This window comes from Carya illinoinensis, chromosome 14 (assembly GCF_018687715.1).
Source record: "Carya illinoinensis cultivar Pawnee chromosome 14, C.illinoinensisPawnee_v1, whole genome shotgun sequence".
NCBI classification, from domain to species: domain Eukaryota; kingdom Viridiplantae; phylum Streptophyta; class Magnoliopsida; order Fagales; family Juglandaceae; genus Carya; species Carya illinoinensis.
The window spans coordinates 32,796,067-32,856,253 of NC_056765.1; the positions used below are offsets into that span (position 1 = coordinate 32,796,067).

Sequence of the window (60,187 nt, forward strand, 5' to 3'; positions counted from 1 at the left end):
CTAATTGACCTTACCATTGAGCCAGCCTGATTATTATATATAAAATAATGGACTTGCTCTATCCAAAAAAAATAATAATAATAATAATGGACTTGCATGGAAGTCTTTGTTAATTTGTTGGAGGTAATTTCTAGCTGGCTTCCAACTGCTTATAAAAACGTTAATAATGGGCTTGCCCACAACTAGGCTCAGTTGCCGTATTCATATTGGGCCTGGCCCAACGGCCCAATCTGAAATTTAGATTGGCCCACCTCTGTTTAAAAACTAAAAATAATAATGTAAAAAGATAATTCAAAAAATCTAAAATACTGTAAAAAATAAGTTACAAAACTAAAATTTTAATACAATGACTAAATCAAACTACAAATCACAAATGATAAAATTAAATTTAAAACTACAAATCACAATAAATTTAAATTTACAGCATCAAAATATTAAAATGAAATAGCCACAATGACACAATTCCCTGCATCAGTCTTGAGTCTTGACAGTCCATACTCCATTTATTTGAATCGATGACTCGATAGTGATTTCTAATTTTTCTCAATGAAGTTTTATCGATCAATGCACTATCTTTTTCTTTTTATTATAATAGGTATCTATAATAATGCACTATAGAATTAGGTACTGTATTATTGTGACGGCAAAGTGAAAAAGAGAAAGAAATAAAATCTTAATATGACAAATAGTAATCATGAACTCACCTTCACGTCTAACTCTGACTAGTTTTGTATGATGGTAATCATGGTATTGAGTTTCTCACCAATAAAGAGGCCATCCCACGATGCTTCTGTCTAAGTAGTCAGTCACCCACAATTAGTCTAGGCAATTTGTTGTCCTCAGATCTTACTACTATTCACAAAATTCTCATCTCATCTTATTCTCCAAGCATCTTCTAAACCGATATATGTGACTGCAGTTTCCTCTATCAAAGTTTTAGAATTTGGGTAGAGGGTAATTAATAATAAAAAAATAATAAGAATAAATAAGCGAATCTAAACGGAAACCATTTAAATCCATATTTCACAAGTAATAGCACTCATTAATTCCATGTCTTCCACAATGTTAATAGTAAATTACTCATTTACTCATTAAGTGGTGTCACTTGAGCACTACAGTTTGTTTTCACCAGAACAGAGATTCTCAATCAACTGCAATTCCTCTTTCTTTGCAACCCCTACTTTTTCCACTAATTTACCTTCATTGAGGATCACATAGGTTGGCAGCTACTATGCATCCCATTCCTCTGCAATAACTTTTAGATTCATCGAATCTCAAGTCGGCCACCTTAACCTACAGGGACATGTTGGAGGGCATTTTCTTAGTGACCTCTCTCAGATGTAAATAATAAAAAGAACAGAGCATTGTACCTTGACTTGAGATTCGATGAAGATTAAAATCAAATAATCATGCAGAGGAAGATTAAAATCAAACGTAATTTCTTTGAATGATACGGGAAGGTTCTATAACTCTTCCGGCATTTCATTAAAATGCGTACTCTGGGCCATGAACGCATACGAAGGTTTTGTGCAACTTCCCGCAATTCATTAAAAGTCCATATTGACTGACTTGGCTACATTTTTTAAAGGAAGAAAAAATTCATTTTATATAATAGCTATTTAATTTTTTTGATTGACTAACCAACTTTCTTACCGACTTGTCGACCTGCCTATGTCTTTTTACGGAAAGAAAATTTCCTGCCGACACTTTCTAAATCTACTTTTTTTTCTTTCTAAAATAAAAACTCGCGTTTTAAATAATGCAGTTCTTTTTAAATTAAGTCTCGTGCCTATTTAAAATATGGATAATGCTAGGAAACTATTAAATGTACTCACAAATTTACATATTAGTACACAAAACTTTTTTTATTTACTTTTAATTATTTTTTAAACGTCCTTAACCATTAAAAAATAAATAAAAAAATATAAATTCACTAATAGTTATTTTTTTAACCATTAAGAAAAATAAAAAGTAAAATAAAATAATAATAGATGAATGTACATATTTGATAGATATATTTAATAGTCATACTATCAATGAGAAGAACAATGAAGATATCCTGAGTTAATCTGTATGTATATATACTAGAAGCTAGCCATGGAGTACTAGTACTACTGGTCGACCTGAGCAGGAAAGTTCCAGGAAGATGCAGCATCTATTTTCGGTTTATTTAAGCCATGTTTATGGGAACCCATCACCGAATTTGCTGCTAATTAAGATAAAACGCGTAGATAAGACTTTGTCAACTCTCCTTAGTCGTCCTTACAATGCATTAATTAATGTTTTACACATTTATCTCTTTGAGTATTTCTTTGATGGATACCAGTGATCAATGTTTTACACATTTATCTCTTTGAGAACATATATATGTCTTTTTTTTTTTTAATGTTAAATACGAGATCCCGTTACAATTGAAGCAATCGATATCTTGGGGACCACAGCTCTAACCAGAAAAAGAAATCTGTAGCGATTGAGAAAGTATGTTTCGGAGATTAGAAGGGTATAGAAGTTGTCCAACAATTATTATAAGTAGGATTTAAAAAAATGGAGTTCGACGGCTTAAAGCATTCGAAGACTTAATGCTCGGCAGAGAGTTCTATTGCCCTTAGGATAAAGACTGAAATGATATTTCTTTTATTGCTTACACCTACCAGAAAAGGGAGATATCTACTGGAGTCGTTTAGATCTTTTTTTTTTTTTTTTTAATCAATTACCGAAATTCTTAGAAACCCAAAAGACGAACACTTGTATAAGAATTTAAAAGAGAGGTGATATATTAAGATTTGAAACCACAATCTTATTATTAAGGAATTTGAAAGAGGGAAGTGGGTTTGACATTAAAAAATAAGGAATTTAATTATATAAAAAATATATAAAAGGAAATTCATTAATCACGTGCTTTTTTTTAATATAAACAATATAATTTTAAAATACAAATAAAAGTTTAAGTTAATATAATTACTGTAAACAACTAATAAATTTTTGGCTAACAATTATATGTTATAATTACTGGGGTAATAATATAAACACGGCTAAAATTTCAGTTTTACCGGCACAACAAATAAGCGCCGACAATAATTTATATTTATTGGCGTATACAAAAATGCTGAAAATGTAAACGCCAACAAAACTTATTATTCACTAGCGCAAAATTAATAAATTATATATTTTTGCCCACTCAACAATGTAAATGCCAGCAAAATTTATTATTTATTGGTGCGAAAATTAAGTGCTGGCAATAATATATATTTATCAGCACATACAAAAACACCGGAAATATAAATGCGAATAATTTTTATTTTTTTATTTTTTTGGTGAATTCGAAGTGGCTTAAATGAGAGCACTATAGACCAATTGATTCATGGTGCTTAAATGAGGTAAGTTGCAACAAACCAATTGGGAAGTCGATGCTGCAGACCCGACTCCTAACTTGTAAACAAAATGGTGAACATCTTCTGCTCCCAAAGAAATAATACCAAAGCCAACTATTTCATGCCACCTTGTGTTCTGCAAGGTGAACCAAGTTGCAAACTATTTGGCCAAGCTGGGAGCTACCAAAGAAAACTCAAAAGGATAACTCCTATCAAGGACTCTGACTGAAATATTGAATCTTCATTTCTCATCAAGCAACACTTTCATGTCTAGTATTCTTCCACGTTTTGGCAACTGAAGGTTCCCTGATGATCAATTCCATGCACAAAACATTTAATCATATTTTTCATATTAAAAACAGATAGAAGCAAAAATGACTAAAATACTTCATGTTTTATAGAGATCCAAGTCAGAGATGAAGCACAGAGGTAGCATAACGTACCAGAAACATGACAGAAGAAAAACTGCTTGGGTGGTTGTCTACATTCCCTTAATCAATTTGAGATTTTATGATCACTTTGACATCGCCAATGGAATCGAAAGGTCTCAAGTACAAAATGGTGATTATTTTCTATTCCCAAAATAAACAATGTCAAGCCATTCTCAAAAGGACTAAGCTTTAAAGGGGTACTCCTGATGAATCTAATCTTCATTTCTCTCCATGCCGCATTTCCATACTGAATAAAATTGAAGATAGGAATCTAAATCTAATCCCAAACCAAGACCAGCATCATCCGGACATACTAAATGCATCCCCCATTCTTTCACTTCTAATTCCACTGGAGTTTGATTGGAGAAATAATCCAATATTTCTACTGTAATTGAAATCTTAATGGAGCTCCGTTTATCCAAATTATTCGATTTCCAGCGTTTGAAAAACTTTGGAGTTCGTGTATGCGCCCAGAATACAATTGGCTTAATGAAACATACGAGGTCCAGGGAATATGGAAACCTAAGTTCGTAAAAACAATCTCCTAGAGAACCGTCATCCGTCTCAAAACAAAATTTAAACTTCACATATGAACGTTCCTTGAATAACGAAGAAATTGAAATACCTTCAGGGGAATGGAATTGATGATAATCACAAACAATAAAGATAGCACAGTCCACCCCCTTCATAGTACCATCCAACTCTATCTTTAGAGAGGAGCCATTACTTCTATTGTGGACCCACTCCGGAATTCCATATCCCAAGGACCACGCATATATCATCACCTATAAAACAATTCCCAAAAAGAGATGTTAATTGCTGCACAAATTAAGCTATTTTTGTTTTGGTGGATGTCGACCTGTTTTGTTTATTTCACACCCTACATATATTCATGTGTGTTCTTTTCTAAAGAAGAGAGACAGAGACTCACCTTATCGGCAAAGATAATGTTTGACGAATATTTGCCTGTGCCGCCAAAATTAATTAGCAGTGCTTCTACCTCAAGCATTCCTTCCATCTCATATTCTACAGGTGATCCGATATCATAGGTGAGATATGAGCTTTGTTTCGGCAAAGGTTTACATGGCATCCTCTTTCGTCCTTCGAGAGAAAAGGAACGGATGCTCTTGGGGATTAGATTGACAGATGGTATTTGTGTTAGAGGAGTTCAGTATGCCTTCAGATGCATCAAGCATTCCAAGCTACTCAAGTCTGGAAATTTCTGAAGTCTTGACCAACCATCCAAATGGAGACTTTCAAGAGATGACAAACTACAAATAACACTTGGAAAAATTGAAATGTTTTTGCAACCACTTAACGTTAAATCGCGAAGGCCAGAGAAACTCATAAACGATGATGGTAATTCTTTTTTGGTAGGCTCGCTAAAATACAAGATCTGCAGAGATGTCATATCTCCCTGAATATCCAGGGTATTCACAAGTCCTGTACATCCAGAAAGATCCAAAATTTCAAGAGATTCCAAGCAGAACTTGTCTGGAAGTCTTCTAAGACATTTGCAACGATTTAAACTCAAATGCTTTAGTCGTTTGAGAACTCCGATGGATGGGTGGACCTCACACAAGCTTCTACAACGTGCAAGGTCTATTTTCTCAAGATTTGAAGCTCCTGTCAAATTTGGTGTTTCAATCAAATCCTCAGAATCACTCAAATCTAAGAGCTTCAAATTGTGTAAAACCTGTTATAAACAAACAAGCACTTATAAATTAGATCAAAATATGAATATATTTACTTATTTGAAAAATATATAAAGGGAGATTATTAAGAAGATCAATACGTATTTATTTATATGAGTGAAAAACTTACCACCAACCCCTTCCATAGTCGTTTGAAGCGACTGCCAGGCATGCTTAGTACAATAAGATTTTTTGGTTGGAAACTGCTCGGCCAGGATTCTGAAGGACAATTAAACCAATGTAAGTATCGCAACTTATCGCTTGGCATGTATTCTAAAGGATTTCCAAGCCATTCTATAATTGGTGATGGATAAATCTGGCTAAATATTGGAGGAACATGTTGGGAGCTGTTTTGGCCCAGAAACGAATCTAAATAAAGGAGGGACGAAATTTAACGTGGTTCGGCAACTGCCTACGTCCACAGAAGCTGTAATTTCACTATAAAAATATTTTTACAGAAATTCTCTCACCCACTCTCTACACTATCTGCACACACACAGCTCTCTGCTCACTATCTTCCACGCTTTGCTGCTCACTCTCTGACGCTTAAGCTCTCCTATTTATAGGAAAGCAAATCAGTACTATGCAGCAATTTGCTGCATGATTTTAGGAAGAGATGGGGAGGTGCCTAACAAAAGCACCGAACGGTGCCTTCGGTGCCTAACATGCCAAAATAGTAAACGGTGCATGGCACCGTTTACTTCTTTGTCTCCATCTGCAACAATCTCCCACTTGGAGACAAATGAGTCTACATATCTTCATAGCAATTATCACAGCAACTTCAAATCATGCCTTTAAGTACGGAGGCCAACTGAAGCTATACACAGCTTCAGTTTGTCAGCAGTAACTACTTTTGTAAACATGTCTGCTGGGTTTTCTGCTCCTCGAATCTTCTCAAGTATCAGCTGTCCACTATCGAGAAGAGATCGGATAAAATGGTATCGCAACTGTATGTGTTTTGTTCTGGAATGAAAGGCTGGATTCTTTGCAAGAAAAATAGCACTCTGACTATCACTGTGCAGAATGCCTTTTTCATTCTTCTTTCCCAATTCCTCCAAGAATGACTGCAACCAAACCATTTCCTTCCCTGCTTCAGTTATAGCAACGTATTCAGCTTCTGTAGTTGAGAGAGAAACAATCTTCTGTAACTTAGAAGCCCACGATACAGCTGTACCACCCAGCGTATACACAAATCCAGTAGTACTTTTTCTGCTGTCAACGTCACCTGCTAAATCAGCATCTACATATCCCTGTAGTTTTAAACCTGCTTTTGTAAAGCATAATGACGTATCTGAAGAGCCTTGTAGATATCTCAAAATCCACTTAACTGCTTCCCAATGCTGCTTTCCTGGATTACTCATGTACCTGCTCACAGCTCCCACTGCTTGTGCAATATCTGGCCTTGTACAGACCATGGCGTACATAAGACTACCAATAGCAGATGCATAGGGTATTCTGTCCATGCATTCTTGCTCTTCCTCCGTCTTTGGCGACTGATCCTTAGTTAGTCGAAAGTGACTAGCTAAAGGTGTGCTCACTGGTTTCGCCTTGTCCATGTTAAACCTTTTGAGCACCTTCTTTACATACTCCTCCTGGGAGAGCTTGAGAGTATCATTAGACCTGTCTCTAATAATTCTCATACCAAGGATTTGTTTTGCAGCACCCAAATCCTTCATCTCAAATTGTTTTGACAACTGCTTCTTCAGTTTATTGATCTCCTCGATGCTTGACCCTGCAACGAGCATATCATCCATATACAACAGTAGGATAATATAAGAGTTGTCAAAGTTCTTCATATAGCAACAATGGTCAGCCTGCAGTCTTGTAAATCCATTACTGCACATGAAGTTGTCAAACTTCCGGTACCATTGTCGTGGAGCTTGTTTTAGGCCATACAAGCTCTTCTTCAGTTTGCAAACTAGATTCTCTTTTCCCTTCACTGAGAATCCTTGTGGCTGGTGCATATAAATGTCTTCCTCCAAATCACCATGAAGGAATGCAGTCTTCACATCTAACTGCTCAAGATGTAGATTCTCTGCAGCCACAATTGCCAACACTAGCCTGATCGTAGTCAATTTTACAACTGGGGAGAAAATGTCTGTGTAGTCGACACCTTCCTTTTGTTGAAACCCCTTTACAACCATTCTGGCTTTGTAGCGCTTGCTACCATTGTGCTCTTCCTTAATTCTGTACACCCATTTGTTGTGCAAAGCCTTCTTGCCTTTTGGAAGCTTAGTTAGCTCCCATGTCTGATTTGACATCAGTGACTTCATCTCATCTTGCATGGCTTTCTCCCACTTGATCGAATCTTCAATTTGTAGAGCTTCATCATAACTTTCCGGTTCACCACTATCTGTTAGCAAGATGTAGTATAGAGATGGTGAGAACCGCTGTGGTGGCCTGATTGTCCTTGAAGATCTTCGAATAACAGTGAGTGGTGTACGTTGTTCGATCTGTGGATCATTATTCTCTTGATCCTCGTTCTGATCAGTGTTGACTCGAGTAACATCAAAGTCAACAACCTCAGGTTTCTTTGGCTGCTCCTCAGGTTCAGCTTGTGACCTAGCTTTGTACAGAATCTGCTCATTGAAAATCACATTTCTACTTCTGATGATTTTGCGATTTTTATCATCCCAAAATCGATAGCCAAATTCTTCATCACCATAACCGATGAAAAAAAATTTTCTAGATTTGGCTTCTAACTTGTTACGATCAGCAGAATCTATGTGAACATATGATACACAGCCAAAAACTTTCAAATGGGAAAGATTTACCTTCTTTCCGCTCCAGACTTCTTCTGGTAGATCAAACTTTAAGGGAACTGAAGGTCCCCGATTAATCAAATAGGCTGCAGTGTTAACTGCATCAGCCCAAAAACATTCAGGCAATCCTGAATTCAGCCTCATGCTTCTGGCACGTTCGTTGAGAGTTCTGTTCATGCGTTCAGCTACGCCATTCTGCTGCGGTGTCCCGGGAATAGTCTTCTGAAATCTAATCCCATTTGCAGCACAGAATTCTTTGAACCCTCCGTCGATGTACTCTCCTCCATTGTCTGACCTCAGACATTTTAACTTCAAGCCTGTTTCATTTTCAACCATGGCTCTCCATTTCTTGAAAGTATCAAATGTGTCAGATTTATTTTTCAAAAAATAAACCCATACTTTCCTGCTTGAGTCATCAATAAAGGAAACATAGTATCGGGATCCTCCAAGAGAAGCGACTGGGGATGGCCCCCATAAATCTGTGTGCACCAACTCCAACTTTGTAGATTTTGGAGTTCTACCATTTTTCAGGAAACTAACCTTTTTCTGTTTCCCAAAAATGCAACCTTCACACATGTCGAAATCAGTTGATTCCAACTTTGGTAACTTCCCCTTAGATAATAGTATTTTCATTCCTTTTTCACTCATGTGACCAAGCCTTTGATGCCATAGGTTGGCATTTGCATCAGCAATTGCAATAGTATCTCTAATGCTTGAAGTCATATATAGAGTACCTGTTTTTGTGCCTCGAGCTACTACCATAGCTCCTTTTGTTATCTTCCACGTGCCACCGGTAAATAGTACCGAATGCCCATCAGCATCAAGTTGTCCTACAGAAATCAGGTTCCTCATGAGCTTAGGAACATGTCGCACCTTCTGTAGCAACCATGCACTTCCATTGGGCAGATTGATTGGTACATCTCCCATGCCTTCGATTTCCAACGCTTCACCATCTGCTAAGTACACCTTCCCGAAATCACCAGTGACATAATTCTGCATGATTTCTCTGTGTGCTGTAGTGTGGAACGAGGCTCCTGAATCTAACACCCAAGATTCAATTTGGTTGTCGACTGAAAGGAGTAAGGCATCTCGGAGCTCTTCTGTTGTGGCATTAACAGAATCATGCTCATTCTTCTTCTTTGCTTCTTTGCAGTTATTTTTGAAGTGGCCAATCTTGCCACAATTCCAGCACTGTACTTGTTTTCCGGACCTTGATTTACTTCTGCCTCTTCGGGATTTCGATCTGCCCCGATTTGAACTTCTACTAGCTCCTCTACCTCTCGTCTCGAGGTTTAAGGCAGAACTGGAAGTTGATGCTTCTCCTGTATCTCTTCTGCGAACTTCCTCGCTAAGAATATGGTCCCGGATTTCTTGATACTTCATCTTTGTTTTGCCATAAGAATTGCTAATAGCTGTTCTCATGGCCTCCCAGCTTTTTGGCAATTGAGCCAGAGCAATTAGTGCACGTACTTCATCATCAAATTCAATCCCCACTGAAGCTAATTGATTGATGATGGTGTTGAACTCATTCAGATGTTGAATAACTGGAGTTCCTTCTGCCATTCTCAAGTAGAATAGCTTGTACATCAGATGCACTTTGTTATTGGCTGATGGCTGCTCGTACATATCCGATAGAGCTTTCATCAAATCCGCCGTGGTCTTCTCCTTTCCCACATTGTGTGCAACTGATCTTGACAGTGTTAGTCTAATGACTCCCAACACTTGTCTATCAAGGAGACTCCAATCTTCATTGCTCATGTCATCTGGCTTTCTTCCTAGGAGTGGAAGATGTAGTTTCTTCCCATAGAGATAATCTTCTATCTGCATTCTCCAGTAGCCAAAGTCTGTACCGTCAAATTTCTCGATACCAGCACCTTTAGCTTCTTCTCCAGCCATGAGTTTAAATTTAAACAAAGATCACCGTTACGTCTGAAATACTCGAATTAGCTGGAAACGAGTCCGGAATGATCCAAATAGTTTGTCAGCACTATTTGATCGTCGCGATGGAACTCCAACTGGCGTGATCTAGCCCAAAATGATCTGCAACACGTGGATGGTTCAGATCCAATATATTGACGCCGAATATCAAAATTTCGACCGTACGGATGAGTCCGGAATGATCCAAATAGTTGGAAAACACTATTTGATCGTCGAAATTGGACTCCGAATGGCTTAGATCTAGCCAAAAACAGATCTGAAAAACAGACGGCCTTGATCTGTCTGGCGCGTGAGATGCACGCGCTGTACAGTGAGCGTGGTCAAGCACGTGGCGCGTGATACGCACGCGCTACAGTGCTGTGCGCGTGGGGAGAGTGAGGCGCGTGTGCAACACGCGCAGAACCTCTGTAGGGCGCGTGGGGGCGCGTGAAGCGCGTGTCCGTCACGCGTCTTCAACCTTTGGCGCGCGTGGGGGCGCGTGAGCGCGTGTGTTGCACGCGTCTTCAACCTCTGGAGCGCGTGGTGAGCGTGGATTTGCAGCAGATGCACGCGCCGATCTTCTAGGGGCGCGTGTAGCCTCGTCCGACCTCCGTTTTTGATTCCGTTTGCGGCAACGGATTCGTCTCGATGCGAGGAACACCGTGGAGTTGTCAAAAATTGATTTTGAACAACTTGAATTTTCGGACAGCTCGAACCGGTGCTCTGATACCAGTTGTTGGGAGCTGTTTTGGCCCAGAAACGAATCTAAATAAAGGAGGGACGAAATTTAACGTGGTTCGGCAACTGCCTACGTCCACAAAAGCTGTAATTTCACTATAAAAATATTTTTACAGAAATTCTCTCACCCACTCTCTACACTATCTGCACACACACAGCTCTCTGCTCACTATCTTCCACGCTTTGCTGCTCACTCTCTGATGCTTAAGCTCTCCTATTTATAGGAGAGCAAATCAGTACTATGCAGCAATTTGCTGCATGATTTTAGGAAGAGATGGGGAGGTGCCTAACAAAAGCACCGAACGGTGCCTTCGGTGCCTAACATGCCAAAATAGTAAATGGTGCATGGCACCGTTTACTTCTTTGTCTCCATCTGCAACAGAACAGATATTTTAAGAAGTCTTAATTCTCTCATCTTTGAGAATGCTTCGGCATTGAGTGATCTGATCTTTTTCATGTGAGGCAAATCTTGGAGTACTATGCCTTCAATTGCATCAGTTCCCTGCAGGTAACCAAGAAAAACAGGTTAGCAAGAATTAGGATAAAAATATACCTTTTTATATTAATCTCTACACTAATCAACTTACAGTATTATTCTTCAGTACGTGAAAGACATCTTCATGATGAAACAGCCTACTACGTCGTCCAGGTTCTTGAGGACATTCGTGGCGAACTATTTGCTGACCCATTTCTTTTAGCAAATCATGCATGGTCAACCTTTCTTTAAAGTATACGTCATCTTTGCTTACGAGTGACTTATCGATGAGAACCTCAATGACGTCGGCCCAATATATTTTCTTAAAATCTATCCATTGATCAGAAAAACATGCCACATCCAAAAACAATTTTTTCTGCGATTCCTCCAGCCCATCAAAACTTATTTTGAAGTATATCAGAAATTTGTTTTGGAGGATTTCCTTTTAGATGATCCCTAGCACATTTCCATACATCTATTGGTCTCCCAAATAAGAAGCGACCCAAAACTTTAAGAGCTAAAGGAAGGCCTCCAGCATAATTCACAATAGCCATAGATAGATCCTTGTAATCCTCTGGAGGATGGGTTTCGTCGAAGGCTGACAAACTAAAGAGCTGCAAAGCATCGGCGGGCTGAAGCAGCTGAACCGCATACATATCATTCACTTTATTTATTTTCAACAGATGACTATCTCTGCCTGTTATAATTACCCTACTCCCTGGACCAAACCAATTATGATCCCCTGCTAATGACTCTAGTTGCTCGTCACTTTCCACATTATCAAGGACGATAAAAACTTTTTTGTTCTGCATCCTGCTTCTTATCATCTCAATTCCTTTGTGAGGATCCCATACTTCTATACGTTCTTGCATGATCCCTTCAAGAAGTTGCGTTTGTAAAGAAGCTAGATCACGAGCTTTAGATTTTTCTCCATTGAAAGAAATAAAGCTGCTTCCTTCAAATTGACAATCAGAAGAAACTCTATAATAAATTATTTTGGCCAGCGTTGTCTTACCAACGCCACCCATCCCATGAATTCCTACGAAGCGAACATCATTCGGTTCCATATGCAATAAGTTCATCATTTCCTCTACACGGGAATCTATTCCAACAAATTTCTTGTTATCATGAAGTGAGGATCTAGAATTGATCAACACACGAGATATATTACCACTGATTTCTTGTATAATTTCTGTTTCGTACCTGTAAATTGATGATCAATTAATATTGACTAGACCTGAATTGACATGATAAAAAAATGCTTTAGCTGATAATTAGCATTGTTTACTACAGAAATCAAAACACTTTAATTCATACTTCACTATTTTCCCTCTTGCAACGCTCGAGCTGTCAGACCAGATCACAATGTAAACATTTTAAAAAATATAAATGTCATGAGTAGATAGATAGTTGTTAATTGCTTGCTAGCTGTCAATGGAAGAAGAAGCGAACATCATTCAATTCCATATCCAATAAGTTCATCATTTCCTCTACACGGGAGTTTATTCCGACAAGTTTCTGGTAATCATGAATTATATATATATATATATATATTGTATAATTGTAGAATATTATTCCACTGAGTTTTTGTAAAATTGTTGAAACCTGTAATTTGATAGAACAATTAATATAGACGAGATCTGAATAGGGACAAACAAGAAAAAAAAACTCTTAACTTCTAATTAGAATATTTAGCATTGTTTAGTAGAATCAATCATTTATTATTTGTAGATGATTGTGTTTTATTTGGAAGGGCTAGTGTGCAGGAATGGAGAAAACTGAAAGGGATTCTTAGCAAATATGAGAGATCGAGCTTCTGGACAATTTTTAAACAAGGAAAAGACAGCTATGTTTTTCAGTTCAAACACTGATTCAGAAAATAGAAGAAAGATTTTAAGGGAAGGAGGGGATCTGGTGAAAGGGAGCTATGAAAGATACTTGGGGCTTCCCACTCTGGTGGGTAAATCTAAGTATAACACCTTTAGGTGTTTAAAAGGAGTTTGGCAAAAAATAAATAACTGGAAGAATTCTTTTCTCCTGAGTGCAGGGAAAGAAATTATGATAAAGACTGTTCTACAGGCTATTCCATCCTACACTATGAGTGTATTCAAGCTGCCAAAGAAGCTAATTTGCAAAGAACTTAATGGAATGGTTGCCAAGTTTTGGTAGGGTAATCAACAAAGAGAATGCTGTATCCAATGGAGGAGCTGGAAAAAAATGGGGCAATCAAAAGAAAATGGAGGGGTGGGGTTCAGAGACCTAGAGAATTTCAACTTAGCTTTGCCTGGGAGAATACTTCAGAATCCTTCTTCTTTAACTACTAAGATCTACAAGGAAAAGAACTTCAGAAATTTCTCACTGTTGGAGGTAAAACTGGGCAATACACCCTCCTTGATATGGAGAAGTGTTTGGAGTTCTATGGGATTGCTTAAAGAAGGACTAAGGTGGAGGGTGGGGAATGGTAACAAGATCCAGATATGGGGTCAAAAATGATTGTCAACCCCATCTTCATTCTGTGTGCAGTCTCCAATTGCAATATTGAATGATGATGCTAAGGTCAGTGAACTTATGGTTGAGGATCGGATAAGAAGGAATGGAATGAGAATTTAATCAGAACTATCTTTATGAAGGAAGAAGCTGATCAAATATGCTGCATTCCTTTGAGCAGAAGGTATATAGAGGATAAATTGGTATGGGGTCCTTCCAAAGAAGGCTTGTTCAATGTCAAGAGTGCTTACTACTTGGAACAAGAAAGATCAAAAGCTGTACAAGGGGAATATTCAAGAGGGGCAGAGTCAGATAGCAGATGGAAGTATATATGGAAACTGAATTTGCCTGGAAATATGAAAGTGTTTATGTGGAAGGCAGGTAATGAGCTGCTAGCTACAAGAAGAAATCTTTTTGTAAGGAAGGTAATTGATGAACCAAAGTGCCCAATTTGTTTTCAAGAGGAAGAATCTGTAATGCATGTTCTATGACATTGTCTTGCTGCAAATGATGTTTGGGCAATGTATTTAAAAACCATGCAGAAATGGAGGACAACATAAGAAGATCTGTTGAGTTTATGGGAGAAGTTGTCACATAAGCTAATCAAGCTTGAGATGGAAGAGATAGTAGCTATCATGAGGAGCCTGTGGACTAGAAGAAATACGTTCATTTTCGAAAATAAATTTTTCTGTTCAAGCAGTGTCATTAGATCAGCAAGAGAAGTTTTGAGTGAATTTCAACTAGCTCAGTCTATATCAGAGAGGCAGGAGAGGAGTAACATTAATGGAGTAGGAGGTGAGCAACAATGGAGACCACCAGAGCAGAGTTATATTAAGGTCAATTGGACGCAGCTTTGGATGGTAAAGTAAGGAAGATGGGGTTAGGAGTGATAATCAGAAATGAAAAGGAAGAGGTTATGGCAGCTTGCTATGATCATAGACCAAATATAGAACAACCAGCTATAGCAGAGTGTTATGCTTCGAGAAAACCATGAATTTATGCAGGGATCTCAACTTTAACAAAGCAATATTAGAGGGAGATGCACGCGTCATTATCAATGCAATGAATGATACAAGGGAAGTTTTATCTTATTTTGGCAGCATCATTGAAGATACGAAGATGGTCCTTTGAGGTTGGAATGGATGGAAGGTTCAATATGCATATAGAAGCACCAATACAGTAGCCCACAAACTAGCAAAGGCTTCTTTACAATCAAAGGAGGAGATGGTGTGGATTGAAGAGGCACCAGTTTTTGTTTTAGCTAGTTTACAGAAAGACAAATATTGTATTGAACAACAGTTATATGCAGAATGAATGGGGAAAGTCTCATTTTCAAAAAAAAAAAAAAAAAGAAAGAGAAAAGCATTGTTTGGTAGAAAAATTATAAATGTCATAAGTAGATAGATAGGTAGATAGATGTTAATAACAACGACCGCAACAGTACTAGCATTTCTCAAAGTTTCCAAGTTATCTTAATTGTTTAGAAGTAGAAAAGAGGACTAAATGTTACCTGTCCTCATTTATGTGCTCTCCGGCAAGATTACCGACTTTTCTGCAAACTTTTCCCCACGTATCAATCTCTTTGATGTCTACATCAGGATCGTTTTCTTGTGCGGCAAAAGCTTCTACAAAAGTCCTTTTTTTATTTCTTACCTCTGAAGGATCCACATGTTTCGATCGAGGCATCGAGGAAGAAGGTGAGGAAGAGGATATGATTTTTTGATCATCTTCTTTCGAACAAGATGAAGTGTCTCTCTCTCTTTTCTTAGTATCTTCGGAATTAGTAGATGAAGAGTGTCTTTGAGTGGCCATGAATGAAAGAAAAAATAAAAAAATAAAAGAAATAAAAAATATAAAAATATAAAAAGAAAGAGTGGCCATGAATGCAATGCGAGAGATTTAGAAGCCCAATTGTGGAAGGTAGGAATACTGGTAATTTGCAGGCTTAGACAATGAGAAGAACACCGAAGAGATGATGAGGTGATCTATATGTATACATAGAAGCTAGCAATAGAGTACTAGTACTAATCGACCTGAGATGGAAAGTTCCAGGAAGATGCAGCATCAACTTTCTGTTGTGGAATGCATTGATTGCAAGCCCGTACGAACGTAATTTCCAGGGTGGCTTCCACCCACTTTTGAACTTTTTGACTAAAACACAAATAATCATGCAATTAAAATCAAACGCGTAAAAGAGGTAATTTCTTTTAATGATACGATAAGGTTCTATAACTCTTCCTGCATTTCATTAAATGTGTACTTTGGGCTTATGAATGCATATGAAAGTTTTGCGCAACTTCCCGTAATTCATTAAAAGCTCATGTTGATTGACTTAGTTACCTTTTTCAGAAGAAAAAATTCATTTTAGAAAGTAATTACTTAATTTTTTTATTGACTAGAACCAACTTTCTTATCAATATTGTGAACCCGCCTATGTCTTTAATTAGGGAGATAAAACTTCATGCCGACACTTTCTAAACCTACATTTTTCTTTTTTAAAAATAAATTTACGTTTTAAATAATGCAGTTTTTTTTTATTTAAATTAATGCCTCTTGCCTATTTAAAATATGGACAATATTAGGTGACTATTAAATGTGCTCAACAATTATACATATTAGTACAAATGATTTTTTTTCTTTAATCATTTTTTAAACATCCTTAACTATTAAGAAAAAAATAAAAAAATATATAAATTTATTAGTAGTCATTTTCTTAATCATTAAGATAAAATAAAAATAAAAAAATAAAAAAAGATGAATGGGCATATTTAGTAGATATATTTGATAGTCATACTGTCATTTTCCTTAAAATATTATCACGTATCTTTTACATACGTGAAAGATTCTTGTTGAGGGAAAAATGAGTGTATTGGCATATTCTTGTGAAAACCTATGTAAAAGAGTGTTGTAATAAGTGTTGTTGCGGAAAGCTTGAAGTGTGCTCATCATTGGTCAAAAGAAGCAACTTCGCTCGACCCTCGCTCGACAGAGCGCTCGAGCGAACTTGGGCAGATTGCACCACTCGATCCTCGCTCGACATGCAGCTCGAGCGAACTCAGACAGATTCAACCGCTCGACCCTCGCTCGACATACAGCTCGAGCGAACCCAGGCAGAGTGTTTCGCTCAACTCTCGCTCGACACTGAGCTCGAGCGAACTCAGGCAGAGTCGACCGCTCGAGTCTCGCTCGACATGGCGCTCGAGCGAACTTAGGCAGAATTCGGCGCTCGACCTTCGCTCGACACCTCGCTCGAGCCAATGTTCCAGATCACTCACAATGTAGGGTTTTGAACGCCTCATTTGATGGGAACTATAAATAGAACAGCATGGCTTCTGTTCTAAGTGTGGAGAATCAGAGCAAAAACCCTAAGGGCCTCCAAGAACATCTTAGAGCAATCTCTCCCCCATTTGATTGATTCTTTCTTGGAAAAACATTTCTCCACCACAACATACACAAAAATCAGCTTTTACTTGAGTCCATTGAAGTGGACATTTTTGTTGGCCGGAAGAGTCCGGAGCTGCCGTTGATGCAGAGATCGAGAGGTTCTCGTGGGAAGCTATAGGAAGGTCGGAGTTCCGACACTACATGCGTGTAGAGATCGAGTGGGTCACTCGTGGTGTTGCAAGCCAAGTTTAGTTGCTACAAAGGTTTTGTGAGTGTTCTAAATTGGTTGTAACAAACTAAAGTTTCTATAGTGGATTTGAGGTGGTGTCTTACACCCGGAGTGGTTTTAGATTTTGAAGAGGTTCTTCAAATGAGTTTCCACTCCGTGAACAAAATCTTGTGTTGATTATTTGTGTTATTTGTTTCATTTATTATCTGCTTGTTTGTTTTATTTTCAAAAGGCCATAAAAATTAGAGTACACCTATTCACCCCCCCTCTAGGTGTAGTGGTGTGTAGAACCATTGCTTTTTCAATTGGTATCAGAGAGGGTTCACTCCGCTAGGATTTAGTTCCTGAGTGTGATCCTGCTGTAGTGGTTTAAATGGATAGGTCTCAATCACTCACATCTCCACCATTCTTTGATGGAAGCAACTATGCGTAGTGGAAAGTTCGAATGAGAGCTTTCCTTAAGTCTGTGGATGAACGAGTGTGGGCTTCCATAACAAAGGGATGGAAAGAACCGGTTGTTGTCATTGAAGGAGTCCAAACCCCCAAGAGTGTGGAAAATTACTCTAGGGATGAAGTCAATGAGTGTGGTTGGAATAGCAAAGGCCTGAATGCGATATTCATGGCCGTGTCCCAGGAGGAGTTCAAGAGAATCTCCATGTGTGAAAATTGCAAAGAGGCATGGGACATTCTTGAGGTTACCCATGAAGGTACCAAGGCTGTAAAGAATTCTAAACTTCAAATGTTGACCACCAACTTTGAAGAACTTAGGATGAAGGATGATGAAACGTTTGATGGCTTCTATAGCAAACTGAATGATATTGTCAATTCACGTTTCAATTTAGGGGATAGAATTCCTGAGGACAGAATTGTGAGAAAAGTCCTTAGATCCCTTCCTGAGAGGTTTCGTCCCAAAGTCACTGCAATAGAAGAAAGCAAAGACTTGGACAACATGAAAATTGAAGAGTTGGTGGGCTCCTTGCAAACCTATGAACATACTCTTCCTATGGATAAGAAAAACAAGTCCATAGCCCTCAATGCTATTAGAGAAGAGTCTGATGAATCTTCTGATGAACTTGCCATGAGTGACAAGGAGATAGCATTTTATGCTAAAAAATTCAGGAAGTTGTTTGCCCAGAAAAACCCAAGACAGGAGAAAAGAAGGTTCAAGGGTTTCAATGAAGGTTCTAGTTCAGAAAACCGAGAAGGGAGGCATAAGCGAGAAACTAGAGCTGTCAATGACAATATTCAGTGCCATGAATGTCATGGTTTTGGTCACATTCGATTTGAGTGTGCGAATTACAAAAGGGCCAAAGAGAAAGCTAATGTTGCTTCCTTGACTGACAGTGAATCTGAGTCAAGTGACTCAAAAGAGAGTTCTCCCAGGAAGAAAAATTTCAACTACATGGCTTTCACTTCCTCTGTTGGAGGAAAAAGTCATAGAAGTGAATCTGTGGTTGAAATTGAGAGTGTCTCTGAAAATGAATCCGGGGATGAAGATGACTTGCAGGAAATCTATGAGAAGCTGTATAAGGAATGTGTGAAATTGAGGAAACTCAATAAAGCACATACTGAGGAAATAGATTTATGCAAAAGAGAAAATGAAGGGCTTCAGGGCAAACTGAGAGAAGCCATTGGTCTAACAGATGAGTTGCAAAAGAGAAATGTGACTTTGGAAGATAAAGTGACAACTCATGAAAATGAGCTAACTTTGTTAAATACTAAGTTGCAGAAATTCTCCATTGGGACAAACCAGCTTGACAAAATCCTAGGTTTAGGAAAGTCATCTAGTGATAAAAGTGGTTTAGGCTATTTTGAAGAGAATCCTGACGCTCCCTCAAGCTCAAAAGCCTTCGGTAAAAATGTGAGAACCACAGTGTTTGTTCCTGAAATGAGTAAGAAAAAGAAGGCTCATCCATCTGAAAAGGGTAAGAAGCCTTTGCAAGTGCAAAAGTCTGTTCCTCCTCCCAAAAGACAAGGCGCTCGCAACATGAGCCCCATATGTCATCACTGTGGGAAGCTAGGCCATATTAGACCAAACTGTTTTAAATTAATGAGTCACTTTGTGCATGCTCCTGCATTTGTTAATAGTAGAACTGCTTATCCTTCTGGAAGGGGTAAGAATTACATGAATGACTCTAAGAATGTCTCAACATTATTGAGACAAAGAGCTCACAAAGCAAGCCCCGTGTGTCATCATTGTGGTAAGATTGGTCACATCCGACCAAACTGTTTTGAGCTTAAGAGGCACACCAAGAAAATTGAAAAACCTTTCTCAAGAAAATGGATACCAAGGTGGATCATCCAAAAGGGAAAGACGCGAGCCACACATGGTTTTGGTGCTGTAGACTGACAGGTATGCATTACATGCATTACATACATTACATGCATTTTTGTTTTATTTTGTTGTTGTTTGTTTTTTTGTTGTTGTCTAGTTTCTTTGTCGTTGTTTGCTGCTCGTACATGCACTTCATGATTGCGCTTTATAATAATGGGGTTGTTAATTCTAAAATCTAAGTGCATGTATCTTTTGAGATTTGTATCATATACCTATATTTTACAAAGGTTTGGAACATGAGTATCTCGTGTAATCTGTGACTGGCATCACACACTTCACTCCAAACTCGGTCAATCGACATTTCACCACTTGTGAGTTTATTGGGGAGGCAATCAAAAGTGGTAGGAAGCTCTATCTTCATACAGAATTGACCACGGGCTAGACGACCTCATCATGATTCACTTGTGCAAAAATATGTATCTCAAAAGGAAAAGAAAAAGTGAAGTTGAAATAAAAAAAAAAAAAAAAAAAAAAAAAAAAAAAAGGGGGGGTGAAAAACAGAATAAGTTTTCTGTTTTCTTGAACATACTGAGACAAGTATTTAAACAGAAAGATTCAGGTCCTAGCAGCATTAGGTTTGACTTTCTGTGTCTTGAATGAGCTTCCCAAGCACCTATGGTTTCATGTTCAGCCCAGCCCCACTCACGCCTTACGGTTGAAATTTCTTGATTGAGCAAGGACCGCTTTAAACACGCACGTCTATATTACTTGTGATACTTTGTTTTAAATTGCGTGTTTTATGGGAATATGATGCTTCTCTACATTTGATATGTACTCTTGGTGTGAAAATTGACATTCCCAATATTTGTCCAAGTCATGTGAGTGTTGTGTGCTTCAAAACTGGGCAAAATGTGCTTTTCTGGAGGTCTCGCTCGACCCTCGCTCGACTCTGCTCGAGCGAAATCCGCTCGACATTCGCTCGAGGGTTTTAAGTTCGCTCGAGCGAACGTCTGTTATAAAAGACAGCGCCGCTCGAGCACGATGGTTTCTCTTTCGTTTCTTCCTCCCGTGCGTTTTTCCTTCCCTTTTTCTCAAATTTCCTCGTTTAATCGAGTTGTTTACCTTCCGAAATCATTCCCAAACCAAGGTAAATCCTTTTCTCTCTTGTAATTTCGTGATTTGGTGCTTTATTTTAGGGTTTTTCCGTGTGTTGTTATGCATTTGGGTTTCGGATTGGGGTTTTTGAAGTTTTTCTTGAAATTGTTCCATTTCTCTTGGTTTATTAAGGCTATTGTGTAGCCATTGTTGGGATTGGTTGTATTTAGGAGGATTTTGAAACTCCCATGGGGTTTTGGCCGAGTTTCATACTTGGATGCACTCCAAGTATTCGATAAAATGCCTCAATGAAGTTTGAATTTGGTTTTTCATCATACATTGGCATGGCATTGTTCCTTTATCTATTTCATGTCTATCCTAAGCTCGGGACATCGTTTAATTAGGATTGCATTATGTTTGAGGGTGTTTTAGTTTAGAAATGGCATTGGCATGCACATGAGTTTGCATTAGCTTGAAAATTGCTTGGAATTGGTTTTCACTTGGGTTGGCATTGGCAATGTTAGTCAATGCATGTTGGTCTTTCACATGGGTCATACATGAGGTTTGGCTTTCGCGTGCCAATGGGTTGGCATTAGCTTGTAAAAGGCTTGGGTTGTCATTGCATATGTGTCATGCACGTGGTTGGCATTAGCATGCATGTTGGTCTATCACATGAGTAGGCATTAGCATGCATATGGGACACTTTGACCTAGGCATTTATTATTGTTTTGAAAAATGAGGAGTGACATCGGGCATGCACCAAGTCTTGCATTGTCGGTTGGCATTGTTGCGTCAGCATGCATGCATTCATCACATCTTTGCATTGCCTTAGCCTTGTCTAACGTCTTTGACTCTGTCTACAGCCGACACCATGTCTCGACGTGTTCGTCCTCGTCAAAACCCTCCTGCACCCGTTCAAGCTCAATTCCATAGTGCCCGAGCCCAGGAGTTATACTCTCAGAACTTCTCGCATCGTGCTCTCATAGTCGAGCGTGAAGTGACCTTAGGTGAGCTTACCGAGACTATCATTCCCCGTATCTTTGAGTCTCGTCAGTGGCAAGCATTGACCACTGGTCATCCCACTCCTTCTGTGGAGATGGTTAGGGAGTTTTACTCCAATATACATGACATATCTGTTGATGACTCGTTTGAAGTCAGTCTCCGGAATGTCGTTTTCAGAGTTACTCCGGGCATGATAGCGACTCTGCTAAATGCCCCTCGTGACCATTATCCCGAGTTTCCTTACTCGCGGACATCACCTCCCAGTCCACAAGTCATTGCTAGTTGTCTCTGTGGTCGGCCTAGTAGTTGGGAAGGGACAACCCCTATTTCCACTGCTCGTTTTACCCCTGATCATCTCATTCTTAGTAGGATTGTTCTTACAAACTTAGATCCTACAGGCCATAATAGTGATGTGGGTCTTGACCGTGCCCTTCTGATATATGCCTTGATCAATGGTGTCACCATTGATCTAGAAAGTCTGTTGTGTCGAGTTATCATTGAGGCGTATCGGTCCACCAAAACACGGACTGGCTTGCCTTTACCATGTCTAATCACCCGAATAGCTCTCTCCCAATCCGTTGCTTTCTATGATCAGGAGCCTCGAATTGCACTTAAGGCTCCTATTGGTCATAGGACGGTCCAGCTCAGTCGTGCTCACACAACTCCACAGCCTATCCGTGTTGAGCACCCTCCCGCTCCCTCCTCTCAGCCTTCGAGCTCCCGACCATCTAGTTCTCAGCCGTCTCCCTCGGCTCCATCCAGCTCTCGGCCATCTTCCTCGGCCCCTGGCTCGTCTGAGCCCATTCAGCAGGTACTTGAGTATCTAGCCCGTCTTGAAGCGCGGTTCGATACTTTCGATGCCACGGTTCACAGCCTTGATGTGAAAGTTGATAACCTACAGCAACTGATGACTCAACGTTTCAACGACATCGAGAGGCAGCTTAATGAGGATAATGAGGATACCGATGGTCATGATTGAGACCCTTGGCCTCTTGTGACAAAAAGGGGGAGATTTTGGGGAGATTGGTATCATTGTTGAGGGGGAGTAGTACGGTAGTACTAACTCAGGGGGAGTGTTACTTGTACAAACACTTTTTTATTTTGGGAGAACAGCAGCTTTTTGTTATTTCTGTTGGTTTTTATTTCTTGTTAGCTGCTGATTGTTTGACTAATGTTTCTTGAACTCATGATTTGTTGCTTAATGAAGTATTTCTTTTCTAGTTATGATTTGATTTGAAAATTATGATTTGAGAATTGCAAATACATTTTTGTGCATATGTGAATGGGTATGTTTAACCGTTTGCTAAGCGTGTGCAGAAATATTTCAACATGTTCAAGAATATGGATCTAGTTGGGTGTGCTAGGATTAGGTCCTATGTATAGGTTAGAGGTTTTGTCACAGAAATGCCAAAGGGGGAGATTGTTGAGGGAAAAATGAGTGTATTGGCATATTCTTGTGAAAACCTATGTAAAAGAGTGTTGTAATAAGTGTTGTTGCGGAAAGCTTGAAGTGTGCTCATCATTGGTCAAAAGAAGCAACTTCGCTCGACCCTCGCTCGACAGAGCGCTCGAGCGAACTTGGGCAGATTGCACCGCTCGATCCTCGCTCGACATGCAGCTCGAGCGAACTCAGACAGATTCAACCGCTCGACCCTCGCTCGACATACAGCTCGAGCGAACCCAGGCAGAGTGTTTCGCTCAACTCTCGCTCGACACTGAGCTCGAGCGAACTCAGGCAGAGTCGACCGCTCGAGTCTCGCTCGACATGGCGCTCGAGCGAACTTAGGCAGAATTCGGCGCTCGACCTTCGCTCGACACCTCGCTCGAGCCAATGTTCCAGATCACTCACAATGTAGGGTTTTGAACGCCTCATTTGATGGGAACTATAAATAGAACAGCATGGCTTCTGTTCTAAGTGTGGAGAATCAGAGCAAAAACCCTAAGGGCCTCCAAGAACATCTTAGAGCAATCTCTCCCCCATTTGATTGATTCTTTCTTGGAAAAACATTTCTCCACCACAACATACACAAAAATCAGCTTTTACTTGAGTCCATTGAAGTGGACATTTTTGTTGGCCGGAAGAGTCCGGAGCTGCCATTGATGCAGAGATCGAGAGGTTCTCGTGGGAAGCTATAGGAAGGTCGGAGTTCCGACACTACATGCGTGTAGAGATCGAGTGGGTCACTCGTGGTGTTGCAAGCCAAGTTTAGTTGCTACAAAGGTTTTGTGAGTGTTCTAAATTGGTTGTAACAAACTAAAGTTTCTATAGTGGATTTGAGGTGGTGTCTTACACCCGGAGTGGTTTTAGATTTTGAAGAGGTTCTTCAAATGAGTTTCCACTCCGTGAACAAAATCTTGTGTTGATTATTTGTGTTATTTGTTTCATTTATTATCTGCTTGTTTGTTTTATTTTCAAAAGGCCATAAAAATTAGAGTACACCTATTCACCCCCCCTCTAGGTGTAGTGGTGTGTAAAACCACTGCTTTTTCAATTCTACATAATAATTTTTTAAATTAAGTAAATACAGAATCTATATAAAAAAAATTAATATTTTAAAAGTACATCTTACTTTTTTTTTAAAAGATTACTCGATACTTACATATTCTATTACTGTATTTAACATTACTCTTTATGATACGATGATAAGACCACGTTATGCATACTATGAGATTATGTAACAATACTCTGAGATTGCCTTAGGATTAGGATCTGAAGAAAAAACTTCTTTTTTCCCTTGGACCAAATGAAATCCAAAAATATTGTCCAATGCACCCACAAATTAAATTCCGGTTATCCAGTTTAGATGAGATGTGATGAGATATTTTGAATAATAATAAATAAAATATCGTTATAATATAATTTTTTTAATATTAATTTTATATTAAAATTTAAAAAAATTAAATTATTTATTATATTTTATATAAAAATTTAAAAATATTATAATAATAAAATAAAATGAACTAAAATTTTTAATTTTAATTAACCAATCCGGTCCTAAGCCAGGATATATTCATTCGATTAACCTTATTAATAATGAAATCATTCGTACAAATTAGCAGGAGAGTCTTTTCTCTTGGTCAGCTTAGACAGCATATTTCCAGGGTGGCTTGGGTTCCACCACTTCAGAACTTTTTGACTAAAACAGGAATAATGAAGATATTCTTATCTGTAAAGAATATGCGACAGCATATTTGCAGGGTGGCTCCCACCCACTTTAGAACTTTTTGACTAAAACACGAATAATGAAGATATTCTTCTCTGTAAAGAATATGAGAAAGCTAATCCTTCGAGGATCTATATTTCGAGGATGGATTTCGATAATTTTTTTAAAAAACTTATTTTTTTAATTAGTAATTAAGAAAATAATTTTTAATAATGAATTTTTTAAAAATATTTAAAGATATAAAATTAATTAAAAAAATAAAAAAGACCAATTGGTCTTGTCAGGATCGCCTTTCTATCTTCAAGGAGATAGGAATAATCATGGCATATTATGTGCACAACTAATAGATTTTCAACGTAAAAATTGAGTGTGAATACCTTCAACGTCTATATTTATCAAGTCTAATCACAAGTAGCACATTCATCGTTCTCCTTAATTTCTTAGTAATAATCCAGAAAAAAGATAAAAATGAAACGCTTAAAAGAAATAATTCTTTGAATGACATGAGAAATGTCAATTCTCCCTACAATTCATTAACGCTTACGTACATAAAACCTATGAATGTATACAAAAATTTTGTGCAACTTCTCTCATCTTGTACTAAATAGGATGGTGTCAAAAATATAAATTAATTTAGTAAAGTTGTTAACTGACTTGGCTATATTTTCTAGAAGATGATCAAAGAAATTCATTTGATATTAACTGCAAATTAGTAGCTACTTTATTTTCCAAACATGACTTGAACCAACTTTTCTTACTGACATTGTGGACTTGACTATAGAATGGTTTAGACAGTAAGTTAAGATGAGATAAATTAAAATGAAAGTTAAAAATTGAATAAAGTTAATAATTATAAACTAAATACATAATGTAAAATAGGAACAAAATACGAAATAATAGTAAATATAAAGAGTAAATGTAAGAGAGAATCAAACTTAGTATTTTAACAAGATTCAACCTTGCTACCCACTTTCTCGCCTCAAGCTACCTCTTGAAAATTTTCAAATTTATAATTCAATATTTTTCAAGTAGAGATAGAAACATATTACACATTTGAACAATACCGTTATAAAGAATATGTGTAGAATACTCTCTACACTTACAATTACCTTACACATGGTGATTCAATTATTCCTTATGTAAAACGCCTTTTATACGCATAGGTATGTTGAGGATACTTTGCCTTAATCTAAGGCTTGCCATATTTGACATAACTTACCCTTAATTCTAGGAGATTTTTTTGTATATACTTTCCATTTATTTGTCCTTTAATTGATATGTAATTATTTCTATTTCATATAATTTGTAATTCAATATAAATGGAAAATACTCTCCACTTTACAAGTGTGGTAGTTTCATCAAACCTTCGTAAGTTATACACACCCTTTTACAGATATAAGAGCAGATCGTGGTTAAGTTATCAGAGAACACTTTTCAATAAGTAAAATAAGAACAATACAGTACAAACTATATATATATCTATCAAAATGAACAAAAGTTGAGGCTCAATGCTTAGAGATGAGAGATTGAAAGTTTTGAATGAATGTTGTAAAACTTGCAATTGATGTGTGTATGCTCTTGTTGTGAATTTAAATATTTCAATTGAGCTATTTATAAGCATATGAGACTTGATTTTTGAAATTTAAAAAGATTCACATATAAAAAAGGAGTACCACTCACTTTTCAAAATTATCAAATAAAAGTTCCTCTTTTTTGCAATTATCAAAGACAACATCATTCACTTTTCAAAATTTTCAAACAAAATCATCTACCTTTTGCATATGTCAAAATGAGCATCAATTACTTTTGAAAATTTTCAAATCTATAATGCACATGTGAGATATCACAATCAATCATTTTTAAAATTTTTAAAATTTAAACTTTTAATTAGGTCATGCACATGTGAAAAATGCAATTTGATGCTTTATGAAAAAAGATTAATTTTGAGTTTTAACCCAGTTTCGAGTTTTTCAAGAGATGTACAGAATTACTTTAAGAATTTTGTTTGTGAGCTTGTTTTCTTTATTGCTCATGCTTGGTTTGATGTACTTGGTTCAATTGTGTAGACAACTTGAAATTGAGACTCATTTATACTTGAATTCTTTTGTTATTATAAAAATTCACATGTAGATATATAATTATATGAAACTTGAAACCTTGGATTCAACATTATTATTATTTTGGGATTTGAAACAGTTGAATTGTTTATTATATTTTGTGTGAAAATTTGAAAAAAATTATAATGATAAGATGAGATGAGATGAAATACTTCTTATATCCAAACTAGTTCGTCTTTAGGGAGAGAAAACTTCCCTCCCGCCACTTTTTAAACCTACGTTTTAAATAATACAATATTTTTTTAGAATAATGTTACTCATCATCTCAATTCTCAATATCTTTTCACCATTCTATTATGTGGCATTAAACGATTAGAGACTATTTATTATATTTTACTTGTGAACCTATTATTTAATATCATATTATGGAATGATGAGATGATAATGATATAATGAATTATGAATAGATTGTTTTCGTCTTTTTTTATAAATTAAGTCTCTTGTCTATTTAAAGTATTATCATGTATCTTTTAACTACTTGAGAAATTACATTTTTTTTTTTTTAGAAGAAAGGCTACAAAACAATTTTTAAATTTAAAATTTTAACAAAAATTCACTTGTCACGTGCTTAATGAGTACCTGCTATTTTGGAAATTCCGTCATTTTAGAAAAAAATAAAGTCATTGCATTGGTCTTGATTTATTTATTAAAATTAAGTTTAGATATATTGAGAAATCTTTTTAAACTTATCAAAATTTGAAAAAGTAGGAGACTTATTAAAACTTATTCTTAGGAAGAATATTTTAGGAGGACCAATATCTACCAATGTCTTGATAATTGAAATTGAAATTGATTTTTCACACATTAGTCCTGACCAAAAGTAGGGATCGGCTCAACCTTCACCAACTCCATAGCATATATAATAAAGAAGGAAAAATCTAGTTGCAAGTATAATTACGCACTAATATGTACACCAATTTAATGTGATTTGTCAAAAAGTAGATTTTATTGAAAACAATATCAGTTTAAATTTTGAATCTAAATGAATCAGTATTGTATTAAAATCCGTATCCATATAGAATCCATACGTTTTGCCCACATAAAATTAGTAGGAGTTAACGCCATGTTATTAAAAATTAGTTCTCACATAAAATAATTTTAGTGGTATTGTATTTTATGATAAGATGACAAGACCAATTAATCCATACTCTACGATTATGTAACAATATTATTTTAACCTGCTTATTTCAAGAGTACCACAAAATATATATTTTGTTTCAATTTTTGGTTTTTGGTATATTTTTGTTTTATGTTATTGTAGAAAGATGATGGTTCCACACTACGTACAGAAAACCTAAAGAGCAAAAAAGGAAAGTTTTCCTTTGTTTTGATTAAAAGAAAATTGAGTGTATTACAAAACTGACTTATGTCCTATTTATACAGAAAACTAATTACAACACGCGTTATATAATAAATGAAAACTTGCTAACTAACTCATATGTACATATCTCAACACTCCCCCTCAAGATGGAGTATGTATATTTATCACTCCCATCTTGGAAAGGAAAAATGTAAACTGAGGGAAGGCCAAAGCCTTTGTAAAAAAATCTGCTAGCTGATGCTTTGAATTCACATGAAGAGTATGCAATATTCCATCTTGAATTTTTTCTCTAACCAAATGGCAATCAATCTCAATGTGTTTCGTTCTCTCATGAAACACTAGGTTGGCTGCTATATGTAGAGCAGCTTTGCTGTCACAGTAAAGTAATGCTGGTGAGTTGTGATTAATGCCAAAGTCTTTAAGCAAGGCAATTAACCAAGTCAATTCACATGTTGTGGAACCGAGAGCCCTGTATTCAGCTTCTGCTGATGATCTTGACACAGTGTTTTGTTTCTTGGATTTCCAAGAAATAAGAGATTCACCCAAGAAGACACAAAAGCCTGTAATTGACTTTCTTGTTTCAGGACATGTTGCCCAGTCTGAATCCGTGAATGCCTTCAATTGTAAAGATGAAGATGCATGCAAAAATAGACCCTGCCCTGGAGTTCCTTTTATGTATCCCAAAACCTGATATGCAGCATCAAGATGAACTTGTGCTGGTTTATTCATAAACTGAGCCAAAATATGAACAGAAAATACCAAGTCTGGTCTTGTAATAGTCAAGTAAAGTAACCTTCCTATTAACCTTCGATAGATAGTGGGATCTTCTAATAAACCACTATCTGTGTTGATGAGGCGCAGGTTAGGATCCACAGGTATTTTGGCTGGTTTACAGCCAATAAAACCTGAATCTGTTAACACTTCAAGAGCATAATGTCTTTGGCAAACAGAAATGCCTTTAGATGTTCGAGCCACTTCCAATCCTAGGAAGTATTTTAATTCTCCAAGATCTTTAATCTTGAACTCAGCATGAAGAACATTTTTGATGTCTTGCACAGCTTGAATATCATTGCTTGCTACTATCACATCATCCACATAGACAAGCAAAGCAAGGAATAAACTTGTAGTGACTTTAGTAAACAGAGAGTAGTCACACTTAGATTGTGAAAAACCATGACTTAAAAGACAGTTTGATAACTTGTGAAACCATTGGCGAGAAGCCTGTTTGAGTCCATATAAGGATTTAGTCAACTTGCATACTCGTGTCTCCCCCTCACTTCCATAACCTTGAGGAAGTGTCATGTAAACTTCTTCATTTAAATCACCATGAAGAAAAGCATTATTTACATCTAACTGATGTAAATACCATCCTTTTGTAGCAGCAATGGCAAGCAAACACCGAACACTTGTGAGCTTGGCAACAGGAGAAAATGTATCAAGAAAGTCCAAACCTTCTTCTTGAGTGTACCCCTTAGCTACAAGCCTAGCTTTGTATCTCTCAATGGTACCATCTGACTTATATTTAATCTTGTACACCCATTTGCAACCAATTGGATGTTTATCAGGAGGTAAACTAGTTAGAACCCAAGTATGATTTTCTTCAAGAGCAGTTAACTCAACTGACATGGCATCGCGCCAATGTGAAAATTTGACAGCTTGATAATATGATTTGGGTTCAAAATTTGAAGACAAAGAAACTGTGTAGGCTTTGTATGCAGGAGACAATTTAGAATAAGAGAGATAAGTAGACAAAGGGTAGTGAGAACTGACCTTTGAGGAGGCTGCAGCAAGTGAACTATGATCTGAGGAAGAACAAGTGAGATGACAATGATATTGCTGTAAATAGTTTGGTGGATGTCTCTGTCTAGTGGATCTTCTAAGAGAAGAAACATTTGTAGAATCAATATTTTGAGTAGGATTTTGAGGTGGCTGTATATTGGTTGAAGAGAATGTGGAATCTATTGTAGGATCAAAAACTGGAACTGGAAGAACAAAAGACTCCATAGGTACAACAGTTTGTTGTGAGGAAGAATGAGCAAAATTTTTCTTGTAAGGAAATATGTGTTCATGGAAAATAACATCCCTAGATAGAAAAACTGTATGAGATTGTAAATCATAGAGTTTATATCCTTTTACACCATAAGGATAACCAGGAACAAACACTTTCTTGCTCTAGAGTCAAATTTATTTCTATGGGCAGAAAGAGTACTAGCAAAACAAAGGCATCCAAATACCTTGAAATGAGAGTATGAAGGCTTTGTAGAGAAAAGCAATTCATAAGGAGACTTATTTGAGAGAAGTGGAGTAGGTAATCTATTGATAATATAAGCAGCTGTTAAGACACAATCACCCCAAAAACATAAAGGAAGATGTGCTTGATATTTGAGAGCTCTAGCCACTTCTAACAAATGTCTATGCTTACGTTCCACAATTCCATTTTGCTGAGGAGTGGCATTACAACTCCTTTGATGAATGATTCCCTTAGAAGCATAATAATTGGTCATATTGAATTCTAGACCATTATCACTTCTAATGGTTTTAACTTTATGATTGAATTGTGTTTCAGCAAGAGCAAAGAATGAAAGTAACTTAGGTCTAGTTTCAGATTTATTTTTCATCATATAGACCCAAGTTGCTCGTGAGAAGTCATCCACAATTGTAAGAAAATACTGAAATCCTTCTAAAGTGGAAGTAGAAAAAGGACCCCATATATCAGTATGGATGAGGTCAAATGGTTCTGTAGTGACAGAATTGCTTAGAGGAAAAGATAAACGAGCCTGTTTGGAATAATGGCATATATCACATATGTTTGTATAAGGAGAATTGATAAGAGAATCTTGTTTATGTAACAAACATTGTCTAGCATTGGATGGATGTCCTAAACGATAATGCCATATGTCTAAAGTTTGAGAACTTGAAACAAGAGATGCAGGAATACTGGAAGCAGAAAATGCATTATTGGAATTAGAAAATACACTAGAAACAGAAGCATCAATTACATCAGGGGTTGATGTCTTATATGGCAGCAAGTAATAAAGTCCATCTCGTTGTTCACCCAGACCAATCGTCCTCCATGCACACAGGTCCTGAATGATACATGATTTATTTAAGAAAAACACAGCACAGTTAGTGGAATGAACAAGTTTACTAACTGACAAAAGATTGAAGGAGAAAGATGGAACACATAGAACATTAGTCAATGTTAAGGTATCAGAAATTTTGACTATGCCTATGTGTGTGACATTGACTTTGTGACCATTTGGAAGAGTCACAAAAGTGAATTGAACAGATGAGTATGAATGTAAGAAGGAAACAGAACTGACCATGTGGTCAGTTGCACCAGTATCAATGATCCAAGGTGCATTAGAAGGATGATTTTCAACTTTATGGATGAAGGATGGAAAATGCTGAAAACTAAGAGCAGTAAAAATACTATGTGAAGGAAATGGTAATATACTTGACTGATGAAGGAATGTTTGAGGATTTTGATGAGTACCTACGTGTGAAACCATTGGAGGTTTGGTTGAAGATTTGTGTAAATCAAGCATAGAAAGCAGTTGTTGACACTGCTCTTGAGTAAAAGGTAATGAAGATCCTTCTAAAGTGTTTGCCTTCTGTGAAACATTATCAGAAGGGTTACCATTGACAGAATTAATCCAAGATTTGGTGAATTTGTATCCAGGAGGATACCCGTGGAGTTTATAGCATTTCTCCTTGGTATGTCCCACCATTCCACAGTGGCTGCACATCGGTTTAGGTTTCGAAGAAAATTTATTCCTCGGAGTGAATTTCTGAGGATTTTGTTGCTGAGTAGTGGAAACCAAAGCAGCAGAATCAGTATTCACAAATTTAACAATGGAATGAATACCACGCTGTCTTTCTTCTTGCAAATCAGAGAGAACACTCTGTTGATATCAGGAAATGGATCTATCAACAGAATTTGACATCTAACACTTGCAAAAGTGTCATTAAGTCCCATCAGAAAACGCATCGCATATTCACGTTGCCGGTGGTCAAGAACAGCTTTTAAAACTTCACAATTACAATTTCTTGAAGAGATACAAGAAGGTAAAGACATATAATTCATCAATTCATCCCAAAGAGTCTTCAATCGAGTAAAATATGCACTTACAGACAGATCATCTTGCATCAGATCTCCAATTTCCTTCTAGAGCTGAAAAATTCTAGGCGCATTAGTTTGCAAATAGCGTTGCTGTAAATCACACCAAAGTTCTCGTGCTGTGTTGATATAGATGCAACTGGCTGCGATCTCTTTCGATATAGAATTGAGTAACCACGAGAAAACCATATCATTACAACGTATAGATCTCCTCATCTAGTTCTCTATTGAGAAATGTTGTCTTAACATCCATCTGGTAGAGTTCCAAATCCATGTTTGCTACTATAGCTAGAATCAGACGAATTGAAACAAACCTCACCACTAGTGAAAAGTTTCCTCATAATCTATACCCTCCTGTTGGGTATATCCTTTTGCCACTAAGCGAGCTTTGTACTTATCTATCGATCCATCCAAATTGCATTTGACTTTAAGAACCCATTTGTTCCCAATAGTCTTACGCCCTATCAGTAGGTCAACCAGATCCCAAACCTGGTTAGTCTTCATAGACTCAATCTCATCATTAAGAGCTTTCATCCACTCATCTTTAGTAGAAGATGAGAGAGCCTCATGAATTGTCGTAGGCTCATCATCATCATGCGGAGCTACCATAAAAGCTTCCCCTTCAATCTCAAAATGACGACGGGGAATACTTTCACGTGTACTTCTACGCGGCTGAGGTTGTTGTGATTGATTGACAAGTGGTGTGCTCTCACTCGGATTTAAGTCCTTTTTATTATTTGTAGGAGTTTGAAGAATTTCTTCCTCATTCTCAACTAAATTCCTTGGAGCACTTTCCTGTTGTTCCACAATCTCGTGAAGTTCTAAACTCCTATCAACCTCACCTCTACTTGGAAATTCATTTTCAATGAAGTCCACATCTCGTGATTCAATCTCAGTTACACTTCCATCAGTTTGTTCACTTATTAACACATACCCTTTAGAGTGTTCTGAGTACCTTATAAAGATACACTTCTTTCCTCTAGGGCCTAATTTCCCATACTTATGAGAAAGATCATGAACAAAACCCGTTGAACCCCATGGCCGCAAGTTACTCAAATTGGGTTTCTCGCCGGTCCATAGTTCATATGGGATGGAAGTTACTGATTTGGAAAGCACTCGGTTAAGAATATAGGTAGCAGTCAAAAGTGCATCCCCCCAAAAAGAAATTGGTAGGTTTGCTTGCGCCATCATTGACCTAACCATCTCAAGCAGTGTTCGATTTCTCCTTTCCGCCACGCCATTTTGCTGCGGCGTACTCGGCATTGTTAACTGTCTTTTGATTCCTTTTTCATCACAGAGCCTTTTAAATTGCTCAGAGAAATATTCTCGTCCTCGGTCAGTTCTTAGAGTTTTTAAACTCTTGTCTAACTGATTCTCAACCATTCTTAGATATCGCCTAAAACACTCCAATGCTTCAGACTTATGGGAGATTAAGTAGGCATGACCGTAATGTGAAAAATCATCTATAAAAGTGATAAAGTAGACACCTCCATGTCTTGCCCTCACACTTATTGGACCATAGATGTCTGAGTGGACTAATTGCAGTGGAAAAGATGCCCTAGTGGCTTTTCGAAACGGTTTTCTCTTTGCTTTTCCCATTAGACAATGTTCACATGTGGGCAAGATGACCCTAGCGAGATTGCCTATCAGACCTTCTCTAGCTAACCGAGTCATTCTATCTTGCCCTATATGGCCAAGCCTAGCATGCCATGTATATGAATCCAAATTATCAGCAGATGAAGAAAGAAAAGCAATAGATTCACTTATATTAGAATAAACCAAATCCAATATCATAAAACCATCTTGCAGAAGAGCATTTCCATAAAACACATGGCCCAAATAAAAGGAAACATAATTGTTTTCAAAAACAATCCGAAAACCAAGTTTTAATAGAGTAACAACTGAAAGTAAGTTTCGTCGGATTTCGGGAGCGTATAGCACATTGTGGAGGAAAAGAGTGCGGCCACCCCGCAAGTCCAGCTTGTAGGTACCAAGTTCCAGTACCTCCATGCTAGCTCCATTCCCTACCTTGATATCAAGGCTCCTAGTTGGAATCCGGCGATACTCCACAAATCTGACTCTACCTCGCGCTATGTGCTCGGTCGCTCCTGAATCAATAGTCCACAAAGGATAGGAGTGAGCAACCATCACATGGCTAGTTACAAAAACAATGCAAGAAAAGTCAGAGTGTACCTTCTTCGGCTCAGTGCAGTCACGAGCGAAGTGGCCAATCTTTCTACAATTGAAGCACTCTAATTTTGACTTGTTCTTCCCGCGCTTGCCCCTATTGGTGCTCTAAGAAGTTCCTGACACCTTTTTAATTTGTCCAGTAGCTACCCCATTCTTGGACTTCTTGCGCTTAGGCCTTGATGCCTTGCGCGAACCAGCATTAGCCACATAGGCCGTATGATTAGGCTTAGCAGCCTCTAGTCGCTCAGCCTCCAATTCCAAGTGACGCGAGACATCATCAAAGTCTTTGATATTCTCATTATGCGTCAGGTTCTGGCTCATATTCTTCCAAGAATTCGATAGTGATCTTATCACTGCCTGGACTTGCTGTTCATCTGTTAGGTTGTTTCCTGCCGACCTAAGTTCATGGATCATAGTTGACATAGCCCTAAGATGTTGCTTCATCGTGTGGTCAGAGCGCATCTTATAGGAGTCGAACCTCATGGTTAATCCACACAACCTAGTAGCTGAAGTTCCACCAAACTTCAATTTCAAAGCCTCCCATATGCTTTGGGCAGTGTCATAGACCTCGAACTCACACATTAGATCATTGTGCATGCTGCTTAACATTATTATGCGCGCGCACTGATTTTTCTTAGCCCATTGAGTATAGGCTTGTTGATTTATCTTGTGTTGTTTCGAGTTCCCTTTCCCGGGCACAGTAAGGGTGTGAGATAAAGCCTCCAAGACCTCTTGCTCATCTAAGACATATTGGATCTTGCGATGCCATATGTCATAGTTTTCCCCACCTAATTTCTCCCCTTTATTTAAGTCAACAACAATACTCTTGGATGCCATTTCACTACAATACGCAAAGAAGGGATATTACACACACACCTAAGAAATCTGCCGCGTCTTTTCAAGCTAGAAAAAGAATCATTTAGACATGTCGCAAGATCAAAAAATCACTAGGCTTCAAAATCATCTCTTGTGCCACAATATCCAATTATTAAATTTCTAACCTAATTCCTGCGTAAATTTAAAAAATAAATATGGGGAGAATTTATCATCATAAATCTCAACCATACTCCAACTATCTTAAGTAGTCATCTAGCCCTAGTCACATGTAAAGACATAACCTACTAAAATCGTAGTAACCTTTTGGGCCAGTCTACAAGGACAGCTACCCAGACCATAGCAACCTGTTGGGCCAGTCTACAAAGACAGCCAGACTACATCAACCTGTTGGGCCAGTCTACAAAGATGGTTCATATAAGACCATTACAGTCAATTTTTCTTGTTCCATCAGTGCATTTACAGTTCTTACTGGGGCCACTATAGTCTTTTTGGATATACAGTGCATTTACAGTTCTTACTGGGGCCACTGCAATTCTTTCAACCTATTATTCACACTGATAATTCTAACTAAGACTACTTAGTGGGATTTTCTATTTTATCACTAAAAAAAATAAATACTAATGTCTAAACATTCAAGTCTAACATTCATAGATAATAAAATAATCACATTTCCACATGTTCAATACACACATACATGTTATCACATTTAATCTAAAAATTAAATAAAAGATCACATGTAATATAACATTATGGAAAAAAAAAATAGCATGAATATAACCAAATATTCACATGTAATCATATTTAATCTAAAACATTAAATAAAAGATCATATGTAATATAACAATATATCTAAGCATATATTAAATCATGCAAATATATATATATATATATATATATATACTTTTAACAAAAAAAAAAAAAACTATTATAAAAACATTTAAAACCCCCACCTAAACCAAAAGATATTCGTAGCCTAGTGGTGCGTCCATCTCCTTAGTTTAGTAGGTGGTATTGGGTTCAAAACCCCATTGTGCCACTTTATTCTTTTATTTTATTTAAAAAAAATGGGCTTAACTATAAAAAAAAAAAAAAAAAAAAAATGTGCTGAAAAACACTGGGCCGAAATGCCCCTTTTAAAAAAAAAAAAAAAAAAACAGAAAACAAAGTGGGCTGAATGACCCAAGCCCAGTTTTTATTTTTAACCAAAAACACAGTGGGCCGAAGGGCCCAAGCCCAACCCAACCCATCCAGATGACTATTTAGTCATCTTCTTCCTTCTGCATGCTGTTCACGTGAACAGTAATTCCAGAAACAACCAGCTTCAACCGCCGTTTAGGGAGTCCACTGGTGCCGCTTTTCGTCGGAAACAGCTTCCAGGGGAAGCTGGGTGCTGCCGCAGCACAGGGGCGGTGCGCGCAGCACTCCTCTGGTGCTTGCAGCACCGCTATGGTGCCCCCACGGTGCTTCGTGCACCATGGGCTCCTTCTGTGCCCGCTGCACCGTGGTGCGCGCAGCACCATCATAGGGGTGCGGCGCAGCACCCTTTGGTGCGCGCTGCACCACCGAGTGCAGAGGTGGTGCGCGCTGCACCACCGTGTGTGGGTGGTGAGCGCAACACCCTTTGGTGCGCACTGCACCTCCACGCATATAGGTGGTGAGCGCAGCACCGCTGCGCAGTAGCTCAGCCCAGAAATATATATTTAAAAAAAAAAAAAAAACTTTGCAACACCATTGTGCGCGAACGACGTAAAAAAATAAAATGGCACATTTATAGTTTACATGCGTTTGCAAATAAAAAAAATAAACTGGAAGCAACTATAAAAGCTCTGATACCAATGTTAGAAAGCACAGCGGAAAGTACCTCAAGCTCAGCTTATAAAGTTGCTCCATAAGTTTCTCCAGATCGACAAATCTCAAGTGTTTCCACTTACTGGTAAAGTGTACTACGTAGTATAAAACTAAAGTAACACTTAACAATCCACAGCCTAAATACTATTTCAAGAAAGAACAAGAGAGAGAGATTTTCACTATTCTGATGATTACCAAGAACCAAAAGAGGGGGGCTATATATAGCCCACCCTACACGGCTGGCCTTAAAGGCCAGCCTTTAATCTGCAGGTAACGCATGGCTTAAAACCATGCGTTTACAAGCTGTGTAACGCACAAGATGGGGGGGTCTGCCCACGTGGGCGCCCCCTCCATTCAACAATTATAATAATTAAATGAAATTAAATGAGTTGAATTGAAAAGTTTGTGAAAACAAACTAGCAAGGATTGTTGATGGTAATATTGGTAATGTGCAGGCCTATACAATAATAAGAACAATGAAGAGATCATGAGTTCTATATAGAAGCTAGCCACGAGTACTAGTGGTTGACATGAGGAAAGTTCCAAGTCTTTGCGATCATCTCAAAAGTCTTTCTATTATTTTAGTCGTCGTTATTTATGCAAAGCCTAATAAATTAATACGCGTAGCAATTCCTAAGTACTTCCCACTTCTCTGCTTGATTTATTTCCAGGATATGATCACTAACTTTATGACTAAGGGCCTTTTTGAGATTGTAATAGGAGTCTTAAATACTGTTTAAATAGGTTTAAAAGATCTTCAATAGAAAAATTAGATTTTTTGAGTGTTACAAATCAAAGCACTTTCAATCTCAAATAAGCTAAAAAATATGTTTAAAGAAAAGTATCATTTTTGATTTTTTTTCTCAACAGTGCTTTGCTGGATAATGCGGAATGTAATTTAAATTTTAAAAGGACTGTCAATGGATGAAAATGCCCATTCAATTTTCAGATAATTAAAACTTTCAAACTTTCAGAAATATGGTCATAATCTTTAAAAATTCAAATAATCGTAATTTCTACGTCAGAAAGAATTTTTTTAAAATTGTTTCTGAATAAATGTGACAATGTTGAAAGTGTTTTAAACATATGGTTACCAAACAGTAAATAACTTTTTAGTAGTATAACTTAGTGCTTAAGTTGTAAGCTATAAGCTCTAAAGTTATAAGTTATATTTACCACCATAATCCCAAACAAGAACTAAGTGTGTTAAAGTAGATTCTTGGATCTGCAATGGCTTCAGTTATATGAATGTGCTTAATATTTTAGTTATCTTAAAGTTTGATATTCTTATGTGCAAATTTTTAGCATAGAATTACTATCATAGTCATAATATTGTAATGTTGGACATCCTAGTTAGCTAGCTAGCTGTCATTTTATTCATAGAATAATTATCATGCACACAAGGCTGGCTAAATAATGTGCTGTATTTTCCCATAACGCCTTAATTAATGAGATTGGATTATACAAATGTAGTATTAAATTTGAGGCATTTATAAGTATAATGTGGATGATCCTTGTTTTGTTGGTGCACATAAAATGGTTCAGAACACATTTAAATGGATGTTCTGTTGGATTGAGTGCACTTATGACATTATCTTTGGTCAAAATCAATGAGTTGTAGCAACAAACTCTGTGGGTATAAAAAATATAAATAAATAAACCCAAGTAAAAGAGTGTGTTTTCTATGCATTTCCAAATAATAATGGTACCAATATGTGGGAAAAGGATCAAAACTATTCTATTTTCTATCCATTAGTACCGATGGCAATAAGGGGTATTATTAAATGCCTCTTTGGCTGAAAGACAAGGTAGTGATTAAATGCCTCATATGAATTCTTTCTTACTCTTATAGAAAGAAAATGTAGCCAAGTCAGTCAATAGGCATCAAATAATTTCAAACCTATGATGGTGGAGCGCTTTGCATTATTATTATTATTGTTATTTCAAATCGCTATCTTCGACCCATGCCAAAATTGTAAATTAGTTTGGTAAAGGCTGTTTACAAAGCTCCCCCATCACAAATTTAAAATTTCATGCATGTTGACTGACTTGTGGAAATTCATATGCATTTAATGATTAATGACTTGAGAGTAATGCTTTATTTGTTGCTTCTACTTGCCCATACGCTTACGGGTAGCCTGGTGAGGAGTACTTCGTCTTAATCTTCAACTCCGCACACCAATCTCTATAATGGTCGGAGTCAAACTGGTGTCCATTGTCTGTCACTATGCTTTGCAGGATTCAAAATCTAAAAATAACGTTTTTCCATAAAAATCTTGTCATGATCTTGTTTGTCATGGTTTCTAGTGGTTTTACCTCTGCCCACTTCGTGAAATAATTTACGACGATAATCAAGAACTTTACTCTACCTCTCCCTTGTGGGAAATGTCCAACCAAATTCACGCCCCATTGGGCAAAAGGCCACAGTGCTATCATAGATGTTAACTCCTCTGGAGAGGCGTACAGTACTGGTGCGTACATCTGACAGTTGATGCACTTTTTAGTGAATTCTCGAGCATCCCTTAATGCGTTGGGCCAGTAGTATCTTGCCCTTACCGCTTTCCTGGCTAAGGTCCTTCCATCATAATGGTTCCCATATATTCCTCCATGTATTTCTGCTAAGACATACTGCGTCTCTTGCAAAAAAATATATCGCAGTAACGGTGTTGAGAAACCCCTTTTATAAAGAACTCCATCGATGAGCATAAACCTTGCTACCTTTCTCCTTATCCTCTTTGCCTCTTTCTTTTTCTCTGGTAACTTTCCCTCATCTAGGTACTCGACCACACTGTTTGTCCATTTTTGGATATTGGAACCCAGGACGCCCACTTCTCTCCTAATGATCGGGACCTTGACGATTCTCCTTTCAACTTGCCATGGGAGAGGTGCCTCCTCCATTCCTAATGTTGTATGCGCTAACTTATCCGCTACTTCGTTATCCGCCCTTGGTGTCTGAGTTATATTGAAATATGAGAAAAGATCGCGTGCCTCCCAGACTCATGCTAAATATTTTTTCAACTTTTCTCCCTTTGTAGTGTATAGGCCCAACACTTGATTTACAACTACCTGCGAGTCTAATTTTGCCTTTATCTCGGTTGCCCCTATCTTGGTAACTATAGAAAGCCCTGCCACGAGTGCTTCATATTCACATTCATTGTTGGTTATCTTGAATGTTAACGTTGCCATATAGTATCGCTCTTTACCATTGGGGCTCAGCAAATATATTCCTAGGCCCCCGCTTGCCCGGCAGGATGAGCCATCTATGAAAAGTACCCATGACTTTCCTGTTGGAGCTACGGTGTCTTCTTGGGAAAAACCAAGAACTCTGCCACAAAATCTGCCAGTGCTTGTCCCTTTACAACCTTCCTTGGCATGTATTCTAAATCGAATTCACTTAGTTCAATCAACCACCCTACCAGCCTCCCTGAGCTGTTAGGTTTTCTTAGCTTTTTGCTAACGGGCTCTCCGTAAGCACCCTTATCGTGTGGGCTTGAAAGTATGGGTGGAGTCTTCTGGCTGCCGTTACCAAGGCGAAGGCTAACATCTCAACTCGGGGATATCTCACTTCTGCTCCTCTGAGAGCCTAACTTATGTAATACACGGGATGCTGGGTAGCACCCTCCTCCTTTACTAGGATGGCAGACACCGCATATGGGGAAACTACTAGGAACGCACACAATACATCGCCTTTCTCCAGCTGCTTTAGGAGTGGTGGGCTATCTAGGTATTGCTTCAACTTCTCGAAGGTCTCATCACACTCTTCGTTCTACGGGTGCATCTTGCGTAGTACTTGGAAAAAGGGAAGGCATTTGTTTGTCGACTTGGCTATGAATCTACTCAGGGCGACTACCCTACCTGCCAACTGCTGAGTTTCGTTCAGATTTCTTGGAGGCTTCATGTTGAGTATGGCCTCTATCTTCTCTGGAGAGGCCTCAATTCCTCTTTCAGATATGATGAATCCCAAGAACTTTCACGACTCAACCCCAAAAGCATAAGATCCCAAACACCATTCGCAGGTCGTCAAGGTGCTTGGCGAGTTCCTTACTCTTTACCAATCTGCTCCCTAAACATGCGATTAACTAACCTTTGGTAGGTTGCTCCTGCATTATTCAATCCGAATGGCATAACCTGGTAGCAATACAATCCACGATTTGTTATGATTGAGGTTTTCTCCTCATCCACTGCCTGCATTCGTATCTGGTTGTAACCTGAGTAGGCATCCATGGAACTTCGCATACGGTGTCCTGCTGTTGCATCCATGATAACATCGATGTGCGGTAAAGGAAAAATGTCCTTTGGACAAGCTTTATTCAAGTCGGTGAAGTGCACGCACATTCTCCAGTTTCCATTCGCCTTTTTTACGTTGATCACATTGGATAACCATTCTAGATAATGAGCTTTCTTGATGAACCCGGCAGTGAGTAGTCTCTTTACTTCCTCATTAATGGCAGCATACTTCTCTGATCTGAACGACCTTTTTTTCTGGCACGCTTTCTTGTGCGCTGGATCCACGCACAAGCGGTGTTCAATGATGTTGTTATCTATGCCAAGCATCTATTCATGACTCCATGCAAACACATCATTGTGCTTTATTAACAGCTGCTTTAGGGCTTCTTTGTCCTCTGGTGGGATTTGGGTCCCAATACATGTGGTAGTTTCGGGGCGATCTGAATATAACGTAACAAGTTCCAGTGGTTCGTTGGCTTCAGCATGTTGTTGAGTCTGCTCATCCCTGACCTTTATGCCCTTTTCTAAAGTCACCGCCAAAAGTGGTGGAAGGGGAGGTGCCAGTGCTTCTTTTTGTTATGCTACGCCACAAACTTTGCTTCTACCATTTCTTAATTCTTGTACATAACATTCTCATGTTAGAATTTGTTCATCTCATGACCCCCAACGTGCTATCAGTCGGGAACTTCATCTTGAGGTGGTATGTGGACGTCACCGCCCTGAGATGGTTGAGCGTTAGTCTTCCCAATATTGCATTGTAGGAAGATGGAGCTTTCACCACCAAGAAGTCTGTCATGGTGGTGGCCGTCCGCGTACCGGTTCTAGTGGTTACTGGTAGGGTGATAGCCCCGACAGGTTGTATCATATCTCCGGAGAAACCCTTTAGTGGCGTTGGAAGGGCCTTGATTTATTGGCGTTGATACCCATTTTGGTGAACGCTTCCCAGAATAATATATTTACAGAGCTTCCGTTGTCAATTAATACTCGCTTGGTTGTATAGTTAGCTATTACAAGGGTGACCACCAAAGCATCATCTTATGGATAAAACACTCCTTCCCGATCCTCCTCCTTGAAAGATATTGTCATCTGGTTACTAAGCTTTTGGTGCTTAGGGGCTCTATCTGTCACATATACCTCTTCATATCTTGCCCTTCATGCATACGCCTTCTCGCTAGATGTGGACACGCCCCCTCCAACAAAGCCCCCTGCTATTGTTCAAATTTCTCCTATGGGCGCCCTATTCCTATCGCCTTTTAGGAGTGCCCTATCCCTATCGTTGTGGCTATCATCAGCTCAGTGTTGACGTCATTGCTCAGGACTACTACTCTTCTTGGTACCATGCCTGGGATCCTGGCGCCTTCTGGGTTTTGAGCGTTCTGCAACCATTCGTTCCAATTCTCCCGTTCCTACTAGTTCAGTTACTCTTTTCTTCATGGTTGTGCAATCCTCAGTCTAGTGCGACCCTGTTTGGTGGTACTTGCAGTAGCAACTACCTATCTTAAGTTGATGTTGTTCCTTGCCATCCCCCTCTTCTTCCCATATGCTGAAATTATTATGTATCAATCTGAGATTGTGGTCTACCCGCCTTTCTTTCCTTCTTTCTTGCTGATTCACACTAGTTTTTTTGTTAACCTGCCCACTATTACGTTCGACCTTGTTGTCCTCCTTGCGAGGATCCACCAAAGCTTGCAGTGTATCTTCAGCGTTAACAAAATCATTTGCCCTATCCATGAACTCCATGAGGGTGGAAGGAGTCTTTTTGGCCTGATCTGCCATAAAGGGACTTCGTGGCCATATTCTGCCCAGGAGGGCGGCGAGGGTAATCTTTTTATCCTGGTTGTTTGTTGTTAACCTCTCTTTGTTGAAGCGGGAAAGGTAGGTCTTCAAGTTTTTATCTTCTTTTTGTTTAACTATTAGTAGGTTGGCGGCTGGGTGCCGACGCATCCTACTGGGCATGAACTGGGTTAGGAACTATTTAGCCAACTCTTCAAAACTATTTATTGACCTTAGCCTGAGGGTCCCGAACCACCCTCTTGTTGTTCCCCTTAGGGTCAAAGGAAAAGCTCGACCTGCAATCTCTCCCGAAAAACCATGGAGCGTGATGTGGGCCTTGAAGTTCTCCAGATGGTCTACTGGATCTTTGGACCCATCATACATGTCTATTTGGGGTTCCTTGAACTTTGGCGCTATATGGCAGATCAGTTTGGTTTAGCAAGCATTCCACCGAGGAAGATGGTCCCATCATCATCACCATTTCTTCATACTTTCTCGCCACTTCTTTTAATTCATCATGCATCTTTTTCTTCTCCGCCCTTCCTAGACTTGACTCTATGTTGTACTGCCCCCCCCCCCCACCTTGCTCACTGTGACTGGGAATAGCACCGCTATGACCGGGTATGGCGGTGTCGTTAGATTCAGCATTCTTTCGCCGCAAGTCGTCGTTTTCTTTCTTCAGGATTTCCATGGCCTCCAATGCCTTCTTTAGCTTTTCTTTAGTTGCTGCTAGTCGTGCTTCCATGGCTATTGGCAATGTATCCATCTCTCGGTTTGCTAAGGAACAGGTTACAATTGGCATGTGAGAACCACGTTGGTTTGTAATGAGAAACCAGATCTAGATCCCACAGATGGCACCACTATTTTGGATGTGTCCCACCACTATCAATGCAACTGTTCACCTGCACGATGTAAAGAGAATCCGGCGTGATTCGCCTGAGAACACCCCGATGCTTAAGTCAGTAAAGTATATCATACAAGTAATTTAAAATTCAAAGATAGATCACTTTCAAGGATTACCTGGTATATATAGATTTTCAGTTTAAATTAGATTTGCACTATATTGAATCACCCACACGTGATGATTATCTTGTGCAGTGTTTACCGGTTTGGTCATCATTCAGTAACCGAAACAGCCACGTACATGTATGAAATTCTTATCTTTCCATGAAAAGTGGCATGTAGTATATTGATCTATGTTGGGTTTGGACTCTTTAATTTAATTCGGTCAATAGAGAGCTTTTTATATTGAACTTAAAAATCAAATGGGTCCTCCGGCTAAAATGGGCCTTCTAGGTTATGGAATATGAAATTGATCAGAAAGTGGAAGGAAGGAGCTGCGCACAACAAGTGCGCTACGTACTTAATAATTTCCAGATTACATATTTTATTAGGGGGGAAGGTTCAACATGCGCAGCTCCGCTTTAGTAAATTTTTGACTACTACATCTGAATTTAATGATCATTTTACTGCCCTACATCTTTAGTCCAAGAGCTGAGAAGAACGGTACTGAAGAGACCTGAGATGGAAAGTTTCAAGTAGATCATGCAACATCATGATCTATCCAGGCAATTGCCATGCCATCAAAAGTCTGTATTATTGTAGTCATCGTCGTTATTCATGCAAATTAAAGGAAAGAAACTAAAACGCGTAGTTCCATTAATTAATTACGTACGTACAAAGCTAGCTATCATAAAGAAACAAACTGAATTCCAATTTCCACATGCAACCACTCTAGAATTGACTCACTCTGTGATTAGCGCTTGGAAGCCACCTGGTAATTACGTACGTACGCCGCTACGCGGTTTTGGTAGTGGTGATGGGGACGAGAAAAAATATATTTTTATTGAAGCATGCTTGCCAAGGATGCAGAGGAGGAAAAATATCTGTAATTAACAATCAATGACAAACGTACGCATGCTTTCCAAATTGACTCCCATATCCAATATAATGTCATGCTTTTATATATGAACAATGCCTTCAATTTGGAAAAGAGGGACTATATAAATATATATATATATATATAATTCTGCAAATAGACTTTTTATTTTTTATTTTAACACAATTCTGCAAATAGACTTGGAAGTCTTCTAATAGCTGATCACGCCATATTAATAATAAAATAAAATAAAAAGTTAAGAAGTATGAATGTGATTTTTAATGAGAAGATTGTGTACAAGGACAAGTCTAATACAGCTTCTGAAGCAGCTCCTCAGGAGTCCGAGTTCATAAGATTAGATGACCTATCAGAGGTCACAGTGCAGTGCAGAGATGTGAGTGACGAGGAAAGTGGGTCCAGTGCACCCATTCATATTATTCCGCAGTCAGTTTCAGAGCCGTCCACTCCTACAGCTGCAGTTCGCAGGTCAATTAGGACTATACATCCTCCATAGCATTTCTCACCTACCTTGAATTGTATTCTGTTGACAGATAGTGGAGAGCCGCAGAGTTACAAAGAAACCTTACAAGATGAAAATTCTAGCAAGTGGGAGCTGGCCATGAAAGATGAGATGGATTCCCTATTAGGAAATCAGACATGGGAGTTGACAGAACTTTCATCAGGAAATAAGGCATTACACAATAAGTAGGTGTACTGGATGAAAAATGAACATGATGACAGTAAAAGGTACAAGACCAGACTTGTTGTAAAAGGTTTTTAGCAGAAGTAGAGTATTGATTACTCTAAGATCTTTTCTCCTGTGGTGAAGATCACAATCATTAGGATGGTACTGTTTATAGTTGCTACTGAAGATTTATTTCTTGAGCAATTAGATGTGAAGACAACCTTTCTTCATGGAGACCTTGAAGAAGACATCTACATGCACCAGCCTGAAGGGTTTGTAGTACATGAAAAGGAATGTTTAGTTTGCAAACTGAAGAAGAGTTTGTATGACTTGAAGCAAGCTCCTAGACAGTGGTACAAGAAATTTGATAACTTCAAGTTTAGTGCAGGGTACATCAGATGTCAGGCAAATCACTGTTGCTACGTCAAGCACCTCGACAATTCTTACATTATTCTGTTGTTGTATGTAGATGACGTGTTTATTGCAGGGGCTGGTATTGATAAGATCAATAATCTGAAGAAATATATGTCACAGCACTTTGCAATGAAGGATTTGGGAGCTGCAAAGCATATCCTTGGCATGAGAATTGTTAGAGATAGAGTCAGAGGTACGTTGAGACTCGCGCAGGTTGAGTAAGTGAAAAAGGTACTCAGTAGGGTCAATATGGACAAGGCCAAACCAGTTGGCACACCCTTAGGCAGTCACTTCAGACTCAACAAGAATCAGTCAACTAAGTCAGAGAAGGATCAAGATTACATTAGTAAGGTTCCTTATGCCTCAGCTATTGGTTCACTTATGTATGCTATGGTTTGCACAAGACCAAATATTGCCCATGCAGTGGGAGTTGTGAGTAGATACATGAGTAATCCAGGAAAACAGTATTGGAAAGCAGTGAAATGGATTCTGAGATACCTAAAAGGCTCCTCAGAAATGTGCCTGTGCTTCTCAGGAGAGAGTTTAGAGGTGCAGGGCTATGTTAATTCTGATTTAGCTGGAGATACTGATAGCAGGAAGAGTACTACAGGCTTTGTTTATACTCTTGGTAGTACTGCAGTGTCATGGGGTTCTAATCTATATAAAACAGTTTCTTTTTCTACTACAGAAGCTGAGTACATTGTAGTGTCAGAGGCTGCAAAGGAGATGATATGACTATAGGGCTTCTTGGAGGAATTGGGTAAAAGGAATCAGAAAGGCACTCTCTACAGTGATAGTCAGAGTGCCATATTCCTTACCAAGAATCCAGCATTTCATTCCATGACCAAGCACATTCAAATCAGGTATCACTTCATAAGATCATTGTTAGATGACGGACAATTGTTACTTGAGAAGATTTGTGGAAGCAAGAACCCTGCTGATATGTTAACAAATGGCGTTACACTTGAGAAACTAAAGTTGTGCGCAACTTCAGTTGGTCTTCTAGTATGAAGAAAAGGGCAATAAGTTGCAGAGGTGGAGGATATCATGTTCGAGGAAGAGGGCGATACATTGAGTGTACCAGTCTCCAAGTGGGAGAATTGTTGAGTACTATGGAGTCTAGTCCACTTCGCTCGAGCGAAGTCATTAGCTGCTCGAGCGGAGGCAAGTTAGAAAGGTCCGCTTGAAGACAACTCGACAGTGAGCTCAAGCAGTTGCGGAAGAAGGTTAGCTCGATGCATGCCGCTCGAGCGAACATCGCTATTACACTGGTTTTAGGATTTTTCCGCCGTTTGACTATATATATGTTATTTTGTGACATATGGATGTACAGTGAAAACAGTAATCGCCCCCACCATTGTATTGTGATTCTTCAAGTAATAAAAATCCCCTGCAGCTCCCGTAGACGTAGACAATTTGCCGAACCACGTAAATCTTTATGTCATGTGTGATTTTTTTTTTCTCTTTTCATGTTTACTTTCACTTTGTTGTCATTGTTTTTTCACAACATGCATAATCATTAGGCAGCTCACAATATCTATGTATTAAATGTACCGAGCAACCACCAGCTTCTAGCATGCACAACAGACTTCAAAATGGCACTTGAAGATACAGCAACCTCAAGACATATCATGATCATATTGGTTGGTTCTTGTGCTGGCTTGAGAAAACAAAATGAATCAACATTTCATTGAACTTGGAACTTGGGGTTTACCCTCTGCGGAGATTTTTTTGAAGGAATGCAATAAAAGGGTTGTCTTGAAAATCTATTTAGAAACTAATAGCTATAAGATCTGTCCCATTTTGCTTCCTTCGCAACCCATCTAAGTCGTACAACACTCTCACATGGCCGAGCAAATCGAACATAATAATGATCAGCAAGGGCTCAATGAAAAACATAAATTGAGAGACAAAGCTGAAACTTTTTTTGCCCTTTCTTTGAACCAAGAGATTCGATAAAATTCTGATTAAATTGATAACATAGAAAAACTCATGGAGTTGTATCGTTTAGAATTCATGGAGTTTTTCAATATGTAGGATACCGTTACATTGATAAAGCATGAACATTTTTCACGAGACTTATTTTACTTAGTAGCCTTACACTACCTACGGCCTGCTGAGTACGTAGAATAATTGTTTTTTTATTTCTTTTCTTTAATAGGTGTGTAGTGTAGGAATGCTGAGGAGAATTTTTCATTTTATGAAGGAGTGGGCTACACTGTCGCATGAATAGCACCGCTCCATTTGACCGATAGTTGATTTTCACTTTTTTTTTCTTTTCACATTTTTTTAATATATTTAAATATTTTTCAAAAATAAAAAAAAATACATCAATACACTTAAAATCACTTCCTTAATCAGTAAGTAAAAAACAAATTGACCGAGCAGTACACTTGAGCGGTATGAATCAGGCGGCATATAAGCTTTTCTCTTTTATGAATTGGGTTTATTAATTTTATAGGCTATTTTACAATAATACCCCTTATTTAAAATATAGTTTTATAAAAATATTGTAAAAAGAGTCGTGTCTATCATTTTCCATTTGAAATAGATAAGTTTTTGCCTTATTTGAGCATTCTCATTGGCTAAGGCAAAGGCAAAGCTAAAATTACTTGTTTTACCTTTTACTCATTCCATTCAAGAGAGATGCACACGTTGGATTATCCATTTATTAGTTCAAATAATAAAAAAATATATTATTAATTTAGTATTTTTATATAATTTTTTTTATCTAATTTATTTTTCTTATATTTTGCATTTCGGATTCATTGTAAATTGTAAGAATCTAAGTACCTATATATATATATATATATATATAAAATAATTAGTGGTGCAACTATTATGTAGCAAAAAAATGAGAGAAATTAGTATAAAGTATTAAATGGTACTGGGTGAATAGTAATCATACAAATAATATATAAAGAGTTACTTTAGCTAGCAAGCAAAATATTTATATTTTACCTCTTTCAATATAGATCATTTTAAGAGATTGTTAGCTAGATTTTAATTTGTATTTACATTTGGCTAAGCCATGAATGTTCCAACTGTTTAATGGTGTATTTTTAAGATTTTCCTTGTCAAAGCACTTTGAAATGGCGACCTACACGTCAAACATTCGTCGTTATACGTCTCAAAATTTAAATAAAAATAGGGATTTATATAATATATTAATGACTTTCAGTGAACATATGAGGAGGAAGAAAAGTTCAGTGCACGAAAAGAGAGAATAAAGCTTTTGTGGATTTTTACAGATCAATAACCAAATATAAAAAAGAATCAGGTTTAAATGAAATCAGTAACTAGCTAGTTTTTACTTTTTCAAAGTTTGGGATCAAAGTTCTCAAAATTTGTGACCATAGCTAGTTTTTCAACTTTACAATATCAATATTAGAGAATCAATTCGCTAGCAATTATGTATTTTTACAAATCTCTAGTTAGAACCTAACAAAAGGATTGACATGTAGCATACTAATTCCATATTTGTTTTTAATTGGGTGAGGCGTGGCATTAGTATGCCACATCAATACTCCAATTAAGAAAGTTTTAAAATACTGGTGCCACATCAGGTTCAATATGCCAATCGAGCATATTGATTTGCTTTCTTCTCGATGAGGGGAAAAGTATTTTGATTAAATGGTAAGAATTTGTGAGTCAACAATGAGCATTAGGGGTGGGCAGCAATGTAACACCCGGGCCTAGCACGAAACTTGTGTTAAAAAAAAAAACAAAATTTGGGTTAATATGTATGAAATGCCCACTTGAGATTTAACGAGTAATTTTGGAATAGACTATTGACCCAAAATTTATGTTGGTAGAATATGGATTTTATTGGATTTGAAAATTAGGTTAAAATCCTTCAATGAGCCAAGTGAGAATTGGCTCGAAAAATTTAAAGAAGAAGTTGTATTATTTTCAAAGATTGAGTCGAGTCCCATAACTCACGAAAACAAAAAGTCCAAACCCCTTACGCCTAAAAACCCAACCCAACTACTCAACATCTTATGCATGTTTCTTTATCCTATTTCCTTCGCTACAGTTTTTATCTACCTATATATATGTATTATATATCCCTATCTTGCACGTAGGTTCATCTTCCAGCTAAAAAAATAAAATATAAAAAATTCAAGGCTGCCTCACCCTTCCTCCACGTTCAGACAATCAAAACTAAAGCCCCACCTTCAAACGTCGATCCCCATGAAACACGCTCCACCCATACACGTACAAACCATGCATCGGAGTACCAATTGAGCCTTTTTTTGGAAGTTGCGGCCTTTCACCACCACCCTACAGCACCCAGCATCTTCACGACCTTCACCCTGTTGCTATTGCCGGGGAACCATCGTGCACTACTGCAGCATCCCAGCGACTCAGCCACCATCGCATGGGATCAAGAAGAAGAAGCTCCAGCCCTTCCCAATGCATGGACAATGTGCACTTAAGCCGAGATCTTCCACATTGTAGAAGATCAAGTGATTTCAACTGAAATCACCGTTGAAGATTAGGAGAATCGATCATGCTGTAACTAAAAATAATGCAGTCAATGAATACCTAAATCCTTACTGAAGTTTAGGGATGAGGAGATATGATTCTGAGGACTTCAAATTGTATAGCTGCATAGAAGTTTGAATTAGAATGTTTAAACGTGTGTTGATAATTCAAAAATCAGTTGTAAATGTGTTTATATATTGCATCTAAGCTACAAGAAAACAGTGAGAAATATAGAAATCTTTCAAACACTTTCTCTCTTCTATTTATTTACATGGTATTAGATATAGCTGTATAAAGACCAATGTCTAAGCCATGTCTTCCTCATCTCCAATTTCCTCTACTACCATCGATAACCAACTCCACAATCTCCCTTTGTCATCACTATGTCCAATGTGGTCACTATCAAACTAAATCCCGATAATTACATTCTTTGGAAAGCACAAATGGTGCCTTACTTTCGTGGTCAAGACCTCTTCGGATACCTTGATGGTACCATGCCCAAGCCTCCCCAAACCATCTCTGTATCTCATCCTAATAGTGGTGTTATATCTGAAACACCAAATCATGCTTACTCTCACTAGATGCGCCAAGATAATCTTATTGTTAGTACACTAATGTCCTCCGTCACTAAAGGGATACTTGCTCAGGAAGTAAATTATACTAATTCCTATGCTATTTGGCATGCACTAGATGAAAATTTCTCCTCAAGGTCTCGTGCAAGGACTGTGCAAATTCGAACACAACTTGCAACTGCAACAAAAGGTAGCAAGTCTACCACCAAATATTTTCTTTTCATTAAGAAACTCATTGATGAATTAGCTATTGCAGGACAACTTATGACTTGTGAAGATGCTATCACTTATGTGCTAGCAGGATTAAGTCACGAATATGATAGCTTTGTAGCCTCAATTTCTGCTTGCACCGCAAATGTTACAACGGAAGAAATTTATTCTCTTTTGCTAACAACAGAGGCTCGTCTTTCTCGACATTAGCTTTCATCTCCAGTTCAACCAACGTCTGTCAATGTTGCACAAAGACAATATCAACACTCTACAAATCGAGGAAGAGGTGGTCCTCGAGGGAGGGGGCGTGGAAATCGTGGTGGTTTCAATAATACTTCTCGTAACATTGATCAGAACTCCTTAATAATGTCAAGTCTGTAATAAACCAGGCCACTTGGCACGCAAATGCTATCATCGTTTTGATCATTCTTATCAGGACTCAAAACCAAAAAATAAACAAGCCATGTCGTTGCTCTAGCTGGAAATTGGGAAACTAAATGGAATGCAAATACTGGTGCAATGCACCATGTGACCAATGATCTCAACAATCTGAACGTCAGAAATGATGACTATCATGGTACATATCATGTTCAAGTAGGAAATGGCCAAGGTATGGAAATCTCTAATATTGGTTCCATTAAAATTTCCACTGCCAACTCTACCTTTGTTAACTTATACATTAACTTAAAGACTCCATTAGCTCATACATTATATGCACTAATAAATTTAAAAATCATGGTCATACTTAAAATTTTAAATTTACAATTTTATTTATGTGAATATGGGTCTAGAAATTTATTTTTAATCAATTTTTAGCCCTAAAATATTTTTTTGGCATTGGAGAGGGTGGGGACCACTATGTGAAAGCCCCACCCACTGCCCATGCTCGGGCGAGGTGTGGGGAATGGTCGACCCTGCCCCCCAGCATCGGTGGGTAGCACCCCTAATGAGCATATGTGTAATAAAGGGGCACCCATAGCGGACACTATTTCCCATTCCCTTGGCTAGGGGTTATGAAGTAGTTTAATAGCCACTTCATGAGCCTTGATGGTTGGCACTTAATGGCCACTCAAATGTTACACTTAGATGGGCTACTTAAATAGCCTCCCCCCTCTTTAGATGATACACTTGTACCAAAAATATAATCTCTCTCTCTCTCTCTCTCTCTCTCTCTCTCTCTCTCTCTCTCTCTCTCTCTCTCTCTCTCTTAGTATGACTAGAGAGAACCAACATATAAGTTATGGAATTTATGAGTATTGCTATGGTATTACAACGTAGCACACTCAACCATTGACGAGATAATTTCGGATGAGCAATGATGATGACGAAATTTATTATAAAAAAAGGGCCCTTTCAGCAAATTTTGTGTTTGATGGAAATAAAATTGCCATAAAAACACGTTATTTCGAGCGACTTATTTTCACCATTGACTTTTCACATCAATTTTTTTCATTACCCTTTTGCAGCAATTTTAGTCTCTCTTTGCCTTTTTGCTACGTTTTCGATAGCCGCAAATTGGCTCCTTTAATTTGCAGTTTGTGTGGATCATACTATAACATAATAGTCTCCTTGCCTCCCTTTATAGTGTAGTAGTGTACTTTTGGCACTCCATAACTACCACCAAGAGTGCTATTCAAACAAAATGAACGAAAAAATGTAAATAAATGCATCTAAACAGACACACACACATATATGGTACAATCATCCACAATCCTTATAAAAAATTAACCTAGGAGAACTCTAAAAAAAGGACCTACTTGTACACATGCCACTCATATGGTGGACCATAGTTGCAGCCTTTACTGTTCTATGCTCGAATTTCAGAGCTACCTGAGTATCCCATTTTCAAGTGTGGTACAATCACTCAGCATCATGAGTGCCATTTTGAAGTGTCATGGCAGCCAATGCTTGAGGAATGTCATCAGGCTAAAGAGCGTGATCAAACCGATGCCAGCATTTTAACGCAATATGCCCATTTTTCCGCAAATTTGACAAGTCTCCATGTGATTATTTTCCCCAAAAGAGTCACGTACATTATTTGGGGTAGAGCTGTGTTGTGTCCCACTAGGAGATGTGTCCCACTAGGAGAGGGATTTGGGCGTGACACGTGATTGGCTTGGGAGACGCCATGGCTGCGGGAAGAGAAGTACTTCAGTTTAGAATTCCCATTCCTTGCGTTTTGGCCATAAAACACATAACTTTGTGCGTTGTAGGTCTCGTGAAGTTGGGTTCGTGTCTCAAACCCCTGTAGCAACGGCACAACCTCAGCATAAGAAGGCATCGGCGGCTTGAGCATGGTGGTGGTGAAGGGTTCGTACTTCGGTCCGAGGCTGTTGAGAAAGGCGAACACCTTCAATTTGTCACTCACCAATCGACTAATTGCTGCTAGATTATCACATACAGTTTTGAAGTTTATAAGATGGTCCTGTAACGAAACCGAAGTCTTCTTCCACATGTAGGTGAGTTGCTGAGTAAGTTGAAATTCTCTTTCTTGGGACTCCTGAGCATAGGCCTCTTGAAGAGCATGCCAAACTTGGTAGGATGTTTTAAGCCCTACAACTAAGCCTAATGATTCCTCGGACAGTGTATCGATGATCCAACCCCGAAGCAATCGATCCTCCTTCCACCATTGTAGGTAAGTGGGGTTGATTTATTTGTGGGTGATTGTTGTTAAGTCATTAGTGGAGGAACAGAATTGGTGAGGTGGTTCATGAGGTTGTGGCTCTCAGCGAAGGCCATGACTTGTTCTCTCCATAGGGGATAATTTCGAAGGTTCAATCGTAAAAGTTATTGACAGATAGTGAAATGGCTGCCATGGGAGTAAGACTCTCTTGCTCTCACAATGTCTCTAGATGCCATAAAGACAATTGTGAACCAACTGTATGTGGAAATGTGTCACACAACGTGAGAGTATCGAGAGTCTTCTAACGTATATACAATATGTAGTCTATGTACAAAAAGTAGAGAACGTTACTAAGAGAAGTGGAAGTGAAAATTAAAGAGTGCAGGATGCATTTGTCTCTGGATGATGCTAATTCACAGTCCTATAATAGCATTGCTCCTCTTGGTTTATTTGTACCCGAAGCCTCCCAATTATTCCATTGATGAAGTCGAAGTAATCATAAAATCACAAATTGAGTAAGAGAATTAGGGGTGTGCATCCAGATCCGGATGCTAAAATTAGATTGGATAACTGCATGGATTAATCTGGAAATAATCTGGGCGAATAACCGGATTCTAATTGGATATCCAGATTTTTCACTTTTTTTTACCATGCGAATATCCGGGTTATAACTAGATTTAATCCGGGTTTTTAATACTTTTTTTTTTTTAAGAAAACTTTAAAACTTTGAAAAAAAAAAGTTTTTATAGCACTTTTTTTTAAAAAAAATGATATCACGCTTAAATTGCCCATATTTTTTTAAAAAAATAATTTAAACACTTTTTAAAAGTTTTTTATAAAAAAATTAAATTAAAGAACAAAAGAACTAAAAAAGTAAAATAGATAATATTCTTGTTACATCACAATGAAAAACATAAATTTACGAAAAATAAAATAAATAATAATACATCACTACTTTTCAAACTAATATATAACAATGCAAAATAAATAACATTGTTGAATATTTTATGTACAAGTACTGATCAAATAGCTTGCATTATCAAATTTACAACAAAAACAGAGTTTTTTAGATTTTTTTTTTAAATAAACCGATTATGGAAAACCGGGTTAAAAACCGGATCCGGGTGGATACAAAAAATTTTTTACCCCCCGGGTCTAATCCGGGCAGATAACCACCTGGATTCACCCAGATTTCCACGTTTCGGACTAGACCAAAAAAATAAAAAAATGGGTCCGGTTCTACACCCCTAAAGGGAATGCAATCAACTACCTAAGCTTTTCATATTTGTCATGGTACGTTATACTACCTCGATTTGTCTTTCAGCTCAAACTCGGATCGATCTCTATAAAACATGCAATAGTTTAGTCATTTATGCATCTATATGTTTTTAATATGAAAAATATGATTAAATGTGATGTGCATGGAAATGATGAGGGAACCTTCAGTTGCCAAAACATAGGAGATTACTTGACGTGGAAGTGCAGCATGACAAGAAATTATCAAGATTAGATTCAACAGGAGTACTCGTCTAAAGTTGAGTATTCGGCTGCATATTCATTGAGGAACTGGGGTTGAGTATCTAGTTAGCTGCCTAAACATGAGAGAATACTTGACATGAAAGTGCTGCATGAAGAGAAATTAATGAAGATTAGATTCAGCAGAGGTCCTTTAATGAGTATTCGGGTTGGTATTTGTATTTGCTTTGGGAATCAATCATCAAGATGATCACCATTTTGTTTACGAATTGGGGTCTGTACGTAGTGTCTACTTTCCAATTGGAATTTGTTGCCTCATCCTTGTTTAAGCACCACAACTTATCTATAGTCAATTTGAAGGCCGTGGTGACTGAGGCTGAGCACCAGAGTAGTTTTTCTTTCGAAGGGTTCCTTCAAAGTTTTCCATCTCTTCGCAAAGAAGATGCTGTTGAAACCTGACCCGTTAGAAAACCCAAGCCCAATTATAAGGCCCAAGTCCATTAAAAGCCCTAAAAGATATTCATACTTTCATTAGAATAAATATTTTGTCAAAAATCTGTTCTTCAAAATTTCTTAGTTTTCTTTTTTCATCATCTAAGAATTGATAATATTTCTTTGGGATATAATCTCTCTCTATTTTTGAAAAAGTTGAGAAGAATATTATTCTATTTTGTTTATAATTTTCTTGTTTCATGAAATCTTGTTTAAGATATTCTTTTTTAATCTTAAAATCTTCTTTATTAAAAGTACATATTTGGGCATCATCCCTAATTATTTGTAAATATGTTGGAGAATAGAATTATCATGGATGATCATGAGCAGGTGAGGTACAAAGTATATTAATATTAACACTATAAATAGGTGTTTCCAAGAATAACTTCTTAAATTGATTGGGTATCCAAATTTTAAGATTTCTACTGAGAAACTGAAGTGAATATAGACTTAAATATATGGTAATTAGATGATGCATATACAAAATAATAGGAAAATGGCCTTCTAAAAGGCTGAAAAGATATTTGGAGTAATCTGTCTAATTTTTTTATCTATGTAATCTAAATTATTTATAGCATTGTTCTCTACTTTGGGTAGTAGAGTTATATCATCCAATTTCTATTTATTTTATATTTGGTTATTGATTTGTAAAAATCCATGAAATCAATTTTCTCTATTTTCGTGCACTAATATTTTTTTCTCATCATAGGTTGACCGAAAAGTCATTATATATTATATAAATCTACCCTTTTTATTAAAACTTTGAGACGCATAACAGTGAATAGTACTCTCATACTTGCAATTCTATTAGTAGTTCAGTCAATTACCAATCATGCAAATAATTTGTTGAGATGCATGCTGGTTATCTGTAATTTAAGCAAGAGTTTCCTCAGTAATAAAATCCTCTGCAGCTCCGTAGATGTAGGCAATTTGCCGAACCACGTTAATCTTGTGTCATGTGTGATTATTTTCTCGTTCATATTATTTTTTCATTTTATTGTCATCATTTTTCACAACAATTGGTATCAAGAGCCAAGGTTCGGGTCTGAGGGAAAACGATGGCTGGAGATGAAGTGAAAGAATCGGGGATCGAGAAGTTTAATGGCACGAATTTTGGTTACTAGGGATGTAGATAGAGGACTACCTCTATGGGAAGAAACTCTATCTTCCATTATTGGGAAAGTGACTAGAAAAGATGGATAAGGCTGATTGGAACCTATTGGATCGACAGGTTCTGGGGGTTATTTGATTAACTCTGTCGATATCCGTTGCACACAACGTCATCAAGGAGAAGACGACTGCGGATCTCATGGCGGCTTTGTCAGGTATGTATGAAAAGCCGTCAGCGAATAACAAGGTACATTTGATGAAAAAGTTATTCAATTTGAAGATGGCAGATGGTACGTCTGTTGCACAACATCTGAATGATTTTAATACTATCACAAATCAATTGTCGTCTGTTGAAATTGAATTTGATAATGAGATACGTGCACTGATACTATTGGCTTCACTGTCAAATAGTTGGGAAGCCATGAGAATGGCTGTCAGTAATTCTGCTGGTAAATCTAAGTTGAAATATGATGATATTCGTGATTTGATTTTGGCTGAGAAGGTGCGCAGGAAAGATTCAGGTGAGACCTCGAGTTCAAGTTCAACACTGAATGTTGATTCTCGAGGGAGAACACAAGACAGGAACTCAAACAGAAGAAGGTCAAAATTAAAGAACAGGAGTAAGAGCAATTCGAGGCCTGGTCAGCAAACAACTTGCTGGAATTGTGGCAAAGCTGGCCACATAAAGAAGAACTGCAAAAATCCTAAAAAGACCGATAGTGATAGTGCTAATGTGGTAACTAAAGAAGTACATGATGCACTATTTCTTGCAATTCATAGTCCAGTTGATGACTGGATACTGAATTCAGGAGCTTCCTTCCATACATCTTCCCACTAGGAGCTAATGCGGAACTATGTTGCAGGTGATTTTGGGAATGTGTATTTGACTGATGAAGAGGTTTTGAACGTAGTGGAGATGGGAGACATTGATATTGCACTCCCTAGCAAGAACAAATGGACCTTGCAAAAGGTCAGGCACATTCCTGAGTTGAAGAAGAACCTCATTTCTGTTGGGCAGCTTGATAAATGTGGCCATTCAGTAGTGTTCTCAGATATTACCTGGAAGGTCACAAAATGGGCACTAGTACTGGCTCGGGGTAAGAAAACTGGTACACTTTATATGACTACCGGTTTGATTAACACTATTACTACCACCGTTGCAGAGAGCACAGCAGATTTGTGGCATTGCAGGCTTGGCCATATGAGTCAGAAGGGTATGAAAGAACTTCTGTCTAGAGGCAAGCTACCAGAACTGAAATCAGTTGATCTCAGTATGTGTAAGAGTTGTGTTATGGGGAAACAAAAGAATGTCAGCTTCTTGAAAAGTGACAGAACGCCTAAGACAGTGATGACTTGCAAATCTTCATATATGCAGAATTCACAAGATCGCTCGAGCGAAGGCTTTTGGCTGCTCGAGCGAATTCAGGCAGATTCAAACGCTCGATTGCCGCTCGACAGGGAGCTCGAGCGAGTTGCTGGAAAACAAGGTTAGCTCGAGCGGAGACATTGGCCGCTCGAGCGAAATTAGGCAGAGTCGAACGCTCGACGTGCGCTCGATAGGACGCTCGAGCGAAATCAGGCAGAGTTGAACGCTCGATGTGCGCTCGACACCCCGCTCGAGCGAACATCGTATTTTGACAGAATTAGGGTTTTCCGCCGTGAGATCATATAAAAGCAATTTTTCACTCTATGGCCGGGAGTTTTGACTGGAGAACACATTTTGGGAGAGAAAAACATAGCTAGAGGGATTCAAATCATTTTTTTTTTAGACGGAATTCCAATTTATTGCAAGTACGTTGGAATCATACACGATCACGAACGGGAGAAAAGCGTTGAATCGTTCCCTTGAACTTTTGACGACGAGTTGCGGCTGCAAGGAGGATTTTTCAGTGTTTATTTTCTTCTCTTCTTCTCAGAACACTTATGGTGAATTCGTTTATGTTGAATTCCATTTCTAGCATGAGCTAAATTTTCTTCATTCTAGGAAAACGATGTAACCTATTTCCGAACTATGCTTGATTGTCTATGCTAATTTAATGCAATTCTCTTTTTGTTTATCTGAGTTATTCTGAGTTTATTGCTTCTAATTAACTGGCCATTGATTAGATGATAAGTAATCTTGTGATTTGCCATCGAAAGAGAGAATCATAGGGTAGATCTTGAATATTTCAGCATAGGTAAGTATAGAGATCGAAAGACTTATATGAACCTATGTAGTAATTGAATCATTGATCTTATTGCTTTCTTGATTATTTAATTTGCATACTCTTGTGTGAATTGATAAACTAGAATCACTTCCAATTGACTATCGAAAGAGGCTTTTGGATGAATTAGAGATTTGCTAATAGATAAAAGAGAATTAAATTAAGTTAGCTGGATGAGAAAAGCATAGTGAAGAATTAGGTGAAATCGATTTCCTAGAAGTTTTCTTCCCATTAATTTGATCTTCAAACATCAGTTTTATTTCCTTTGCATATTTCTTTTGAGTCGATTTTAGTTTAAATTGCAACTACAAAAATCTTAGTGATTCCTCTAGATAAAATCAAGTTTAGTATAATTTTGGTATTTGGCAAACGTAAGGAACCAATCCCTGAGGACGATACTCTTCTTATTATTTTACTATAAAACTACGATACTGTGCACTTGCAGTTTTACACCGGTCAAGTTTTTGGCGCCGTTGCCGGGGATTGGTTTATTCTTATTCTTTTTGTCAATATCGATACAAAGTAATCTTGGTTTTAATTTAGAATTTTGTTTTAATTTATTCTACAGGTGTGTTTT

General features: G+C 37.8%; 1 protein-coding gene and 1 long non-coding RNA gene across 6 annotated transcripts; both read right to left on the reverse strand.

Moving 5' to 3' along the window:
• Positions 1 to 1,009: 1,009 nt before the first annotated feature.
• On the reverse strand, positions 1,010 to 1,525 carry LOC122294446. Its single transcript, XR_006237621.1, has 2 exons — positions 1,371 to 1,525; positions 1,010 to 1,293 (listed from the first exon to the last, which is right to left on the reverse strand). It is a non-coding gene; the product is annotated as an uncharacterized LOC122294446 (long non-coding RNA).
• Positions 1,526 to 3,183: 1,658 nt separating this feature from the next.
• LOC122294436 (disease resistance protein RPV1-like) lies at positions 3,184 to 15,885 on the reverse strand. 5 transcript variants are annotated; one of them, XM_043103173.1, is made up of 7 exons: positions 15,386 to 15,867; positions 11,501 to 12,591; positions 11,299 to 11,415; positions 5,627 to 5,833; positions 4,734 to 5,498; positions 4,428 to 4,587; positions 3,184 to 3,677 (listed from the first exon to the last, which is right to left on the reverse strand). In XM_043103173.1, exons 2-5 carry the CDS (start codon positions 11,621 to 11,623, stop codon positions 4,971 to 4,973), a joined length of 975 nt encoding a protein of 324 aa, XP_042959107.1. In that variant the 5' UTR covers positions 11,624 to 12,591; positions 15,386 to 15,867; the 3' UTR covers positions 3,184 to 3,677; positions 4,428 to 4,587; positions 4,734 to 4,970. The 5 variants fall into 5 exon arrangements, with proteins under 5 accessions (XP_042959107.1, XP_042959106.1, XP_042959105.1 ...); XM_043103172.1 differs by having other exon boundaries at positions 3,184 to 3,666; positions 3,815 to 4,587; XM_043103171.1 differs by having other exon boundaries at positions 3,815 to 4,587.
• Positions 15,886 to 60,187: the final 44,302 nt, after the last annotated feature.

Coding starts and splice junctions, on each gene's coding strand:
- LOC122294436 (XM_043103169.1), bottom strand. CDS start 15,756: ATGGCCACTCTTTCTTTTTATATTTTTATATTTTTTATTTCTTTTATT. Junction 12,592..15,385: donor GAGCACATAAATGAGGACAG/GTAACATTTAGT, acceptor ATCAATTTACAG/GTACGAAACAGAAATTATAC.